Source organism: Salmo salar, chromosome 04 (genome assembly GCF_965601325.2).
Source record: "Salmo salar chromosome 04, fSalSal1, whole genome shotgun sequence".
In the NCBI taxonomy this organism is placed as follows: domain Eukaryota; kingdom Metazoa; phylum Chordata; class Actinopteri; order Salmoniformes; family Salmonidae; genus Salmo; species Salmo salar.
Window position 1 is genome coordinate 35,499,996 of NC_138294.1, and position 72,089 is coordinate 35,572,084.

Consider the following 72,089-nt stretch of genomic DNA (forward strand, 5'->3'; position numbering starts at 1 on the left):
CCCTCACCAAAGTCAGATTTACTATAAGAAAAATGTTATTACCTTTGCTGTTCTTCGTCAGAATGCACTCCCAGGACTTCTACTTCAATAACAAATGTTGGTTTGGTTCAAAATAATCCATAGTTATGTTCAAATATCCTCTGTTTTGTTCGTGTGTTCAAGACACTATCCGAAGTGTAAAGAAGGGTGACGCGCACGACGCGTTTCGTGACAAAAAAATTCTAAATATTCCATTACCGTACTTTGAAGCATGTCAACTGCTGTTTAAAATCAATTTTTATGCAATTTTTCTCGTAAAAAAGCGATAATATTCCGACCGGGACTCTGTGTTTTAGTACAAAGAGAGAGAAAATAAAAACATGGGGTCGCCTCGTGCACGCGCCTCAGTCTCATCGTACTCTGACCGACCACTATCCAAACGCGCTAATGTTTTTCAGCCAGGGGCTGCCTCGACATCATTCAGCTTTTTCCCGGGTTCTGAGAGCCTATGGGAGCCGTAGGAAGTGTCACGTTACAGCAAAGATCCTAAGTTTTCAATAAAAAGAGTCAAGAAGCTCAAGGAATGGTCAGAGAGGGCACTTCCTGTACAGAATCTTCTCAGGTTTTTGCCTGCCATATGAGTTCTGTTATACTCACAGACACCATTCAAACAGTTTTAGAAACTTTAGGGTGTTTTCTGTCCAAAGCCAATATTTATATGCATATTCTAGTTTCTGGGCAGTAGTAATAACCAGATTAAATCGGGTACGTTTTTTATCCGGCCGTGTAAATACTGCCCCATAGCCCTAACAGGTTAATTATTACGATGATTAAATTATCAAGGAGAGCGGTTCAACTGTTGTGAAGAAGGCTTCAGGCGCCCAAGAAAGTCCAGCAAGTGCCAGGACCATCTCGTAAAGTTGATTCAGCTGCGGGATCGGGGCAGCACCAGTACAGAGCTTGCTCAGGAATGGCAGCAGGCAGGTGTGAGTGCATCTGCACGCACAGTGAGGCAAAGACCTTTGGAGGATGGCCTGTTGTCAAGAAGGGCAGAAAAGAAGCCACTTCTCTCCAGGAAAAACATCAGGGACAGACTGATATTCTGCAAAAGGTACAGGGATTGGACTGCTGAGGCCTGGGGTAAAGTCATTTTCTCTGATGAATCCCCTTTCCGATTGTTTGGGGCATCTGGAAAAAAGCTTGTCCGGAGAAAGTGAGCGCTACCATCAGTTCTGTGTCATGCCAACAGTAAAGCATCCTGAGACCATTCATGTGTGGGGTTGCTTCTCAGCCAAGGGAGTGGGCTGACTCACAATTTTGCCTAAGAATACAGACATGAATAAAGAATGTTACCAACACATCCTCCGAGAGCAACTTCTCCCAACCATCCAGGAACAGTTTGGTGACAAACAATGCCTTTTCCAGCATGATGGAGCACCTTGCCATAAGGCAAAAGTGATAACTAAGTGGCTCGGGGGACAAAACATCGATATTTTGGGTCCATGGCCAGGAAACTCCCCAGACCTTAATCCCATTGAGAACTTGTGGTCAATCCTCAAGAGGCGGGTGGACAAACAAAACCCCACAAATTCTGACAACCTCCAAGCATTGATTATGCAAGAATGGGCTGCCATCAGTCAGGATGTAATTATACTTCAGTATTCCATAGTAACATCTGACAAAAATATCTAAAGACACTGAAGCAGTAAACTTTGTGAAAGTTAATATTTGTGTCATTCTCAAAACTTTTGGCTACGACTGTACATGAAAAGTCCCTAGTACACTAACCCAATATGATGGCTTGTTACACAATGAAAGGGGGGGAGAAAGAGCGGGAGATGGAGAGACAAAGGAATTCCACTATTGTACATACAGTTGAATAATTCACTCATCTTAAATATGGATATTTAGCACCCTATAAACCGCTCATTTGGATTCAGAAATGCAATGTACATATTTACGCTTGTATGTCTTTTGTCGTCTCGCTCAGTTGAAATCATTCGATCAGTCTGTGGAGAATAGTTCGACAGAAGTCTCTGGTTGTCCACCAGAGGTCACAATGTACTTAGTAGGTATGGTAGTAGGCTTTCTTTGTTCTGGAAGTGTTCATTAGACTGGATCCATCAGAGTACCACACGGTGGTGGGAGGGAAATGTTCTTCCCCTCTCGTCTTCATTAGATTGATTCCTTCAAAGTTACACTCGCGGTGGTCCTCGGTCGAGCTTACTAGACTAAAGTACTTAACTTCGTTGGGATAGGGGGCAGTATTTTCACGTCCGGATAAAAAACGTACCCGATTTAATCTGGTTACTACTCCTGCCCAGAAACTAGAATATGCATATAATTAGTAGATTTGGATAGAGAACACTCTACAGTTTCTAAAACTGTTTGAATGGTGTCTGTGAGTATAACAGAACTCATATGGCAGGCCAAAACCTGAGAAGATTCCATGCAGGAAGTGCCCTGTCTGACAATTTGTTGTCCTTCTGTTGCATCTCTATCGAAAATACAGCATCTGTGCTGTAACGTGACACTTTCTAAGGCTTCCATTGGCTCTCAGAAGCTGCCAGAAAGTGGAATGGGGTGTCTGCTGTCTCTGGGCAAAGTACAGCAGAAGAGTTTGTAAGTGGTCAGCCTGGGGACAGTGAGACTGAGATGCGCGGTCACGAGAACTCGCCATGTTTTTCTTTCAGTCTTTGAATGAATACAACGTTACCCGGTTGGAATGTTATCGCTATTTTACGAAAAAAATAGCATAAAAAATTTATTTTAAACAGCGTTTGACATGCTTCTAAGTACGGTAATGGAATATTTTGAATTTTTTTGTCACGAAATGCACTCGCGCGTTACCTTTCGGTTAGTGACCTGAACGCACGAACAAAACGGAGGTATTTGGATATAACTATGGATTATTTGGAACCAAAACAACATTTGTTGTTGAAGTAGAAGTCCTGGGAGTGCATTCTGATGAAGAACAGCAAAGGTAATCCAATTTTTCTTATAATAATTCTGAGTTTAGGTGACCCCGAAGTTGGCGGATGTCAAAATACGAAGCTGTGAAGGGAACGGCACCTCCATACCTTCAGGCTCTGATCAGGCCCTACACCCAAACAAGGGCACTGCGTTCATCCACCTCTGGCCTGCTGGCCCCCCTACCTCTGAGGAAGCACAGTTCCCGCTCAGCCCAGTCAAAACTGTTCGCTGCTCTGGCACCCCAATGGTGGAACAAGCTCCCTCACGACGCCAGGACAGCGGAGTCAATCACCACCTTCCGGAGACACCTGAAACCCCACCTCTTTAAGGAATACCTAGGATAGGATAAAGTAATCCTTCTAATCCCCCCCCCCCCCCTTAAAAGATTTAGATGCACTATTGTAAAGTGGTTGTTCCACTGGATATCATAAGGTGAATGCACCAATTTGTAAGTCGCTCTGGATAAGAGCGTCTGCTAAATGACTTAAATGTAAATGTAAAATAGCTAGCCGTGATGGCCGAGCTATGTACTCAGAATATTGCAAATTGTGCTTTTGCCAAAAAGCTATTTTAAAATCGGACATAGCGATTGCATAAAGGAGTTCTGTATCTATAATTCTTAAAATAATTGTTATGTTTTTTGTAAATGTTTATCGTGAGTAATTTAGTAAATTCACCGGAAGTATGCGGTGGGTATGCTAGTCCTGAACATCACATGCTAATGTAAAAAGCTGTTTTTTGATATAAATATGAACTTGATTGAACAAAACATGCATGTATTGTATAACATAATGTCCTAGGAGTGTCATCTGATGAAGATCATCAAAGGTTAGTGCTGCATTTAGCTGTGGTTTTGGTTTTTGTGACATATATGCTTGCTTTGAAAATTATATGCATATTCTAGTTTCTGGGCAGGAGTAATAACCAGATTAAATCGGGTACGTTTTTTATCCAGCCGTGAAAATACTGCCCCCTATCCTAAACAGGTTAATATGGCTAGGCCCCTTTTTTCTCCATTTCCGCCTGAATGACGTGCCCAAAGTTAACTGCCTGTAGCTCAGGCCCTGAAGCCAGGATATGCATATAATTGGTACCATTGGAAAGAAAACACAGTTTCTAGAAATGTTAAACGAATGTAGGGGAATATAACACAATAGATCCAAAGAAAAACAAACCAGATTCTTTTTTGAGAGACAATCCTCTTAGAAAGCCAAGTAAAAGGTCATATTGAAAACTATCTCACTGGATGCAATTCCTATGGCTTCCACAGGGTGTCAGCAGTCTATGTTCAAGGTTTCAGGCTTGTAACTTCAAAAACGAATAAGAAATATCAGTTTTAGTACAGGGACACAGTCTTGGAAATTCGTGTTTGCGCGCCATGAAGACCTGCTAAAATTGGTTTCCTATTGAACATACTTCTTTCCATAAGAAATATTATAGTTTGATTACATTTTAGGGTATCTGAGGAGTAAATAGAAACATATTTTGACTTGTTGAAACAAAGTTTAGGGATACATTTTTAGATTCCTTTCTCTGCATGTTGAACGAGTGATTTACTCAAATCGATGGCACCAACTAAACTGACTTTTTGGGATATAAAGAAGGATTTTATCTAACAAAACAACACTACATGTTACAGCTGGGACCCTTTGGATGACAAATCAGAGGAAGATTTTCAAAAAGTAAGTGAATATCTAATCGTTATTTGTGAATGTATGAAACCTGTGTCGGTGTAAAAATATTTTAATGTGGGGCATGGCATGTTTTCGCTGTAATAGCTACTGTAAATCAAACAGTGCAGTTAGATTAACAATAATTTAATCTTTCAGCTGATATAAGATACTTATATGTACCTAAATGTCCATAATATTTATGATTATTTATTTGAATTGGGCGCCCTCCAGTTTCACCGGAAGTTGTCCCGCTAATTTCTTAGGGATGCCTATCCCTAAGAAATTAATCGGGTGTGACTTTTATGGACGGATCCGGGTACCTTTACACTTTATAGAACTGAAGAATTTCACTAACTGCTCTCCCAAGGCAAGGGACTCTGGAAACATTTCAAATGGAGAGATAGGGATACCCCATCCTCTCCTAAAAGAGAAAATTAACATTTCATTCGTTTTCACTATGGTGAATCTCAATCAACCACAAAAAGGTTTTAATTACAGACAAACAAAACATGAAAACTTCTGTTCACAGGGATGCCACTGTCCCCCCTCCATTCTTTAATCGTTTGTTTTAATCCACCCCAACATTTACTGTAAAGTATATACTATTACCAATCTCCGTTGGATATTCACTATTTGCATCACACTCATTAATGTCTACTATTTTAAGATGAATGTGCACTGAATCGAGACACATCTACTTTTTTGGGCCATTGTAATCGAAGCAGTGATATGCAAAACCATATCTGTCACCTGCACTGTTCTCAGACTCAGCGGCTTTCCTCTCGCACCGAGTCTAACGATTTACTCCAGTACATGACTGGTCTCTCTTTTCCCCCATGACCATTCCGTTTCAGGTCGTCACACCAGGGACCTGTTATGTGAGCTGTGACAGGGCCTGCAGAGGAGATTTAACAGACCTAAACCAATACATCTGGATGTCCATATTAGAGGTCGACCGATTAATCGGAATGGCCGATTAATTAGGGCCGATTTCAAGTTTTCGTAACAATCGGTAATGGGTATTTTTGGCCACCGATTTGCCTATTTATTTATTTATTTATTTATTTATTAAACCTTTATTTAACTAGGCAAGTCAGTTAAAGAACACATTCTTATTTTCAATGACGGCCTAGGAACGGTGGGTTAACTGCCTTGTTCAGGGACAGAACGACAGATTTTTACCTTGTCAGCTTGGGGATGCAACCTTACGTTAACTAGCTCAACGCACTAACCACCTGCTTTACGTTGCCACGGTAAGTTGCTAGCTAGCATTAAACTTATCTTATAAAAAAACAATCAATCAATCATAAACACTAGTTAACTACACATGGTTGATGATATTACTAGTTTATCTAGACTGTCCTGCTTTGCATATAATTGATGTGGTGCGCATTCGCGAAAAAGGACTGTCTTTGCTCCGACGTGTACCTAACCATAAACATCCATGTCTTTCTTAAAATCAATACACAAGTATATATTTTTAAACCTGCATGTTTAGTTAATATTGCCTGCTAACATGAATTTCTTTTAACTAGGGAAAATGTGTCACTTCTCTTGCAAACAGAGTCAGGGTATATGCAGCAGTTTGGGCCGCCTGGCTTGTTGCGAACTGTGAAGACTATTTCTTCCTAACAAAGACAGCAGACTTCGCCAAACGGGGATGATTTAACAAAAGCGCATTTGCGAAAAAAAGCACAATCGTTGCACGACTGTACCTAACCATAAACATCAATGCCTTTCTTAAAATCAATACACAGAAGTATATATTTTTAAACCTGCATATTTAGCTTAAAGAAATCCAGGTTAGCAGGCAATATTAACCAGGTGAAATTGTGTCAGTTCTCTTGCGTTCGTTGCACGCAGAATCAGGGTATACAGAATCTGGCTCGTTGCGAACTAATTTGCCAGAATTTTACGGAACTTTGAAATAACATTGTAGGTTGTGCGATGTAACAGGAATATTTAGATTTATGGATGCCACCCGTTTAGATAAAATACGGAACGGTTCCGTATGTCACTGAAAGAATAATGTTTTCGAGATGATATTTTCCGGATTTGACCATATTAATGACCTAAGGTTTATTATATTATAGTTAAGTCTATGATTTGATATTTGATAAAGCAGTCTGACTGAGCGGTGGTAGGCAGCAGCAGGCTCATAATAGTCAAAGGTATATGGTTTAGAGAGAAATAGTCGACGCGTTATAATTCCTGTAATAACTTGTGGCTGAACATGAATGGGGTTCCTTCGTTATTTTACCGTTCATGTCTTCCATAGAGAATGTCTTGATCTACTTCAAATAAGGTCTGTGTTTTGTGCCGCCTCTGCGTTTTGATACCCGTGTAAATCTCACTAGGTAACGTTTGTCAACATATATTCATAAATCCACTCTACAAAAAAATGTATCTTCGCTTATATTGATCAGAGTTATATCCTATGGATATCTACACAGTTATAAAATTGGCAAGGTGGTGTAAGCCTAAACCAAACACAGACCTTATTTTAAGTTAATCGCAAAATATCCTATGGAATAAATGAAGGAACCGCTTTTCAGATTTTGCTAGAAGGTGTCATGGGAATTATGACTCGCACTTTGGTAGTCAATTCTTACCATGCCCATTATTAAAATAGGATTTCCTGCATATAGAAATAACTTTTTGTAGTTTTTGTTTTCAGCATTCATCACAGGTAACTTAAACTCTATTTTTATTATTCAAACAGTTGAAGGTATTTGTCTCCTAAGCAGACTCTTCAGTATCGTTGTCACTTCAGAGCTGTGTGTGTGTGTGTGTGTGTGTGTGTGTGTGTGTGTGTGTGTGTGTGTGTGTGTGTGTGTGTGTGTGTGTATATATACATATAAAAAAATCATAACAATAATCGGCCGATTAATCGGCAGCGGCTTTTTTTGGGGCCTCCAATAATCGGTATCGGCGTTTAAAAATCATAATCGGTCGACCACTAGTCCATATCCATTGGCAACCTACAGTCGCCCATGGCCTGCGAGTCTTCCACGCCCTTCTCTCGTCCACCACGGTCTACTATCCCCAAACCTATGTAACTCGGCCATGCCCCTCTCACGCCTGCTGAGAGACATCGGAGGTTGCGTGAAAACCTGTGCTTGTATTGTGGAGAGAGTAACCACCTACTCAATAGCTGTCCGATTTACCAACCATGAAGGGGTGACCACAACACCTCCACTTCTGCCCGGGTAAGCACCTCTATGTTTTTGAATATTACCAAAAGGCAGTTTGGTAAGTGGACTCGGGGGCCACAGGTAATTTAATTGATGAACAATTGGCACAACAGAGTCAAACTAATTCCTGTTAATCCTCCCTTTAGGAATAATGCGTTGGATGGATAACCTCTCGGAACTGGTCTTGTGACTCGCATGATCGAAAGTGTCACCCTTCAGATTGGCCTCCTTCATTCTGAGGTCATTCAGTTAATGGTGTTGTCTTCACCTAAAGATCCCCTCATCCTCAGTCACCCCTGGCTAAGCTTTCACGACCCTGCTATCTCCTGGCGGCAAGGGGAACTGCTGTCATGGTCTCCCACCTGTTTTAAGAACTGCTACAATCTACCCTGTCGAGCCACCTCCATAGAAGGATCAGAGTCTGCCATTCCAACCCACATCCCACCTGTATATGCCCAGTTTCAGAGTGTCTTCAGCAAGAAAAAGGCGTCCATTCTGCCCCCCTCATTGCCCGGAGGACAGCGCGATCGACCTCCATCCTGGGGCATCGCTCCCTAAGGGTCAGATCTACCCCTTGTCCATCCCAGCATGAGGCTATGGACACCTACAGTTGAAGTTGGAAGTTTACATACAACTTAGCCAACTACATTTCAACTCAGTTTTTCACAATTCCTGACATTTAATCCTAGTAAAAATTCCCTGTCTTAAGTCAGTTAGAAACACCACTTTATTTTAAGAATGTGAAATGTCAGAATAATAGTAGAGAGAATGATTTATTTCAGCTTTTATTTCTTTCATCACATTCCCAGTGGGTCAGAGGTTTACATACACTCAATTAGTATTTGGTAGCATTGCCTTTAAATTGTTTAACTTGGGTCAAACGTTTTGGGTAGCCTTCCACAAGCTTCCCACAATAAATTGGGTGAATTTTGGCCCATTCCTCCTGACAGAGCTGGTGTAACTGAGTCACGTTTTTAGGCCTCCTTGCTCACACACTTTTTTTCAGTTCTGCCCACAAATTTTCTACGGGATTGAGGTCAGGGCTTTGTGATGGCCACTCCAATACCTTGACTTTGTTGTCCTTAAGCCATTTTGCCACAACTTTGGCAATATGCTTGGGGTCATTGTCCATTTCGAAGACCTATTTGTGACCAAGCTTTAACTTCCTGACTGATGTCTTGAGATGTTGCCTCAATATATCCACATAATTTTCCTCTCTCGTGATGCCATCTATTTTGTGAAGTGCACCAGTCCCTCATGCAACAAAGCACCCCACAACATGATGCTGCCACCCCCATGCTTCAAAGTTGGGATGGTGTTCTTTGGCTTGCAAGCCTCCCCCTTTTTCCTCCAAACATAACAATGGTCATTATGGCCAAACAGTTCTATTTCTGTTCCATCAGACCAGAGGACATTCCTCAAAAAAGTACGATCTTTGTCCCCATGTGCAGTTGCAAACCGTAATCTGGCTTTTTTTATGGCAGTTTTGGAGCAGTGGATTCTTCTTTGCTGAGCGGCCTTTCAGGTTATGTCGATATAGGACTCGTTTTACTGTTGATATAGATACTTTTGTACCTGTTTCCTCCAGCATCTTCACAAGGTCCTTTGCTGTTGTTCTGGGATTGATTTGCACTTTTCGCACCAAAGTACGTTAATCTCTAGGAGACAGAACGCGGCTCCTTCCTGAGCGGTATGACAGTTGCGTGGTCCCATGGTGTTTATACTTGCGTACTGTTTGTACAGATGCACGTGGTACCTTCAGGGGTTTGGAAATTTCTCCCAAGGATGAACCAGACTTGTGGAGGTCTACAAATGTATTTTCTGTCACGTCCTGACCAGTATAGGGGTTATTGGTTATGGTAGTTTGGTCAGGATGTGGCAGAGGGTATTTGTTTTATATGGTTCGGGGGGTTATGTGTATGTAGACGGGTATTGTATTTATGTGTTCCCGGGGTGGTGTATGTTCTTGTTTTGGGTATCTAGGTTTTCTAGGTTTTGTATTTCTTTGTTGGCCTGGTGTGGCTCTCAATCAGGAACAGCTGTACATCATTGTTCCTGATTGGGAGTCATACTTAGGGAGCTTGTTTTCACCTGTCTCTTTGTGGGTAGTTGTATTTTGCACTGCTGTTATTATTAGCCTGTGAAACTGTCGGTCTGTCGTTCTTTGTTTATTGTTTTCGTGTTCACTTTAATATAAATAAAATAATGATGAGCACGCAACCCGCTGCGCCTTGGTCCCCTTCTCTCTTCAACAACGGCCGTTACATTTTCTGAGGTCTTGGCTGATTTCTTTTGATTTTCCCATGATGTCAAGCAAAGAGGCACTCACTTTGAAGGTAGGCCTTCAAATACATCCACAGGTACAGCTCCAATTGACTCAAATTGTCAATTAGCCTATCAGAAGCTTCTAAAGCCATGACATCATTTTCTGGAATTTTCCAAGCTGTTTAAAGGCACAGTCAACTTAGTGTATGTAAACCTCTGACCCACTGGAATTGTGATACAGTGAATTATAAGTGAAATAATCTGTCTGTAAACAATTGTTGGAAAAATGACTTGTGTCATGCACAAAGTAACCGACTTGCCAAAACTATAGTTTGTTAACCTGTTGGGGATAGGGATATTTCAAGATATGTCTTGTCCAGTATTTGCACGGCCGGATAAAAAAACGTACCCGATTTAATCTGGTTACTACTCCTGCCCAGTAACTAGAATATGCATATAATTGTTTGATTTGGATAGAAAACACCCTAAAGTTTCTAAAACTGTTTGAATGGTGTCTGTGAGTACTCATATGGCAGGCCAAAACCTGAGAAGATTCCAAACAGGAAGTGCCCTCTCTGACCATTTCTTGGCCTTCTTTGTCACCTCTATCCAAAACAGAGGATCTCTGCTGTAACGTGACACTTTCTAAGGCTCCCATAGGCTCTCAGAAGGCGCCAGAACGTTGAATGATGACTCTGCAGTTACTGGCTGAAAAACAGTAGCGCATTTGGTAAGTGGTCAATCTGAGAACAATGAGACGGGCGCACGCATGCACCTGAAGAGTCCATTTTACATTTTGAGTCTTTGAACGAAAACAACGACTCCCGGTCGGAATATTATCGCTATTTTACGAGAGAAATCACATAAAAATTGATTTTAAACAGCGTTTGACATGCTTCGAAGTACGGTAATGGAATATTTAGAATTTTTTTGTCACAATATGCGCCGGCGCGTCACCCTTCGGATAGTGTCTTGAACGCACGAACAAAACGCCGCTATGGATTATTTGGAACCAAACCAACATTTGTTGTTGAAGTAGAAGTCCTGGGAGTGCATTCTGATGAAGAACAGCAAAGGTAATCCAATTTTTCTTATAGTAAATCTGAGTTTGGTGAGTACCAAACTTGGTGGGTGTCAAAATAGCTAGCCATGATGGCCGGGCTATCTACTCAGAATATTGCAAAATGTGCTTTCACCGAAAAGCTATTTTAAAATCGGACACCGCGATTGCATAAAGGAGTTCTGTATCTATAATTCTTAAAATAATTGTTGTGTTTTTTGTGAACGTTTATCGTGAGTAATTTAGTAAATTCACCGGAAGTGTTCGGTGGGAATGCTAGTTCTGAACATCACATGCTAATGTAAAAAGCTGGTTTTTGATATAAATATGAACTTGATTGAACAAAACATGCATGTATTGTATAACATAATGTCCTAGGAGTGTCATCTGATGATGATCATCAAAGGACGCAAACGTCCCACCTAGCCCAGAGAGGTTAACAAGACATTTGTGAATTGGTTGAAAAACAAGTTTTAATGACTACACCCTAAGTGTATGTCAACTTCGTACTTTAACTGTATATTTCAAGATAGAATCCAACAGTTTATTCAACAAGTCCGTTTGGTGGAAACACCACTGATGGAAAAAATTAAAATTTTCTCTATGCAGACTTTCAAATATTCGCATGAATGTCGCCAATTGGATGGAAACCTAGCTATAGAATGAATGCAATGTCAATTCAATCTCTCACATGCATTGACGAAAACTAAGTTTAGAAACAGTTAAATTCAACAGGAGATGGTGAAGTAGAAATGCGAAGTGCATTAGAATGCCTTGACCAATTACATTTCCTTATGCTCAGAATGGTTAAAATAATAGCAATGAATTGTGTAGGACATTGGACTGGGTATGATGTTGAATGTTTCATTATGTTGCTTCAAATGTTCTATTTTATATGCTTTCAAGATTGAGCCATTCTGACGGGACATGTAGATGGCCGTGTCACACATCTTTTACAATGTCCTACACAGTTTGGAAGATGAAGGCTTGACCCGTCAAACAGCCTTCACCTATTCTGTGCGCACTATGTATTCCTCCCGTGCCTCCAAGCAGACATAGACACATTTACCAATGGATGGGATAATCATTACCTGCGCAATGAGCTAAATTTGACCCCCAACCAGCTATGGGAAATGGGACAAGCACAGAATCCTGTCACCTTCCCTGGCAATGTGGAGGTATAGATTTAAAGGAGCCACTATGAAAATGTAATTATTATCTGAAAAAAGGTGGTTGTAAAGTAACATGATTTTCCATGTTTAGGATTTAAACAACTTGGACGGGAACGATGCCTGTCTCCCAGAGAAGCATGGCCAGGAAATTGTGCACCCAACCTCACAATTTTGAGACAATGGACAAGATATTCATGCTTCTGTTTTGAACTATGTGCTGCTACTTACAGAATGATCCTTATGGCTGAATGATACTTATACCTCCGCTTGATACTGTCGCAAGGAATATCTGTCTTGTCCAGTAATTTTAAATTGCTACAATGCTATGAAATGTGGTCACAGCAAAATTAGACCAATTGGCTGATTTTGATTGGATCTAATTTCTCACAACATTAATAACCAAAGATTAAGGCAGAGACTATTTAATTGTATAAAAAAAATAAAAATAATTAACCAAGCAGCTGCAGGGGAGATCTTTCTCTGATTTCACAGGGAAGAACTCGAAGTGTAAATGGTTACATGTCCCTTATATAGTGGGAGGTGATAATACAATCATATTGTTTATACAACAGTTATTTTATACAAGAAACAGTTCCAGAACACAATGTTAAGGTGCAGACATACCAGGAGTCTATGAAAGGCATAACATCACAGTCCAACAAAGAACATATCCCTTGAGAAGTTCCAACAGATTCTGCCACCACACTATGAACCACAGAATCAGTGTTCATTTAAATGAGTAGGATGTAGTTTAAAATAGAAGAGTTTGAATACAAAAGAGCTGCAGTCATCATTCATTACATTTCTTTCTCAAAATGTGTTTTTATATATGAGAAAAAGTTATCATTTTGACAGAAAATAAACACTCAATGTCATGTGACACAATATGTAACGTAGAAACAAAACAAAAGTGATACAATTAAGCACATGGAGTACTGAGTAGGATTCTGTGTTCACATGCAAAAGTGATTACTTTTGATAAAAACGCTTTATCTGCCTTCCCAATGAAAACTAGTTTGAAAACCCCCCCCAAAATTGGAAAAGAGATTGTGAAGGAAAATGTTATGTTTGTGGAGAAGCCCACTTTAAACCAAGCGTACCTCGATTACCGAGAGGGCTAAGGTTTGAGTAGAGACCATGCATTCCTCGGTTGTTGAATTCCTAACCAAACCACATGGAACATTGGCTACACTGGTGGAAATGGTCAAACTCTGAGACTATCGATACCGACAGAACAAGAGCAAATCTTCGATACTAATTACTAGTCTGCAGCTAGAATTTATGTTGACGAAGACCGACAACCGCTGAAGACCGACAACCGCCGAAACATCTATTCTATAAGAACATTTCTGAATGTTACTCTGAAGTAACCATTCTAACCAAAGACTCCAGGGATGCAGAGAGAATCTCGAATGAACTTTCCAACAGAAAGACGGACGATTCCAACAGAGATCATGACGACACACTGAGCGTATTATCAACTGTGTAGTGTCTTTTGTCTTTCCCGGCCTTCTCAGCCACACCCACTTCCCCTTTTGTCCACCAAGCCGCCATATCGGTTTAGCCACTAGGGAACATTCCCTATCATTTCCTTGTAACCATACCTACTGTTTGTTTGTTTGTTATGCATTTCTGTGATTATTTAGTTAGTTAGTAAATAAATGATCAAGACAATTGATGTATGGATGATTCATAGCAAAGACTGAGTTTGTGCACATAACCAACAATTTACGATGTTTGGAATGAGACTAACGTGAGGTAAAGAATAATTCATTAATTAGAAGACTAATTGATCAGATATTAATATATCTGAAAAGTTATATTAGGTCAATTATAACTGTAATCTGAAAATTTTCCTTGGTGCCTCGACTTCCTAGTTAATTACATTTACATGATTAGTTTAATCACGTAATAATAATTACAGAGCACTGATTTGATAAAATAACAGTCTTCACTTTAATGATGCCAAAGACACGACCTTACTTCCTAAATGAGATAAGGGCACATAACAAAATTTCTCCTTTACTTTCCTGTCAAGCGGTGGGTGTAGCTGGTGCATGGAAGTCAGGCGCAGGAGAGCAGAGATGAGTGGACAAAGCACTTTACTGAGGCAATATTTAGAACAGAACGCAACCACGTCACAAAAACAAATGCCCAAAGAACAAGTGAGGCAGCACAAAGTAGAACAACCAAGTACAAAGTACCGGCTGCCACAAAGCATGGGTACAAAACAAAACCCGGCGCAAACCTGCCGGAAGCGTGCCAACCTTGACAATAAACAAAACCCCACACAGACATGGAGGGAACAGAGGGCTAAATACACATAGTAATTATGAGGAGATGTAAACCAGGTGTGCAGGAAAACAAGACAAAACAAATGGAAAATGAAAGGTGGAGCGGCGATGGCTAGAAGACCGGTGACGTCGACCGCCGAACGTCGCCCGAACAAGGAGAGGAACCAACTTCGACGGAAGTCGTGTCATTTCCAAACTCTCCAAAATGAACTGGAGGTTTCCTAACTTTTTGAGAGTGTCGCAATTCCCCTCTAGGTGAACCTTTGTTGGTTTCCTTAACAAGTGCATTGTCCGTTGGTGGCCGTGGAGTACCTGTGTCCTGTGGTAACTCCTCGCCTGCTGGACTGAGCTCTGTGTTGCAGAGCTCTGAGTCACTGGCTCTGCATAGTCCTGTTCCTGTCTGCTGTCCTCGTCTCTGTTGTCTGTCACTGGCTCTGCATAATCTGTTTCCTGTCTGCTGAACAGCTGATCAATGTACCTACGTCCTCCTCTACCATCCCCACTAGCACAGTGTACGACACGGGCCCTGTGATTTCTTGAACCAGCCCTGGTATCCATTTTAGGTCTATACCCAAAGTTCTTGGTATACACTGAGTCTCCGACTACAAAACTGCGAGCTTTTGCATGTTTGTCATGGTAAGTTTTCGGTCCTGTTTGCTTAGCCTGCACCTTACTCTTTAGGTCTGGGTGTAAAAAGTCTAACGGGCACCTCAACTTCCTCCCCATCATCATCTCAGCCGGTGAAAGTCTTTGCTCTTGACATGTGGTGCATGACTTTACCTTCCTTTCAATGTCAGAGTCCATATTAGTCCACCACATGTCGCTCCTGGCCAAGCCTTTCATTCTGGTCATACCAGGATGACTCTGATGTAGCTGCTCCGTCATTGCTGTATGTCCTCTCTCTGGAACGATGACACGGGCTCCCCACAGCACACAGCCGTCCTGGACATTGAGCTCGTTCTGTCTCTGTTTGTATGGAGCAAATTCTGGTCCCACATTGTGATCTGGCCACCTCCTCAGTGTGTACTCACGGACCCTCGACAGCACTGAATCTTTCGCTGTCCAGCTCTGGATTTGCTGGGAGGTCATCAGAGGGCTGTTCTCCTGGTCCAACATCAGCACTCGTTCCTCTGGAGGCGGACTGCTTGGCTCTGGGAGAGGGAGGCGGCTGAGAGCATCTGCATTACCATTGTCCTTGCCTGCTCTGCTCTGTAAGTAATAACATACTCATATGCTCGTAGTGTTACTGCCCATCTCACCATCTGTGGCACTGCTTTCATTTCATTCAACAGACTGATAAGAGACTTATGGTCTGTACAGATTTCAAACATTCTCCCATATAGATACTTATGAAACATCTGCACCCGAATATGATAGGTAACCCCTCCTTATCAAGTTGTGAATAGTTCTTCTCTGCTGGTGAGAGAGTGCATGATACAAACCCTATTGGCTCCCCCCCCCAATCTGGCATGCGATGAGACAATACCGCCCCTACCCCGTAGGGCGAGGCATCCCAGGAAAGTATCAGTTATTTTCCTTCATCATAATGCACTAACACTCTGCTTGACTGCAACAGTTCTTTTGACAGTTTGAAGGCCTTTTGTTGTTCTGATCCTCAACACCATGGCTCGTCCTTCCTCAGCAGCTTGTGCATAGGAGCCAATAGTGTCGCCAGATTCGGTAGGACACTCATATAGTAGTTTAATAGGCCCAGATATGATTTCAGTTCTGTGACTGTAGTAGGCATTGGTGCATCCTGCACTGCCTTTACTTTCGCTGGCACTGGATGCTGTCCAGTAGCATCCACTCTGTGTCCTAAAAATGTCACTTCCTTCTCCATGAAGCTGCACTTACTCCGTTTCAAGCGTAGCCCAGCCTCCTCCAGTCACTGTAACACTCTGTCCAGTGTTTGGATGTGGTCCTGATCATTTCTTCCTGTCAGGAGAATATCATTGAGATACACTGGGTAATCCCCTGTAGACTCTCCTCCCTAGTGCACTGGAAGATAGCGGGACTGGAGCTGATGCGGAAAGGTAACCTGGCATAGGTGAACAGTCCCTTGTGCGTGTTCACTGTGAAATATTTATTTGAATCTTCATCTAGCACAATCTGCTGGTAAGCATGACTCATGTCTAGTTTGCAGAATTTTTCTCCTCCAGCTAAGGACGTGAACATGTCCTCCATTTTAGGAATGGGGTACTGTTCTAGTGATGACACTGTTTACAGTTACTTTATAGTCACCACATAATCTCACTGGTTTTAACACTGGGACTAACAGTGCTGCCCAGTCTGGTTCCATGATTTTGTTGTCCTGGCAACGAGCTAACTCAGCCTCTATCTTGCAAACGGTACTGACCTTGTTTTGAAGAAACGGGGTGTGGCATCACTTGACACATATATCTTTGCTGTGAATCCTTTCAACGTGCCCAACTCATCATTGAACACTTCCTCATGTTTCTTTAACACTTCCTGTAGAGGTCGGCCCCCTTCGCTCAGGCAGTTCAAATCCTTCATGTTCTTGTTGGCTGCTTCAATGGCCTGCGCTTTACTTAGCGCTGTGTCAAATGTCAAAAACTCCTCAGATAAAAGGCTCCGCTGTATCTTATCATCATCTGCCCCACATACTAATCTGTCACGTAGCATCACCATGAGTGTGCCTCCATAGTTACAGTCCTGTGCTAGCTTCCTTAGCTCTGCCACATATTCAATAACAATTTCCTCTGGTTTCCTATGTCTTGAGTTGAATTTCCAACTTTGTACTATTTCACTCGGTTTAGGATTGAAATGTGTTTTCAGTAGACTCACCAAGTCCTCAAATAATTTCTCTCCTGGCTTTGCCGGGCTCAGTAAATTCCTCATCAAGATGTAGGCTTGCGTGCCTACACAGCTCAGTAGAATGGCCCATTTCTGTACCGCGTCGGTGATCTTATTTGCAACAAAAAAGGTTGAGAATTTCGCAATATTCTACCCACAACTGTGTCTTGTTGTCAAATGGTGCCGATCCTACTGTGCCTGCCATCCTGTCCGTCGTATAGTCACTGCTGCCAAAGAGAGGGCGAAGTATTTGCTAGTTTCCCCACGTCAATAGCTCTCACTTACTTAGCTTAGCCTTTCCTAGCTAACCAGCATGCTAATATTCACTCACGGTAGTTTCACCATTCATAACTCATAAAACTCAGTAGTCTCACCGAAAACTTCAGATTTTTCCTCGTCGCCAAATGTAGTATCTTGAATAGACCAACATATAATTGGAGGACACAGGATGTAATCTTTACTTGTCATTTATTAGGAACTGATTTACCACCACTATCTATCATGGAAACCAATACTCAACTAACTATCTCGATTGGTAACCGTTATGTGAACAATCTAGGACTGGTGATAGCGCCACCTATTGGTTAGATGGGCCAGCATGATTTATCACTCTATAACAACGTTAACGTTAGCTAAGTTAGCCAAGTTCTTCTTTGCAAATTGATGAGATAGCGGTAGCTTTTTAAAACTTCTAGAATATTGTAATATATTGTTAATTACTAGCTAGCAAGAAAACAAATTAAACACGCATTTTCTTGCTGTATTTAAAAATCCGGTAGCCAACTGTGTCTGTGGCGCAACAAAAAGTTCATAGTTAGAGGTATCCATTAGTCTCAAGACAAGGGTTTAGCTGTCCTAAAGATAAGTACATTTCCAAGAAGAAATCCTAAAACATTATTTTCAAGAATCTCCTTTCTTCTTAACTTTTTTCTTAGGAAGAAACATAGGGAAAAAATTAAGAACATTTCCAATAACTTTATTGAGGAATAGCAACTTTGCTTAACTTTCTTCATAAGTCTATAGTTAAGGAAAAAAATGGCAGTTAAGAAGAAATTTCCTCTTAAGAAGGTTTTGTGAATCCGGCCCCAGACCCTTACTGTGAGCTGGCCAGGAGGAGACACATCATCCACGAACATTTGAGGGACACGGCAACTGAATTTCAGTAAGTCAGTTTAAATGAATTTGTATACAAATTTAACTAAATAATACAACTAAACATAAAAAGGTACCACTAGTCTTAAGTCAAGTAATAGCACGAGGTATTATTGAGCATGAATGTTACGCGGAGTGGAACAGGGGAACCCAAGAGCAGACTCAGACTGGGATAAAGTAACCAAGGTATTTATTGAAACACAAGGGGGCAATAGAGTGCAGGTCAGGGGAAGCTCGGGTGTGTTACTGGAAACCAGGTGTGGAGGCTGAGGCTGGAGCGAGAGGGGTTGAGACAGGGTAAGCAGGTCCGGAGGGGAATCCAAGGGAGTAGTAGAGTGGGGAATCCAGGACAGAGCAGCAGGATGACGAGACGTGGGACTGGAGACAGAGACCAGAGTCAGAGCGGGCAGAACTGTAGCGGAGATAAAAACAGCGTCAGGCAAAGAAAACAGGCACAACAGGATCTGAATAGTAACAAACGGCTAGAAAAGTAGACTGACTGAGCAGAGATTACGATCTGGCAGTGTGGAAGTGGCAGGGCTGAGTATTTGTAGAGGTCTTGATTATGGAACAGGTTGCAGCTGGTGGGGATCTGCTCTGACTCCAGCACACTTGTCTCCGCCCACACAATCACGCACACACACACAGAGAGAGAGAGTACTGGGGGAGTGGCGGCAGTTCAAGGAGACACAGGATGAGCAGTAGAGGGGGTTGCAGGAGCAGATGTGACAATGAAATGGTATTCTATATGTATGCGGCAAGACTATACAGTCTATAGCATTTATGACTATATAAACTATTGAGACTATAGATGCTGAGGGACCATGGATGCTGAAGGGACTATGGATGCTATAGAGACTATATATACTATGGAGGCTCTAGTCTTATAGGGAAGATTAGAATGAGGGCAAGTAATGGTACCATGGGAAAGCCCCGCTGACAGCTGTCTGTAGGCATATATTTGAAGTGTCTATGTGGTCTGCAGCCACTACTAATAGCACGAGGTGTTTGTCACGGTTGTCGTAGGGTAAAGTGGACCAAGACGCAGTGGGGAAATGTGCACTCATCTTCTTTATATTAAATGGACAAGAAGGTGAACCAAAACAACACGTACACAAAAAAAAACACATCGACTAATAACAGGCCGGTAAGGCACAAAGCTATACACAGCACAATCTCCCACAAATACTAAAACAAACACATACCTATTTATAGAACCCTCAATCAGAGGCAAGGAGAAAACACCTGCCTCCACTAGACTAAACATAGAAATACATTAACATATAACAGTACCCAAAACCCCGGAATAATAAATGAAACACACCACTAAACACACAACCACCCCGAACCACATAAAACAAATAACCCCTATTACTGGTCAGGACGTGACAGTGTTATTGAGCATGTGGTGTTATTTTATAAGTATAGGAAGATACATATGGTGTATAGGAAGTAACAACAAAAGAATTGTTGAAGAATTGTTGCACTCGGAGTAATAAGGGAGATTAGTGACTGTATTTGGGAATAGTACTAAGTTAATGTGGATGTGAGAGTTGTGTGAATGTGGATAGGACTTAAGCTGATCAAAATTTGGATAATTAAAGGCTTGAAATTTGGATATTAAGCTGATTGAAATTTGGATAATAAGTGGTAAACTGAGTTCAGCAAAGGATTGAAATTTGGGATAATAAGAGGATAGAAATTGGGCTAATAATCTGATTGAAATGGGATAATAAGAGGATTGAAATGTATATAATAAGAGATATTATTACTATTAAGTAGTGAATGAATGAGAGCTGTCAGGGGACTAGCTCCGGTGTGAAAGAGGTGCGTGTCTGAATGAATACCCCAACCAGTTTATCGATCGATATACACTGCATTCGGAAAGTATTCAGAACCCTTCCCTATTTCCACATTTTGTTACGTTACAGCCTTATTCTAAAATTGATCAACTTAATTTTTTTCTCATCAATCTACACACAATACCCCATAATGATGAAGCAAAAACAGGTTTTTAGACATTTTTGCAAATGTATTAAAAATAAAAAACAGAAATGCCATATTTACATAAGTATTCAGACCCTTTGCTATGAGACTCGAAATTGAGCTCAGGTTTATCCTGTTTCATTGATCATCCTTGAGATCTTTCTACAACTTGATTGGAGTCCACCTGTGGTAAATTCAACTGATTTGACATGATTTGGAAAGGCACACACTTGTCTATATAAGTGCCACAGTTGACAGTGCATGTCAGAGCAAAAACCAAGCCATGAGGTAGAAGGAATTGTTCGCCGAGATCCGAGACAGTATTGTGTCGAGGCACCGATCTGGTGAAGGGTACCAAAACAATTCTGCAGCATTGAAGGTCCCCAAGAACCCAGTGGCCTCCATCACTCTTAAATGGAAGAAGTTTGGAACCACCAAGACTTCTCTTAGAGCTGGCCGCCCAGCCAAACTGAGCAATTGGGGGAAAAGGGCCTTGGTCAGGGAGATGACCAAGAACCCGATGGTCACTTTAACAGAGCTCCAGAGTTCTTCTGTGGAGATGGTAGAACCTTCCAGAAGGATAACCATCTCTGTAGCACTCCACCAATCAGGCCTTTAGTGTAGAGTGGCCAGACGGAAGCCACTCCTCAGTAGAATGCACATGATAGCCCGCTTGGAGTTCCCCAAAAAACAAGATTATCTGGTGAATGCCAAGTATCACATCTGGAGGAAACCTGGTACCATCCCTACGATGAAGCATGGTGGTGGCATCATGCTGTGGGGATGTTTTTCAGCGGCAGGGACTGGGAAACTTGTCTGGATCGAGTAAAAGATAAACGGAGCGAAGTACAGAGAGATCCTTGATGGTAACCTGTTCCAGAGCGCTCAGGACCTCAGACTGGGGCGAAGGTTCACCCTCCAACAAGACAACGACCCTAAGCACACAGCCAAGACAATGCAGGAGTTGTTTCGGGACAAGTCTCTGAATATCCTTGAGTGACTCAGCCGGAGCCCGGACTTGAACACCGATTGAACATCTCTAGAGAGATCTTAAAATAGCTGTGCAGCGATGCTCCCCATCTAACTTGACAGAGCTTGAGAGGATCTGCAGAGAGGAATGAGAGAAACTCCCCAAATACAGTTATGCCAAGCTTGTAGCGTCATACCTAAGAAGACTTGAGGCTGTAATTGCTTCAAGAAAGTACTGAGTAAAGGGTCTGAATACTTATGTAAATGTGATATTTGTGGTTTTTATTTTAATAACCTGTTGGGGACCCCTTCCCGTTCTTATCCCGTTAACGGGATTGATTTTGACAACAGCCAGTGGAAAATCAGAGAGCCAAATTCAAAACAGCTAAAATCTCATAATTCCATTTTCTCAAACAATCAACTATTTTACACCTTTTTAAAGATAAACTTCTCGTAAATCCAACCACATTGTCCGATTTCAAAAAGGCTTAAGGCGAAAGCAAAACATTAGATTATGTTAGGAGAGTACATAGACACAAATAATCACACAGCCATTTTCCAAGCAAAAACCCAAAACACAGCTAAATGATGCACTAACCTTTGACGATCTTCATCAGATGACACTCCTAGGACATTATGTTACACAATACATGTATGTTTTGCTCGATAAGGTTCACTATCCAAATCCACAACGCGCATGCTTACTTAGTCCAGACGAAAAGTCAAAAAAGTTATACTACAGTTTGTAGAAACATGTCAAACAATGCATAGAATCAATCTTTAGGTTGCTTTTATCATATATCTTGACTAAAATTCCAACCGGACCTATACGTTCTCTTTAGCAGTGAATATGAACTCAGCTCGCTCCCAAGTCATTGCGCGTGACTGAGCCCATGCCTTATAATGGGACACCTACTTTCTAGGGCTATAATTCCCATCAAATTCACCATAGAATCCTCAAACACCGTTCTAAAGACTGCTGACATCTAGTGGAAGCTTTAGGAAGTGCAAAATGAACCCTAACTCACAGCATACAGTCAAGGCAATCACTTGAAAAAACGACTTCCTGCTTGGAATTGTCTCAGGTTTTTGCCTGCCATATGAGTTCTGTTATACTCACAGACACCATTCAAACAGTTTTAGAAACTTCAGAGTGTTTTCTATCCAAATCTACTAATAATATGCATATTCTAGTTTCTGGGCCAGAGTAGTAACCTGTTGAAATTGGGTATGTTTTTCATCTGGCTGTGAAAATACTGCCCCCTAGCCTTAAATACAATTGCAAAAAATTCGAAAAATCAGTTTTTGCTTTGTCATTATGGGGTATTGTGTGTAGATAGATGAGGGGAAAAAACTATTTAATCCATTTTAGAATTAGGCTGGGGTCTGAATACTTTCCAAATGCACTGTATTTGTGGAGGAATGTAACTGTTTTTCTGGGTGATTTGTGATGTTTTATTTGTGCTTGCCCTGACTGTGTTTTCGTATTTTAATGTGTGTATTTATAGTACATATACTGCTAAAAAAAAATAAAGGGAACACTTAAACAACACATCCTAGATCTGAATGAAAGAAATAATCTTATTAAATACTTTTTTCTTTACATAGTTGAATGTGCTGACAACAAAATCACACAAAAATAATCAATGGAAATCCAATTTATCAACCCATGGAGGTCTGGATTTGGAGTCACACTCAAAATTAAAGTGGAAAACCGCACTACAGACTGATCCAACTTTGATGTAATGTCCTTAAAACAAGTCAAAATGAGGCTCAGTAGTGTGTGTGGCCTCCACGTGCCTGTATGACCTCCCTACAATGCCTGGGCATGCTCCTGATGAGGTGGCGGATGGTCTCCTGAGGGATCTCCTCCCAGACCTGGACTAAAGCATCCGCCAACTCCTGGGCAGTCTGTGGTGCAACGTGGCGTTGGTGGATGGAGCGAGACATGATGTCCCAGATGTGCTCAATTGGATTCAGGTCTGGGGAACGGGCGGGCCAGTCCATAGCATCAATGCCTTCCTCTTGCAGGAACTGCTGACACACTCCAGCCACATGAGGTATAGCATTGTCTTGCATTAGGAGGAACCCAGGGCCAACCGCACCAGCATATGGTCTCACAAGGGGTCTGAGGATCTCATCTCGGTACGTAATGGCAGTCAGGCTACCTCTGGCGAGCACATGGAGGGCTGTGCGGCCCCCCAAAGAAATGCCACCCTACACCATGACTGACCCACCGCCAAACCGGTCATGCTGGAGGATGTTGCAGGCAGCAGAACGTTCTCCACGGCGTCTCCAGACTCTGTCACGTCTGTCATGTGCTCAGTGTGAACCTGCTTTCATCTGTGAAGAGCACAGGGCGCCAGTGGCGAATTTGCCAATCTTGGTGTTCTCTGGCAAATGCCAAACGTTCTGCACGGTGTTGAGCTGTAAGCACAACCCCCACATGTGGACGTCGGGCCCTCATACCACCCTCACGGAGTCTGTTTCTGACCTTTTGAGCAGACACATGCGCATTTGTGGCCTGCTGGAGGTCATTTTGCAGGGCTCTGGCAGTGCTTCTCCTGCTCCTCCTTGCACAAAGGCGGAGGTAGCGGTCCTGCTGCTGGGTTATTGCCCTCCTCCATGTCTCCTGATGTACTGGCCTGTCTCCTGGTAGCGCCTCCATGCTCTGGACACTACGCTGACAGACACAGCAAACCTTCTTGCCACAGCTCGCATTGATGTGCCATCCTGGATGAGCTGCACTACCTGAGCCACTTGTGTGGGTTGTAGACTCCGTCTCATGCTACCACTAGAGTGAAAGCACCGCCAGCATTCAAAAGTGACCAAAACATCAGCTAGGAAGCATAGGAACTGAGAAGTGGTCTGTGGTCCCCACCTGCAGAACCACTCCTTTATTGGGGGTGTCTTGCTAATTGCCTATAATTTCCACCTGTTGTCTATTCCATTTGCACAACAGCATGTGAAATTTATTGTCAATCAGTGTTGCTTCCTAAGTGGACAGTTTTATTTCACAGAAGTGTGATTGACATATATATATATATATAGTATTATACAGGGCTCAATATGTCTCCCCTGTTAAAATAAAGGGTAAATAAAAATGGCTAAGAGGCTAAGAACAAATTTCAATTCAATTTGGCGAATTGCAATATGATGCTCCCAATGACTTTATGTTTAAGGTACATATTTCTCAAGGCAATAGGCATTGATTTGGCCAATGCTTTGTTATTTTACCGCTGTCCTGGAGTGGCCTAGCCAGTTTCCAGACCTTAATCCCATAGAAAATCTGTGGAGGGAGCTGAAGGTTCGAGTTGCCAAACGTCAGCCTCGAAACCTTAATGACTTGGAGAAGATCTGGAAAGAGGAGTGGGACAAAATCCCTCCTGAGATGTGTGCAAACCTGGTGGCCAACTACAAGAAACGTCTGACCTCTGTGATTGCCAACAAGGGTTTTGCCACCAAGTACTAAGTCATGTTTTGCAGAGGGGTCAAATACTTATTTCCCTCATTAAAATGTAAATCATTTTATAACATTTTTTACATGCGTTTTTCTGGATTTTTTTGTTGTTATTCTGTCTCTCACTGTTCAAATAAACCTACCATTAAAATTATAGACTGAACATTTCTTTGTCAGTGGACAAACGTACAAAATCAGCAGGGGATCAAATATTTTTCCCTCACTGTATGCAGAGCAAATAAAAATAATGTTTGAATTGGGACTTGTGAACTGCACTGCAGCTCTGCAGTAACATTTATTTGTAACTGCATTTGATTTATTGACTGCTATAATAGTTGTCTTCTTTGCATGTCCCAGGTCTGGAACTTAAAGACCACAGAATGCACCCACATATTCAAATTGCTGGTCAACAATGTGATTATACTTTACAAGAACCCTGAACACTGTGGTGTCCAACTGCTTCAACACTGTGGTCATCATGAACATGCAGGGTCAGGTGAGAACAGCATGGTGATCCTAAATCCTCTGATTATCTTTTTATTGGGGATACATTTATTTGGTTTTGCACTTGTAATATAACATTCTTTAGGCATTATTTACCCAAAAGTCAGTGTAAGTGTTCAAAAGAACATCAGTGTACATGTGTGTGTGAGAGGGAAAGAGGGGCGTAGTCTGCTATGCGGAGGCTTCTAGCAGCAGACATAACTTGGTGATGGGCCTGCAAAGTGTGGTGGTCTGGGTTCTCACCTGCACTTGCCTAACCAGCCCTCTGGAGTCTGGGGTGGTTTGTGTGACTTGCCCCATAACCCACGAGTCATCAATGATAAGAACTAGGTCCCCAGGGACAAAGATTTTTATTTTTCAGGAAGATACTCTTTGGTCCACCTCTTCCAGAACAAGTATGACATATTTTGCAACTGCTGCCATCTCTTTCTGGCATAACAATCATCCGGCTTAAGCACTTCCCGGGGGAATAGATGGTTTGGTGTTTAGAAGATAGGCTCAAAATCATTAGGGTCACTATATGTTTTAGTGATAGGCCTGTCATTGATGATTGATTCGGGTTGGCACCCCCTTTGGGTTGTGCCGTGGCGGAGATCTTTGTGGGCTATACTCGACCTTGTCTCAGGATGGTAAGTTGGTGGTTGAAGTTTTCCCTCTAGTGGTGTGGGGGCTGTGCTTTGGCAAAGTGGGTGGGGTTATATCCTGCCTGTTTTGCCCTGTCCGGGGGTATCGTCGGATGGGGCCATAGTGTCACCTGACCCCTCCTGTCTCAGCCTCCAGTATTTATGCTACAGTAGTTTATGTGTCGGGGGGCTAGGGTCAGTCTGTTATATCTGGAGTATTTATCCTGTCTTATCCGGTGTCCTGTGTGAATTTAACATTTACATTTTAGTCATTTAGAAGACGCTCTTATCCAGAGCGACTTACAGTAGTGAATGCATACATTTCAATTCCATACATTTTTTTTTCTCTGTACTGGTCCCCGTGGGAATCGAACCCACAACCCTGGCGTTGCAAACACCATGCTCTACCAACTGAGCCACACGGGACTAATTCTCTCTCTCTCTCTCTCTCTCTCTCCTCTCTCTCTCTCTCTCTCTCTCTCTCTCTCTCTCTCTCTCTCTCTCTCTCTCTCTCTCTCTCTCTCTCTCTCTCTCTCTCTCTCTCTCTCTCTCTCTCTCTCTCTCTCTCTCTCTCTCTCTCTCTCTCTCTCTCTCTCTCTCTCTCTCTCCACTCTCTCTCTCTCTCTCTCTCTCTCCTCTCTCTCTCTCTCTCTCTCTCTCTCTCTCTCTCTCTCTCTCTCTCTCTCTCTCTCTCTCTCTCTCTCTCTCTCTCTCTCTCTCTCTCTCTCTCTCTCTCTCTCTCTCTCTCTCTCTCTCTCTCTCTCTCTCCTCTCTCTCTCTCTCTGAGCCCTAGAACCATGCCTCAGGACTACCTGGGCTGATGACTCCTTACTGTCCACCTGGCCGTGCTGCTGCTCCAGTCTCAACTGCTCTGCCTGTGGCTATGGAACCTTGACCTGTTCACCGGACGTGCTACCTGTCCCCAGACCTGCTGTTTTCAATTCTCTAGAGACAGAAGGAGTGGTAGAGATACTCTGAATGATCGGCTATGAAAAGCCAACTGACATTTACTCTTGAGGTGCTGACTTGTTGCACCCTCGACAACCACTGTGATTATTATTATTTGACCCTGCTGGTCATCTATAAACATTTGAACATGTTGGCCATGTTCTGTTATAATCTCCACCCGGCACAGCCAGAAGAGGACTGGCCACCCCTCATAACCTGGTTCCTCTCTAGGTTTCTTCCTAGGTTCTGGCCTTTCTAGGGAGTTTTTCCTGGGCCAATTGTGCGTCGCCTCATGGGTCTCTCCGGTCGCGGCCAGCTGCGACATATCCCGGGATCGAACCTGGATCTGTAGAGATGCCTTGAGAATGCTGCGCCACTCAGGAGGTCCCCCCTTCTGATAATGAGCTGTGTCACATGATTGCTTTTTGGCAGGATCGCTGGGTGCTTAGAGTGTGTTGGCATAGCTGACCTACTCAATCTGCCACCTACTCTCATAACACCATCTTGGAACACTGGAAACAGTTTGAAGATGTCTGTTCCTTTTTACCATTATTCAGAGCTACCATTTCATCTGAAAAAATTCTCTGACAAAAACAAACTATTTGCATTTCTGCATCCATCAGCTCTTCCACAGTGACCTTTTGATCAGTGTTCTTTTGTAGCCATTCAACTCCTTCTCCATCAGATTATTGTTTTCCTCATCTTTTTTTCCCGACCTTAGATTCTTTATTTTCTCACACACTTGCTTTAGTGCACGTTTAACCTTTAGGATCCACAAATACAACATTCACCATCATATCTCTCTTCACCTCCGGATCATCAACGACTAGAGTTTGATCTGGCATGTGTGGCCAATCCGACTCTAGCTGCATTAGGAAATCTGGTCCTGAAAATGCATCTCCTGACTTCGTAGTCTGACACCTGGTTCAGATCCATCAACCAACTACACCGTCTTAGAGACAGAACTTCAGGGACGCTATCGTCCCATCCAAGTTTCATCCTGCACAGCTCTTGCAAAATCTGTCTTGCAGGAAGAATGAGAGATGCAAGAATACAGAGTGGGTCGTAAACAGAGATCACCATAGAAAGAATGCCTCTTCTGGTAAGTGGTCTGTCCTGAATGGATATTTTGAACTTTAGTGAGTCTGGTTCCATGCACCATTGTACTCCAAGGGCTCTTTCTACTGGTAGTATGTCCTGATCCAAGTCCAGATCCTCTATCTCCTTTGCTCTCTCTTCTTCAAGAATATGGGCAATAACAACTCGACTGTTGCTGATCCATTTGTTCAGTCTAAAGCCTCCTTTAGCACACAAGGACATGAGGTCTGGAGCAGTCCTTAATTTGTAAATCAGGAGTTGCTGGAACAAACAGTGAGTATGAGAGGGGGGGTGACCTGGGGAGTTCTGAGATAACGGAATGCATGAAAAAAACAATACTTTATAATAAAGCATTGCATTCATATCATTGCATTTGCGTAGTGCCAAAGAGCAGTAGAGTAGATGCACTTACAGAAGTTGCACACATGGGGTACATTTTTAGTAGCATAACGTTCAGAAAATGTTGGCCTTTTATAAATGCATTTCATGCAATTCTATGTCATTTTACATGACTGGAGACTTTGGAAGAAACTTTGTCAATTCCACACAAATTATTGAAATGGCAGGCTACTTTGACACTGACAAACTGAGAATCAGAGATTGATAAACACGACCTTGTCTTGAATCCATCAATAGCCTAGGCCTAGGTGTGGAGACATATTGTAGGCTACAATATGAGGAAGAAATTATAGTCCTAAAAATGCCAGTTCCACTGACTCACCCATATTTGGAAGTTTATGAAATATTTTGGTAGCCTACAGCATAGAGACTAAATAAATGTTAAGTACAACGCTTGAGAGATGAGAGTTCATGCTCATGTCTATTGGAGCAGAGAGGGAGAGAGATCATAGAAAGTGAATCTCATTCTAGTTATGTGAGAGATACTGGCGCACTTCTCACGCAGCCACCTGCCACGCATTGGTCTCAAACATATACTATGCCCACATACTCTAACTTAACTGTGGGGCTTACAAGTCTGAATTTCTTATAGCCTAATTTTGAAGACATAAATGTACAGCAACATTTTTAGGCAACACTGCAGAACCCGTCGCCATGCATATGCACACATAGCTGTGGGGCTTACAAGACTCGAATTTCATATACTTTTCAAGACATCAATGTTGCAGTAGAACAAACATCACAATAATTTGATTTGATTTCAGAATATACTTCAAATAATATAAATCAATGTAGGCTGCAGCAGAACACATATAACATATAGTCCTCCTGCCTATGTGATAATAAGAAGCGCATATTCAGATTAACGTCACAGTACAGAACAAGTTTGTAAAGGAAAAAGATGTTCCTACCTTAATTTTCCAAAACCTCCCAGAACACAGCCATTTTCTCGTGCGTCTTCTCCTCCATATTTCTTGTTTTGCTCCTGGTGTCTGTGACACATCTGTGTCCTTTAGCAATCCATGACCTCACATAGAGGACTGGGTTGAATTTGGTCAGGGGTGGGCCAATAAGGTTCAGAAAGTGTAGCCATGATATGGTGGAGGTATGCAGAGAGGTGAAGGTTGAGGTGAAGATCAGATTCATTTGAGAAAATCCCTGCTCGCATTCTGCACTGGAGATGGGGATGGTGCTGACCGTCATTAACAGCTCTAAGTTCATCTGGAATGTCTCCTTTATCATTACCATTAGTGTCCCTGTACTGCCTGTAGGCCCGTATGAGTATGACCATACGTGGACTGTCAATGCCAAACCGCTGGTAGAGAGATTCTACCTGTTTCTCCATACAGGGCTCCTGCGTTCTCCGGCCAGTATGGCAGGCAAAGCACCTTCAGCTTCTCTATGAACTGGCTGTATCCTGTACTGTCCACTGCCCGTCCTTCTTGAGAGAACATTCTAGCCTCCATGTTCCTCGCCAAGCTCTTGAAAAATTCCCTCTGATTAAGGACTCTCGCTTGGTCTTCCACCATTCAGTTTGACGCCTTGGAAAGAGTTCTCCTGAATCCCTCTCTAGCTGAGTTGTGTGTGTCGGCCTGGCTGCTCTGCCATTGCACTGAATTCCCTCGCTTCCCTGGTGACTGCCCTGTGTGCAGTAATAATTGTTCAGTCTCTCTTTTGGAGCTCGAATGACAATTCAGATAGTTCTTGAAGTGCATCACACATAAGGCCTAGTGAAATTCTTTGGTTTTCTTGCTGGGGAATGTGTCACAGGAAAGCTGAAGATAAACTCTTCAGAGTAAGCTTAGCTCTTTTGCGATGTAGCATGTTAACTAGCTAAGCCAGGTTCTCTGTGATTGTGGTGTGGCACAAGCTGCTCCCAATACCCTTTAGTTTTCCTCTCCCTGTCTCCTTTTTCCATCATTACGTCTGATGGTAATGAGGCTCAGGGTGACAGACAAAGTTTTTGCTGCCCCTATTTGCTTAACTCTTGTCCTATCAGTGGTGAAGTAAAGTAAGCTCTTATAAGACTGAGAACGTCGGCTCAGTTCTATTTCCACAGTTTAATTATTATTATTTTGCTCAGAAAACTTGGGGGCCATCTGTCTGTTTATAAGTGTCCTTGTACACTTAAATACAGGACGAAATACATAACATAATATTAAGCAAGGTTACTCAACTGGCCGCCAGTTGAGTAACCTTGCTTAATATTATGTTATGTATTTCGTCCTGTATTTAAGTGTACAAGGACACTTATAAACAGACAGATGTGGTATGACTGCTATATATGTAAACTAATGAATAGAGATACAAGTACCTTGAAAAGTTGTGCCATCAGTGCTCACTACTACTCACCCCTGTTCAATTCGGTGTATTTGGGCATCAGTAACTTTAATTTGTACTTTCTTGATATTTCACAGCACTTTTGAGGTAGCCTGCAAGTAAGCATTTCATTGCATAGTTTACACCCTGTTGTAGCCTGTGTATACAATGAATACATTTTCCTATAATGGCTCTAAGGCCTTTGGAAATTAAGTTGTTACATGCTTCAACTACACCAAAAAGCTCACCAGTAACACTTGAGAAACATCCTTGCATTTAATTATAAATATGACCATAGACAAACATGGGGAATTATTGGATCAGTTGAATTAGGACCAGACAAGACTTAACGTACTGAATAATTATTTTCTCTTCCATATTCACAATCTTGTTCTTCCAGTCCCAACAGTTGTCATAGATAGTAAGGCCTAGATTAAATCTGGACCGTGCAAGATCCGCATTATAATGCGATTGACATGTAAAGGTCATGCCCGACTGATGACGGTGCATTTGGAAAGTATTCAGACCCTTTACCTTTTTCCAGTTACAGCCTTATTCAAAAATGGATTAAATACATTTCTCAATCTACACACAACACCCCATAATGACAAAGGAAAAGAAGAGTTTTCAGAAATGTTTGCAAATGTATTGAAAACAAAAAATACCTTAAGTATTCAGACCCTTTGCTATGAAACTCGAAATTGAGCTCAGGTGCCTCGTTTCCATTGATCATCCTTGATGTTTCTACAACCTGGAGTCCACCTGTGGTAAATTCAATTGATTGGATCTGATTTGGAAAGGCACACACCTGTCTATGTAAAAGGTCCCACAGTTGACAGTGTATGTCAGAACAAAAACCAAGCCATGAGGTCAAAATAATTATCTGTAGACCTACGAGACAGGATTGTGTCGAGGCACAGATCTGGGGAAGGGTACCAAAAATGTCTGCAGCATTGAATATCCTGAATAACATAGTGGCCTCCATTCTTAAATGGAGGAAGTTTCGAACCACCAAGACTCTTCCTAGAGCTGGCCGCCTGGCCAAACTGAGCAATCGGGGGAGATGGGCCTTGGTAAGGGAGGTGATCAAGAATCCAATGGTCACTCTGACAGAGCTCCAGAGTTTGAGAAGGACAACCATCTCTGCAGCACTCCACCAATCAGGCCTTTATGGTAGCGGCAAGACGGAAGCCACTCCTCAGTAAAAGGCACACGCCAGCCCATAAGGAGTTTGCCAAAAGGCACCTAAAGGACTGACCATGAGAAACAAGGTTGAAACCAAGATTGAACTCTTTCGCATGAATGCTAAGCGTCACATCTGGAACCATCCCTACGGTGAAGCATGGTAGTAACAGCATCATGTTGTGGGGATGTTTTTCAGCGGCAGGGACTGGGAGACTAGTCAGGATCGAGGGAAAGATGAACGGAGCAAAGTACTGAGAGATCCTTGATGAAAACCTGCTCAAGAGCGCTCAGGACCTCAGACTAGGATGAAGGTTCACCTTCCAACAGGACGACCCTAAGCACACAGCCAAGACAATGCAGGAGTGACATTGGGACAAGTCTCTGAATGCCCTTGAGTGGCCCAGCCAGAGCCCGGACTTGAACCTAACTTCTCTGGAGAGACCTGAAATGACCCGCGCAGAAACGCTCTCCAGCCAACCAGACAGAGCTTGAGAGGATCTGCAATGAGGAATGGGAGAAACTCTCCAAACACAGGTGTGCCAAGCTTGTAGCGTCATACCCAAGAAGGCTCAAGGCTGTAATCGCTGCCAAAGGTGCTTCAGTACTGAGTAAAAGGGTCTGAATACTTATGCAAATGTGATATTTCCAAATGTTTTGTCTAAACCTGTTTTTGCTTTGTCATTATGGGCTATTGTGTGTAGATTGATGAATAAAAAATATATATATATTTCAAAATAAGGCTGTAACGTAACAAAATGTGGAAAAAAACTCAAAAAGGGTCTGAATACTTTCCAAATGCACTGTATGCAGCGTTTACTGTGATGTTTCTCCAAACGCTGGAACATTGCGCCCTTTGGCTTCACAACAAGCACACCATTCACTGAGGTAAAAGTTATGAGACTTCAAGAGTTTAATAATTTCAATTTGGCAGTAGAAGACTAGCCATTAAGTTTATTTTAATCCCAAAACAATTACGACAGTCACAGCACATAGATACCAGTAGCAGAACTTCTTGAGGTCTATTGAAAGTTTATTTACAGTTTGACTAATTCCCATGAAGAATGGAGGAATTAAACAGACACCTCTTGATATTAAAAATGGGGTAAATAACCTTTTCATCAGTTGAACATAGCGAAGTATACCATACTACAGCAGATAGGATTCAATTGAATCCTACAGATGAACTATCACAAAAGGTCAATATGCATTTTATGAAATGTAGATAACATGCATCATTACATCATTATTAAAAATGAATTAAACAAAAATGTTGGTGTAATAATTGGCAAGTATCTTCCAACTACGCTGATGTGGTATACAAAAACATTAAATTATTCAAAAATGGAACAATATGGAAATAGGCCTATATGGTTCATCGCTGTGAGGATTCAATTAGGCAACATGAATTATAGCTTCCAACTATTTTCTTTCTCGTGACCTTTGGACACCACAAAATCACCAACGGTACTAACCGTGACACCAAAGCAGACAGAGGGTGCTCAAAACCTGCTAATTTACAAATCAAACACCATAAAAATCTAACTTTATATATATATATAAAAAAAAAGAAAAAAAAAAGTCAGTGACAGCATCCATAGCGCTTCCAAAAACTCAGAATCTTCATTTCTGGTCCTCTAAGGAACTTAACCAGAAATCAATTTCCTCCACTCAGGCACACGATCCAACAAAGACAGCCGAGTCACCTTGGAACGTAGATCCAGGTATCCAGCCTAAAGGACCGCTTCGGCACCACAGTTAGCATTGTAAGTTAAGAGAATAAAATGTAAGATGCGGTTTGTGCACGTTTCCAGAGGGGGCTGGACCATGGAGTTTTGGGGTTGGAGTGATGTGACGGGGTCTTACGAGGTCTGGCACTGGACCCCGCCAGCGGACGGGTAGTCATCCTCTTCCATGTAATGGTATTGGCTGCGTCTTACTCTGGCCGGGTCGCAGTCCTCCAGGTCGGCGTATATGTAGAGGTCGTCGTCCATGCTCTCGGGCTGCTCTGCCTCCCTCTTGGCAGGAAGGTAGTGCTCTAGCTCCTTCAGCTTGTGCTTGGGGAGGAAGTTGGCCTCGGGGAATACCACCTTTGGCAAAAAGAAAATGGGTATCATTTCTAGGCCGTAACTTTTTCTTTAAAAAGTCATGAAATTAAGAACCAACTGAAACAGTAAAGCAAACACGTTACGAGTTACACAGTGCAGACTTTAGTGTCAATTACATAATCACAATAAAAGTGCTACTACAAAATGGCCACTGGTCATAAGGTTGTTATGGTTGACTTTAAGTCTCCAGTGGTTTAATAAAGCAGCAGTAGTTAATCAATCAATTTAATACATTTTAACTGAGGGAATGAATGAGACCATTTACTTTTTTTATATATTTTTTTTTAGCTTAAGGCACCTGGTATTCCCAGATGGTCTCCCATCTCCGTACTAACCAGACCCTGTTTTCTCCCTAAATTAGGTCCCTCTGCTTATCCCTCAATGGGCTTGGGAGAAGTGAAGGTCGAGTCATGCGTCCTCCGAAATATGTCCCACCTGTCCACCTACTTATCACACCGTTTGCTTGACCCAAATGTCAGCCACACCAATGTGTCGGAGGAAACACTGTTCGACTGACGACCGACCAGAGTCAGCTTGCAGGCGCAAGGAGTCGCTAGGACACGATGAGCCAAGGCAAGCCCCACCGTCCAAACCCTCCCCCGGACGGCGCTGGGCCAATTGTGCGCCGTCCTGTGGGGGTCACGGCCGAATTAGGACACTATTTCCCAATATATATATATACACACACACACACCACAAAAATATGAACCCAACAAGCAACAATTTCAAAGATTTTACTGAGTTACATTTCATAAGGAAATCAGTCCATAGATTTCACATGACTAAATACAGATACCTTAAAAAAAATAAGTTTAAGTAGGGGCGTGGATTAGAATCAGTCAGTATCTGGTGTGACCACCACTTGCCTCATGCCGCATGACATCTTCGCATACAGTTGATCAGGCTATTGATTGTGGCCAGTGGAATGCAGTCCCACTCCTCTTCAATGGCTGTGTGAAGTTGCTGGATGTTGGCGGGAACTGGAACGCGCTGTCGTAAACGTTGATCCGGCGCATTCAAATGTGCTCAATGTGTGACATGTCCGGTGAGTATGCAGGCCATGGAAGAACGGACATTTTCAGCTTCCAGGAATTGTGTACAAATTCTTGCAACATGGGGCCATGCATTAACGTGCTGAAACATGAGGTGATGGCGGCAGATGAATGGCGGACAATGGGCCTCAGGATCTCGTCACAGTATCTCTGTGCATTCAAATTGTGAGCGATAAAATGCAATTGTGTTCGTTGTATGTAGCTTATGACTTCCCATACCATAACCCTACCGCCACCATGTGGCACTATGTTCACAACATTGACATCAGCAAACCGCTTACCCACACAACACAAACACACTGTGCCATCTGCCCAGTACAGTTGAAACCGGGATTCATCTGTGAAGAGCACATATCTCCAGCGTGCCAGTGGTGATTGATGGTGAACATTTGCCCACTGAAGTCAGTTACGAGACATCGGTGAGGATGACGAGCACATAAAGGATGAGCTTCCCCGAGACGGCTTCTGACAGTGTGTGCAGAAATTCTTCAGCTGTGCAAACCCAGTTTCATCAGCTGTCCGGGTGGCTGGTATCAGATGATCCCGCATGTGAAGAAGCCAGATGAGGTGGTCCTGGGCTGGCGTGGTTACACCTGGTCTGCGGTTGTGAGGCCAGTCGGAAGTACTGCCACACTCTACGACGACGTTGGAGGTGGCTTATGGTAGAGAAAATAACTTTCAATTCTCTGGCAACAGCTTTGGTGGACATTCCTGCAGTCACCATGCCAATCTGTGGCATTGTGTTGTGACAAAACTGCATATTTTAGTGGCCTTATATTGTCCCCAGAACAAGGTGCACCTGTGTAATGATCAGGCTTCTTGATATGTCACACCTGTCAGGATGGATGGATTATCATGGCAAAGGAGAAATGCTCACTAACAGGAATGTAAACAAATTTGTGCACATGTGAGAGAATCAAGCTTTTGTGCATTAGGAACATTTCTGAGAACTTTTATTTCAGCTCATGAAACATGGGACCAACACTTTATATGTTATGTTTATATTTTTCAGAATAAATACAAAGATAGATATTGAACTACAGTATCAAGTCCTGAATGGTGGAACACATTGAAAGGTGTGTGTTTTACAGAACATACCGAAAAGAGGATAATGAGGCGTCCCTTTTCAAACGGCTGGCGGTGCATGGGCATCCCCTCATTCAGGACACACTTCTTGTCGCCAGGTTTGATCAATTCCCCTGTGAAGGTAAATATTTTAAGAAGCTATCAACTAGTGCTGTCATGATACCAACATTTTACTAAGCCAAGTATCATAGACGGCTATGAATATAGATGAGAACTCTTGGTAGAAAGTGTGGTCTACCGCCTATCATGAGGTACCCTACCTCAGGAAAGTAATACCTCTCGAGACTTCTTTAATACTAAGACCACGTGCACCAGCTGTTATTGACAAATATACACAACCTCACCCCTCGTCTTACCAGACGTAGCTGCTCGGTCCTGCCGATGCACGGAAAACCCAGCCAGCTCTACATTATCCGTGTTGTCGTTCAGCCACAACTCGGTGAAACATAAGATTTTACAGTTAATGTCCCGTTGATAGGATGGTCTCGACCGTAGATCATCAAGTTTGTTTTCCAGCGATTGTACGTTGGCAATGACGATTTACTCACTCGCCTACGAATCCTTATGAGGCACCCCAACCTTCTCCCTCTGTATCTCTGCCTTTTCACGCAAATGACAGGGATTTGGGCCTGGTCTGCGGAGAGCAGTATATCCTTTGTGTCGACCTCTTCGTCCAGTACAAGGTGAGTATTCGCTGTGCTGATGTCCAGAAGATATTTTCAGTCATAAGAGGCGGTAGCAGCAACTTTATGTACAAAACAAGTTACAAAAATGCAGGAAAAAAACGAAATAGCACAGTTGGTTAGGAGCCCATAAAAATGGCAGCCATCCCCTCCGGCACCATTACAATGTCATTGTGGGGAAAACACTGCATGAAATCTTTACGCTTCAGTTAACTATCTCTCCCTCCAGATCTCTCTCTCAAACACACACCTTTCCCCCAAAACACATACGCACACTACTCCCAACTTTAAAAACATTAGGCAACAAACAGAATTTAAGATGTAGGTCCCCTAAACAGGGGACTTTACGTGGTTCTGGTACCGACAGACATTTTCGTTGAAATCGATCGGTGGACACCATAGATCGAAATGGCAAGCATTAAGTGTTCTTACGGACACAGGAAGGGGTATGTCTGTTGCCTGTGTGAATCAGGATGTGAAATCTGACACCACTTGAACCTGGGACGTCCCTCCTATGATTTAATTCGCTCTTCAGACTGTCCATCAACTCATGGCTGAACCCTACGTCAGTGTTTAACGTTGTTAGTGGCTAACACCCTATGCCTAAAATCGTAACACAGCAGGAGAATGGTTTCATTGCTGTAGCACATTCAGAGCGATTTATAGCCAGTAATCTAAAATAATTGCGTGACCGGGAGATTAAACAAAAAACAGACGGACAAGATTAATATGAGATGAAAGGCGAGTTCCTAGCCAGATGTTCACAGCAATGAGGGTGGACATTTTGATCAAGAAAGACCTTTCCATATTTTCTACATTCTAACACTACATATACAAATGTGTATTTTTTATTTATTTAACTAGGCAAGTCAGTTAACCTCACCAGGGTAGGCAGCATTCAGAATTTTGGATCAAAAGCGTGCCCAAAGTAAACTGCCTGCTACTCAGGTCCAGAAGATAGGATATGCATATAATTGGTAGATTTGGATAGAAAACAAAAGTTTTCAAAACTGTTAAAATAATGTCTGAGTGTAACAGAACTGATATGGCAGGCGAAAACCTGAGGAAAATCCATCCAGGAAGTGCTATTATTTTGAAATGACCATACATATACTTATGACCCAGTTCACGATCCCTATTGCTTCCACTACAGGTGGCCAGTCTTTAGGCATTGTTTAAGGTTTTTACTCTGAAAAATGAGGGAGAAACACCACTTTCAATGAGAGGACAGTGGAAATTTCCAGACATGAGTCCTGCGCGTGACCGGGAGCATGCCTTTCTTGTTTTTCCTTTTCTATTGACGAAGCTATTGTCCGGTTGAAATATGATTGATTATTTATGACAAAAACAACCTGAGGATTGATTATAAACATCATTTGACATGTTTCTACAAACTTTTATGGTACTTTTGATTTTTCGTCTGTTGTGACCACGCTTTGTTCCAATGGATTACTGAACAAAACACACCAACAAAACTGAGGTTTTTGAATATATAGAGGGACTTTATCGAACAAAACAAACATTTGTGGAGTCTTGGGAGTGCAACCATATGAAGACTTTAATCGCTATTTCTGACTTTTGTTACTCGTCTACTTGGCTGGCTACTGTTTGTAATGATTTGTCTGCTGGGCGCTGTTCTCAGATAATCACATGGTTTGCTTTTGTAGTAAAGTCTTTTTGAAATCTGACACCGTGGTTGGATTAACTTAAGGTATAGGGGGCAGTATTTTCATTTTTGGATGAAAAGCGTGCCCAGAGTAAACTGCCTAATACTCGGGCCCAGAGTCAAATATTTGCATATTATTAGTAGATTTGTATAGAAAACACTGAAGTTTCTAAAACTGTTTGAATGATGTCTGAGTATAACAGAACTCATATGGCAGGCAAAAACCTGAGAAAAATCCAACCAGGAAGTGGGAAATCTGATGTTTGTAGTCTTTTCAAGTCATTGCCTAACAGTGACTTAGGGTTCATTTTGCACTTCCTAAGGCTTCCACTAGATGTCAAAAGTGTTTAGAACCTTGTTGCAGGCTTTTGCAGTAAACAGAGAGCGAACAAGAAGGCCGGGAAGTTGGTGACTCAGAAAATTACATGAGTTTTGTGGCGCGCGTTTACGTGATGAGGTAGCTGTGTTCCATAACATTTTTCAAGACATTGGAATCGTCCGGTTGGAATATTATTGAAGTTTTATGTTAAAAAGGCCCTAAAGATTGATGCTATACAACGTTTGACATGTTTCTACAAACGTAAATATAACTTTTTTTGACTTGGTCGTGAAATTTTCGGCGCACTTCCTACATTTGGAGTAGCTTACTGAATGCGCAAACAACAAGGAGGTATTTGGACATAAATTATGGACTTTATCGAACAAAACAACATTTATTGTGGACCTGGGATTCCTGAGTGCATTCTGATGAAGAGCAAAGGTACGTGAATATTTATAATGCCATTTATGATTTTAGATGACTCCAAAATGGCAGGTATCTGTATTGCTGGTTTGGTTTTCTGAGCGCAGTACTCAGATTATTGCAAAGTGTGCTTTCACCATGAAGCTTTTTTAAAATCTGACACAGCGGTTGCATTAACCTCTATGGGCTAGGTGGGACGCTAGCGTGCCACCCGTGGTGCACTCCATCAACAGCAGGTGCATTTCAAGAGCGGCAAATTTGAATCCAAATAAATGTCAAAATTCAAATTTTTCAAAAATACAACTATGTTACACCATTTGAAAGATAAACATCTCCTTAATCTAACCACGTTTTACGATTTCAAAAAGGTTTTACGGCGAAAGCATAAATTTAGAGTATGTTAGGACAGTACATTTACAAGAGTTGTGTGTAATGTTTTGTCAAGTCAAAGACAGGGTCACCAAAACCATAAAACCAGCTAAAATGATGCACTAACCTTTTACAATCTCCATCAGATGACACTCCTAGGACATTATGTTAGACAATGCATGCATTTTTAGTTCTATCAAGTTCATATTTATATCCAAAAACAGCGTTTTACTATGGCATTGATGTTGAGGAAATCGTTTCCCTCCAATAACCGGCAGTCAAGTCAGCGTCACAAATTAAATCATTAAAATTAGAAAACATTGGTAAAATATTATATTGTCATTTAAAGAATTATAGATTTACATCTCTTGAACGCAATCAACTTGCCAGATTTAAAAATAACCTTACTGGGAAATCACACTTTGCAATAATCTGAGCACTGCGCCCAGAAAAATACGCGTTGCGATACAGACTAGACGTCATGTTGGGGAGATCTAAAATCGAAAATACTATGTAAATAATCCATTACCTTTGATTCTCTTCATCAGATGTCACTTCCAGGTATCACAGGTCCATAACGAATGTAGTTTTGTTCAAAAAAGCTCATCATTTATGTCCAAAAATCTCCGTCTTGTTAGCACATGATCTAAGCCAGCCGGACTTCTCGTCATGAACGAGGGGAAAAAATATATTTCCGTTCGTTCAAACATGTCAAACGTTGTATAGCATAAATCATTAGGGCCTTTTTTAACCAGAACATGAATAATATTCAAGGTGGACGAATGCATACTCTTTTATAACGTATTGGAACGAGGGTACCCAACATGAACTCGCGCGCCAGGTGTCTAATGGGACATCATCGTTCCATGGCTCTTGTTCGGTCAGATCTCCCTCCAGAAGACTCAAAACACTTTGTAAAGGCTGGTGACATCTAGTGGAAGCAATAGGAAGTGCCAAAATATTCCTCAGCCCCTGTGTTTTTCAATGGGATAGGTTTAAAGTCGATACAACACATCAGGTATCCACTTCCTGTCAGAAAATGTCTCAGGGTTTTGCCTGCCAAATGAGTTCTGTTATACTCACAGACACCATTCAAACAGTTTTAGAAACTTTAGAGTGTTTTCTATCCATATATAATAAGTATATGCATATTCTAGTTACTGGGTAGGATTAGTAACCAGATTAAATCGGGTACATTTTTTTTATCCAGACGTGCAAATGCTGCCCCCTAGCCCAAAACATACATGTAACATGAAGTCCTATGAGTGCCATCTGATGAAGATCATTAGTTAGTGATTAATTTTCTCTCTATTTCTTTTTTGTGAATCCTCACTTTGGCTTGGAAAATGGCTGTGTTTTTTTTGTGACTAGGTGTTGACCTAACATAATCATGAAAGGTGCTTTCGCCGTAAAGCCTTTTTGAAATCGGACACTGTGGTTGGATTAACCTCTCTGGGGTAGCTGGGACACACTATTCAACAGCCAGTGAAATAGCAGGGCGGCAAATTCAAAACAACACAAATCTCATAATTCAAATTTCTCAAACATACAACTATTATACACCATTTTAAAGATAAAATTCTCCTTAATCCAACCACAGTGTCCGATTTCAAAAAGGCTTTACGGCGAAAGCATAATATTAGATTGTTAGGACAGCACGTAAACAAGAAAACCCACACAGCCATTTTCCAAGCAAGGAAAGGCATCACAAAAAACAGAAATACAGCTAAAATGAATCACTAACCTTTGATCTTCATCAGATGGCACTAATAGGACTTCATGTTACACAATACATGCATGTTTTGCTCGATAAAGCTCATATTTATATCCAAAAACCCCATTTTACATTGGCGTGTAATGTTCAGAAATGTTTTGCCTCCCAAAACTTCCGGTGAATGAGCACATCAATTTACAGAGTTTTGAGTATGCAGCATTACTAGTTATTGTTTATGGCCCTCATGATAAAGAATTACTTTTGGGGATTACGTATATTACATTTACTTACATTGGAGGTTAATGGAGCACCATTAAGGCTTAAATTAGGCCTATATGAATCCTACCTTTGAAGCACATCTCATGAGTAGCAAAGCATTTTCCATTCTTCCTGTGACAAGCAAATTTGCTTAGACCTACAGTGGTTCCTCCTTTAAAAGTTGTCATACTGCGGCACACCTTGGGGCTGCAGTTTACTGCTAGTTTGACCACCAGAGGGCATCATTGAGAAACATTTGATAGTCTTCTGTATTGGCACCAACAGAGAATTTAAAACCTTTTTTGTAATAACATTGTACACTGCTTTTTTCTTTACATAGTTGAATGTGCTGACAAAATCACACAAAAATAATCAATGGAAATCCAATTTATCAACCCATGGAGGTCTGGATTTGGAATCACACTCAAAATTAAAGTGGAAAACCACACTACAGGCTGATCCAACTTTGATGTAATGTCCTTAAAACAAGTCAAAATGAGGCTCAGTAGTGTGTGTGGCCTCCACGTGCCTGTATGACCTCCCTACAACGCCTGGGCATGCCCCTGATGAGGTGGCGGATGGTCTCCTGAGGGATCTCCTCCCAGACCTGGACTAAAGCATCCGCCAACTCCTGGACAGTCTGTGGTGCAATGTGGCGTTGGTGGATGGAGCGAGACATGATGTCCCAGATGTGCTCAATTGGATTCAGGTCTGGGGAACGGGCGGGCCAGTCCATAGCATCAATGCCTTCCTCTTGCAGGAACTGCTGACACACTCCAGCCACATGAGGTCTAGCATTGTCTTGCATTAGGAGGAACCCAGAGCCAACTGCACCAGCATATGGTCTCACAAGGGGTCTGAGGATCTCATCTCGGTACCTAATGGCAGTCAGGCTACCTCTGGCGAGCACATGGAGGGCTGTGCGGCCCCCCAAAGAAATGCCACCCTACACCATGACTGACCCACCGCCAAACCGGTCATGCTGGAGGATGTTGCAGGCAGCAGAACGTTCTCCACGGCGTCTCCAGACTCTGTCACGTGCTCAGTGTGAACCTGCTTTCATCTGTGAAGAGCACAGGGAGCCAGTGGCGAATTTGCCAATCTTGGTGTTCTCTGGCAAATGCCAACCGTCCTGCACGGTGTTGGGCTGTAAGCACAACCCCCACCTGTGGACGTCGGGCCCTCATACCACCCTCACGGAGTCTGTTTCTGACCGTTTGAGCAGACACATGCGCATTTGTGGCCTGCTGGAGGTCATTTTGCAGGGCTCTGGCAGTGCTTCTCCTGCTCCTCCTTGCACAAAGGCGGAGGTAGCGGTCCTGCTGCTGGGTTGTTGCCCTCCTACGGCCTCCTCCACATCTCCTGATGTACTGGCCTGTCTCCTGGTAGCTCCCCCATGCTCTGGACACTACGCTGACAGACACAGCAAACCTTCTTGCCACAGCTCGCATTGATGTGCCATCCTGGATGAGCTGCACTACCTAAGCCACTTGTGTGGGTTGTAGACTCCGTCTCATGCTACCACTAGAGTGAAAGCACCGCCAGCATTCAAAAGTGACCAAAACATCAGCCAGGAAGCGTAGGAACTGAGAAGTGGTCTGTGGTCCCCACCTGCAGAACCACTCCTTTATTGGGGGTGTCTTGCTAATTGCCTATAATTTCCACTTGTTGTCTATTCCATTTGCACAACAGCACGTGAAATTTGTCAATCAGTGTTGCTTCCTAAGTGGACAGTTTGATTTCACAGAAGTGTGATTGACTTGGAGTTACATTGTGTTGTTTAAGTGTTCCCTTTATTTTTTTGAGCAGTGTATATTGATGAAGAAATTTGACTTAATTTGATTAATATTATGGCGTTTCTATTCAGAAAAAAACGAAAGACTCAGGGTTTCCGTTAGGATGGAATGGAAAATATTGTGCTATACAACAGGAGGAAGGAGCAGGCTGTCCTTGTAAATAAGAATTTGTTAACTGATTTGCCTAGTTAAATAAAAGGTTACACTAAGAGCATAACATTTCTGCACCCTAAAATCTCTAATTATTGTCTAACCAATACCCAAACGGAGATTAAATGAAAATAAAAATCTCATTGATTTATCAAGACCAGTCCCCATGCTTGCCTGCTAAAATAGTTCTAGGCTTTAGCTTCTAACTTCAATATGCTCTTCAAATAAGACGTACACAATTTAACAGCACATTACTCAACACTAGTGAAACTCATTTCAGGCTTACAGCATATCGGAAAATATTATTTTCAATGACGTGACTCTCCGCCAATAATTACATTTAGAGGATTGGAGGACTAAATTAATATCCAAGGGGCATTTTCCGTTAGATATTCTCACAGATCCTACGGAGCTTTTATATCATTCTAAATTAATAAATAATAATTGCTTTGTTTAAAAAGTAACAATATTTTGGAGATTCTGTTTTCATTTAACCTAGAGTGAGCGAGAAAAAGGCAATTCTTGAACATGGGGTGAGACATTCTCACTAATTTGTAAATAAAGCCAGGACATCACTTGCTTATATTCATGAAGATGATGCGCAATCGGCAAAGGCAAACTAATCTGCTGGCATCATGGCACGCTATCAACATCGCTCTAATTACAGTCAGACAGTTGAAGAAACTTGCGTGGACTTATGGAAAGGCTCGGTAAGAAATGTTTAATATATTTAAATCGGGTACGATTTTTATCCGGCCGTGCAAATACTGCCCCCTAGCCCCAACAGGTTAACTTAATACAATACATCAATAAAATTAATTTAGTCTCAAATAAATAATGAAACATGTTTAAATAATGCAAAAACAAAGTGTTGGAGAATAAAGTAAAAGTGCAATATGTGCCATGTAAAAAAGCTAACGTTTAACCTGTTGGGGGTAGGGGGCAGTATTTACACGGCCGGATAAAAAACGTACCCGATTTAATCTGGTTATTACTACTGCCCAGAAACTAGAATATGCATATAATTATTGGCTTTGGATAGAAAACACCCTAAAGTTTCTAAAACTGTTTGAATGGTGTCTGTGAGTATAACAGAACTCATATGGCAGGCAAAAACCTGAGAAGATTCTGTACAGGAAGTGCCCTCTCTGACCATTCCTTGTTCTTCTTGGCTCTGTTTATTGAAAACTGAGGATCTTTGCTGTAACGTGACACTTCCTACGGCTCCCATAGGCTCTCAGAACCCGGGAAAAAGCTGAATGATATCGAGGCAGCCCCTGGCTGAAACACATTATCGCCTTTGGCAAGTGGCCGATCAGAGGACAATGGGCTTAGGCGCGTGCATGAGTCGACCCCATGCTTTATTTTCTTTCGTCTTTTTACCTAAACGCAGATTCCCGGTCGGAATATTATCGCTTTTTTTAACGAGAAAAATGGCACAAAAATTGATTTTAAACAGCGGTTGACATGCTTCGAAGTACGGTAATGGAATATTTAGAAATGTTTTGTCACGAAATGCGTCGTGCTCGTCACCCTTCTTTACCATTCGGATAGTGTCTTGAACGCACGAACAAAACAGAGGATATTTGGATATAACTATGGATTATTTTGAACCAAACCAACATTTGTTATTGAAGTAGAAGTCCTGGGAGTGCATTCTGATGAAGAACACCAAAGGTAATAACATTTTTCTTATAGTAAATCGGACTTTGGTGAGTGTTAAACTTGGTGGGTGTCTAAATAGCTAGCCCCGTGATGCCGGGCTATCTACTGAGAATATTGCAAAATGTGCTTTCACCGAAAAGCTATTTTAAAATCGGACATATCGAGTGCATAGAGGAGTTCTGTATCTATAATTCTTAAAATAATTGTTATGCTTTTTGTGAACGTTTATCGTGAGTAATTTAGTAAATGTTTAGTAAATTCACCGGAAGTTTGCGGGGGGTATGCTAGTTCTGAACGTCACATGCTAATGTAAAAAGCTGGTTTTTGATATAAATATGAACTTGATTGTTATACAATACATGCATGTTTTGTTCAATGTTCTAGGGTTGTCATCTGATGAAGATCAAAGGTTAGTGCTGCATTTAGCTGTCTTCTGGGTTTATGTGACATTATATGCTAGCTTGAAAAATGGGTGTCTGATTATTTCTGGCTGGGTACTCTGCTGACATAATCTAATGTTTTGCTTTCGTTGTAAAGCCTTTTTGAAATCGGACAGTGTGGTTAGATTAACGAGAGTCTTGTCTTTAAAATGGTGTAAAATAGTCATATGTTTGAGAAATTGAAGTAATTGCATTTCTAAGGTATTTGAATAACGCGCCACAGGATTCCACTGGCTGTTACGTAGGTGGGACGATTTCGTCCCGCCGACCCTAGAGAGGTTAAGTTCCTTGCTCAGAACATGAGAACATATGAAAGCTGGTGGTTCCTTTTAACCTGTCTGGGAACGTGGGACGCTTGCGTCCCACCCTAGACAACAGCCAGTGGAATCGCGTCGCGCGAAATACAAAACCTCAAATGCTATAACTTCAATTTCTCAAACATATGACTATTTTACACCATTTTATAGATACACCTCTCCTGAATGGAACCACGTTGTCCGATTTCAAAAAGGCTTTACAGCAAAAGCAAAACATTAGATTATGTTAGGAGAGTACCCTGCCAAAAAAAAATCTCACTGCCATTTTCAAAGCAACTAGCATGCATCACAAATACCCAAAACACAGCTAAATGCAGCACTAACCTTTGACAATCTTCATCAGATGACACTCCTAGGACATCATGTTACACAATACATGCATTTTTTGTTCGATAAAGTTCATATTTATATATAAAAACAGCATTTTACATCGGCGCGTGACGTTCCGAAAATATTTTCCCTCAAATGCTTCCGGTGAAACAGCGCTACAATTTACAAAATTACTATTCGAAAACATTGTTAAAATGTAATATTGTCATTCAAAGAATTATAGATTAACATCTCGTGAATGCAACCGCATTGCCAGATTTAAAAATATCTTTACTGGGAAATCACACTTTGCAATAATCGACGTGGTATGCTCAGAAAAATAGGCTAGGCGATACATGTTAGCGCCATCTTGGAAACATCTAAAATCAAATATACTATTGTAAATATTCCCTTACCTTTGATTATCTTCATCAGAAGGCACTTCCAGGAATTGTTTGAAAAACGTAATAATTTATGTCCCAATAGTTCCTTCTTGTTAGCGCGTTCCGAAGGCTACTCATAATGTACTGAAGCGCGCGGGACTTGTCGTCACGAATGTGCAAAAAATATATATTTACGTTCGTTCAAACGTGTCAAACATTGTATAACATAAATCTTTAGGGCCTTTTTCAACCAGAGCTTCAATAATATTCAAGGCGGACGATTGCATTGTCTTACTAAACGTTTCGGAACAAAAGGGTTCCCATGGGCGCCCGCGTAATAGTAGTAATGGCCCTCCCCCTGTGACCAACTTCCCAAGCCTCTCTTTGGGTCAGTTTCTACCATAGAAGACTCAAACCACTTTGTAAAGACTGTTGACATCTAGTGGAAGCCTTAGGAAGTGCTAAATGATTAATAAGTCCCTGTGTGTTTCCATGGCAAAGGCTTTGAAGTGATTCCACACATCAGATTTCCACTTCCTGTTAGGATTTGTCTCAGGGTTTTGACTGCCATATGAGTTCTGTTATACTCACAGACACCATTCAAACAGTTTTAGAAACTTTAGTGTTTTCTATCCAAATCTACTATTTATATGCATATTCTAGTTACTGGGCAGGAGTAGTAACCAGATTAAATCGGGTACGTTTTCTATTGGTAGCATCATATGAAACGGTACTACGGTATTCTAAAATGATGGTATAATATCATGACGTTTTGGTACCGTTATAATACGATGGTATCAGTATACCGTGCAACACCACAATAAAAAAATTTCTTTTTTAAATGCATTAAAAAAAATGTACAGTGTTGTACAAGGGTTCTGTTAAGTGAAATAATCTAGGAAGTGTACCTGGGTGGCAGGTGATGAGGAGGCTTCGGTTGTCCAGAGTTTGACAAGGCTTCTGGAAACCACACAGGGCCTCCACCAGCTGCAGCTCCATAGTCATGATCAGATTTTCCCCTTGCCTGTAGAATAGAGCACAGTTAATACCAACCAAAGCCAACCAGGCTGCGATCAATTGCATTTCAATTCAGGAACTGAAAAGTGATTGCCTCTCAAATGGGGATTTTTTTGTTGAAAATGAATTTCCATTCAGTTCAGAAATTGGCCAAATTTTCGTTTTGCTACATGCCTTAGATATATAGACCTTTTTCCAGTACACAGTAACATACAACTTTTATTACCTTTGGGTTCTCATACGTTTACAATGATATTTTGATTCTTGCCTGAACAGTTGCTAAGATTATATTTGGTTTTGATTTTCACTAAATAACTGATGCAGCAGTTGTTAGCTAGAATGCTAACGCTCATTGATATAGGCTGTACCAAAAACTAGCCAAAGAGCCATTTTACTGGTTGAAATGTTTAAGTATAATGCTGTTGATTTGCATTAAGTAGGACATTCATACGAGCCTTAAAACCCAATTATAATCCAAAAGTAGTGTGAAAAAGCACTCATAAGCAACATGTAAAGAGCAATTTTTTTTTGCTGGCCTTCTATAAGAACTTCCCCACCAACTTCCGTGCGTCGCCCTCAAAAGCAATGTTTGCAAACACAGAAAGGAGTCTATAGGCTAGTACAGAATACAGACCAATCCAATACTGAATAGAAAAGGTCTCATGTGGAACATTGGAACTGCCACATATGTGCACAAACACATTTGTTGGTCCAATCAGACAATGTGACATAGACATAGGGTAGAGGTAGGTAGTGAATAAGAACAGGCATGAGAGGTTTCATCTTTTACCTGGTGAAGACGGGATGGACTCTCTGATCCAGGACAATGATGATGTCACCAGGCTCTAGTCCTGGCTCCTGATCTCCCTCCCCGTGGAAAACTAGCTTCTGCCCATCCTTCATACCTGCAACAATTTAGGATTCATTTAACTCAACTGGTCCATATTAAACTGCATTAAGAAAAGACTGATCAGAATTCTGGTAACGGCGTTCACACGCAACCATGCCTTAGGGAACATTTAGGGCATTTTCACATATCCCTAGATTATTTGGATCCTAGAGCATTCGGTAACCAGATCCACACTATCCTGGTCGAGAGATAATGCAGTAGTACTAGTCACATGAAATTTAGTTACAGAAATTATATCCAGAATCTGTTAATTTCCATTCTTGTCAAAGCAAACCTTATTTTCTAGAATTCAAGAAAACGCTCCAGGGTACCAAATTCATAAACTCTGTCTTTCAAAGATAATTGGTAAAAATCCAAATAACTTCAGATCTTCATTGTAAAGTGTTTAAACACTGTTTCCCATGCTTGTTCAATGAACCATAAACATGCACCTGTGGAACAGTCGTTAAGACTAACAGCTTACAGATGGTAGGCAATTAAGGTCACAGTTATGAAAAGTAAGGATACTAGAGGCCTTTCTACTGACTCTGAAAAACACCAAAAGAAAGACATCCAGGGTCCCTGCTCAGCTGCCTTAGGCATGCTGCAAGGAGGCATAAGGACTGCAGATGTGGCCAGGGCAATAAATCGCAATGTCCATACTGTGAGACGCCTAAAACAGAGCTACAGGGAGACAGGACAGACAGCTGATCATCCTTGCAGTGGCAGACCACGTGTAACAACACCTGCACAGGATCCGTACCTCACACCTGCGGGACAGGTACAGGATGGCAACAACAACTGCCCAAGTTACACCAGGAACGCACAATCCCTCCAGTTATCAGACTGTCCGCAATAGGCTGAGAGAGGCTGGACTGAGGGCTTGTAGGCCTGTTGTAAGGCAGGTCCTCACCAGACAAGGACCTGCCTCACCGCACAAACCCACCGTCGCTGGACCAGACAAGACTGGCAAAAAGTGCTCTTCACTGACGAGTCACGGTTTTGTCTCACCAGGGGTGATGGTCGGATTCGCGTCTATCGTCGAAAGAATGAGCGTTACACCGAGGCCTGTACTCTGGAGTGGGATCGATTTGGAGGTGGAGGGTCCGTCATGGACTGGGGCGGTGTGTCACAGCATCATCGACTGAGCTAGTTGTCATTGCAGGCAATCTCAACACTGTGCGTTACAGGGAAGACATCCTCCTCCCTCATGTGGTACCCTTCCTGCAGGCGCATCCTGACATGACCCTCCAGCATGACAGTTCCACCAGCCATACTGCTCGTTCCGTGCGCGATTTCCTGCAAAACAGGAATGTCAGTGTTCTGCCATGGCCAGCAAAGAGCCTGGATCTCAATCCCATTAAGCACATCTGGGACCTGTTGGATCGGAGAGCGAGGGCTAGGGCCATTCCCCCCAGAAATGTCCGGGAACTTGCAGGTGCCTTGGTGGAAGAGTGGGGTAACATCTCACAGCAAGAACTGCCAAATCTGGTGCAGTCCATGAGGAGGAGATGCACTGCAGTACTTAATGCAGCTAGTGGCTACACCAGATACTGGCTGTTACTTTTGATTTTGACCCCCCCTTTGTTCAGGGACACATTATTCCATTTCTGTTAGTCACATGTCTGTGGAACTTGTTCAGTTTGTGTCTCAGTTGTTGAATCTTAACCTGTTGGGGGTAGGGGGCAGTATTTGCACGGCCGGATAAAAAAAACGTACCCGATTTAATCTGGTTATTACTACTGCCCAGAAACTAGAATATGCATATAATTATTGGCTTTGGATAGAAAACACTCTAAAGTTTCTAAAACTGTTTGAATGGTGTCTGAGTATAACAGAACTCATATGGCAGGCAAAAACCTGAGAAGATTCCTTACAGGAAGTGGCCCGTCTGACAATTTCTTGGGCTTCTTGACACTCTTTATTGAAAACTTAGGATCTCTGCTGTAACGTGACACTTCCTACGGCTCCCATAGGCTCTCAGAAGGCAGGAAAAAGCTGAATGATGTCTTTGCAGCCCCTGGCTGAAAAACATTAGCGCCTTTGGTAAGTGGTCTATCAGAGGACAATGAGACTGAGGCGTGTGCACGAGGCGACCCCCATGTTTTTATTTTCTCTCTCTTTGAACTAAAACAGGGTTTCCCGGTCGGAATATTATCGCTTTTTTACGAGAAAAATGGCATAAACATTTATTTTAAACAGCGGTTGACATGCTTCGAAGTACGGTAATGGAATATTTAGAATTTTTTTGTCACGAAACGCACCCTTCTTTACCCTTCGGATAGTGTCTTGAACGCACGAACAAAACAGAGGATATTTGAACATAACTATGGATTATTTTGAACCAAACCAACATTTGTTATTGAAGTAGAAGTCCTGGGAGTGCATTCTGACGAAGAACAGCAAAGGTAATCACATTTTTCTTATAGTAAATCTGACTTTGGTGAGGGCTAAACTTGGTGGGTGTCTAAATAGCTAGCCCGTGATGGCTGGGCTATCTACTCAGAATATTGCAAAATGTGCTTTCACCGAAAAGCTATTTTAAAATCGGACATAGCGAGTGCATAGAGGAGTTCTGTATCTATAATTCATAAAATAATTATGTTTTTTGTGAACGTTTATCGTGAGTAATTTAGTAAATTCACCGGAAGTTTGCGGGGGGTATGCTAGTTCTGAACGTCACATGCTAATGTAAAAAGCTGTTTTTTGATATAAATATGAACTTGATTGAACAAAACATGCATGCATTGTATAACATAATGTCTTAGGATTGTCATCTGATGAAGATCATCAAAGGTTAGTGCTGCATTTAGCTGTGGTTTGGGTTTATGTGACATTATATGCTAGCTTGAAAAATGGGTGTCTGATTATTTCTGGCTGGGTACTCTGCTGACATAATCTAATGTTTTGCTTTCGTTGTAAAGCCTTTTTGAAATCGGACAGTGTGGTTAGATTAACGAGAGTCTTGTCTTTAAAATGGTGCGTCCCACCTACCCTAGAGGTTAAGGTCATACAAATATTTACACATTAACAGGCTGACTACACCGCTCGCGTGCGTTGCAAAATAAATTTAGAAATCTATATTAATAAATTATTGCACGCACGCCAACAAGCGTCTGGTTGCCAAGGACCAAAATAGAAGTCAGTTCTATATGTGACGCAGATCGTGCTGCAAGTCCTGCCTCTCCCATCTCCTCATTGGTTTATAGAAGCAGGTACCCACGTGCCATCTCCTCATTGGTTATACCCACGTGGGTGACTGAAAAACGAACGAGGTCGGTGGCGGTAATGCACCTAATTTATGAAAGTTGCCAATCGCAATATAAAGTCAAGAGAAGTAAAAGCCTGGAAGGAAGAGAGATGACTAGAAACGATTTGGTTGACCATTTTGTGTGTGTGGATTAATTGGCGGAGGACCCTGTGCATTTCAGGTAAAATAACTCAATGTTTATATCCCAGGACAAATTAGCTAGCTAACTAGGACAAATTAGCTAGCAAGTGCAAGCTAACTAGCTAAATTGCCATAAAATGTTTAAAGCTTTTCGACCTGTCCCCAAATTAATATAATTGGTTCAGATTGTTTTGATATTTTAACCTGCGCGTCGTGATCGCGTTTGCGTGTGGGGGGACAAAATACATTTATGCACGATGGTGCACATGCGCAGCGAGTTTGGGTTCCGTGTAAGTATGCTGAAAATAAATGCAGTTGACAGTGAGAAGACCTCTCTTTTTTGCTGAGTTTCTGTGAAAAAGCCCTGTGAGTTGGACCAAACCAACTTTCCCTGACTGTTGCCTTGGACAACCAGCGCCAAAAGAGTAGGGTATAAACCAACCACAGAACTCACAGTACACACACACTACCATTTGCTTCAGTATAGAAACTTGTAAGTTTTGAAAATCAATGTTTGTATTACTTGTAATCCTTCCTGCAATGTCACAGAAGCATTTTTTTTTTTCTTTTACTTCTATATTTTTAACTAGAGATCATAGGAAGGCACCATTTTCACACAACTACCAAAAGAATTCAATGTTTTTTTAAAGAGCCGCCAGAACAGCTTCAACGCACCTTGGCATAGATTCTACAAGTGTCTGGAACTCTTTTGGAGAGCTAGAGTTCCAGACCATTCTTCCATAATTTGGTGTTTTGTTAATGGTGGCGGCAACGCCGTCTCAGGCACCGCTCCAGAATCTCCAAATGCTCCATTGTATTGAGATCTGATGATTGACACATTTTCAATCCCCCTATGCTCCTTTGAGACCCATCTTTTAAAAAGTCAGATCTTTGCTAGCCATGGCAGGCAAAATATTGTGCAAATGGGAATTTTTATACTGACCCTAAGCATGATGGGATGTTTTAATTTCAATACACAATCCCTCATTTACTCTTGTGTTTCCCTTTATTCTGGCAGTTACCTGTTGGTAGACACTGATATGGTGCTGGAGAAAAATGGTTGAAAAGGTTGAAAAGTGGCAGAACTGCCATTTTAGCTGTGTGTGTGTACGTACAGTGCATTCGGAAAGTATTCAGACCTCGACTCTACCCATTTTGTTACGTTACAGCCTTATTCTAAAATGTATTACATTGAGGAAACAAAACTACACTATCCCATAATGACAAAGCAAAAACAGGTTTAGAAATCTTTGTATATGTATTAAAAAATAAAAATAACATTTACATACAGTTGAAGTTTGCATACACCTTAGCCAAATACATTTAAACTGAGTTCACAATTCCTGACATTTAAAATCCTAGTAAAAATTCCGTTTTAGGTCAGTTAGGATCACCACTTTATTTTAAGAATGTGAAATGTCAGTTTTTTTCAGCTTTTAATTCTTTCATCACATTCCCAGTGGGTCAGAAGTTGACACACTCAATTAGTATTTGGTAGCATTGCCTTTAAATTATTTAACTTGGGTCAAATGTTTTTGGCCCATTCCTCCTGACAGAGCTGGTGTAACTCAGTCAGGTTTGTAGGCTTCCTTGCTCGCACACGCTTTTTCAGTTCTGCCCACAAATGTTCTATAGGATTGAGATCAAGGCCTTGAGATGGCCACTCCAATACCTTGACTTTGTTGTCCTTAAGCCATTTTGCCACAACTTTAGAAGTATGCTTGGGGTCATTGTCCATTTGGAAGACCCATTTGCAACCAAGCTTTAACTTCCTGATTGTCTTGATGTTGCTTCAATATATCCTAGATTTCCATCCTCATGATGCCATCTATTTTGTGAAGTGCACCAGTCCCTTCTGCAGCAAAGCACCCCTACAACATGATGCTGCCACCCCCGTGCTTCACAGTTGGGATGGTGTTCTTCGGCTTGCAAGCCTCCCCCTTTTTCCTCCAAACATAACGATGGTAATTATGGCTAAACAGTTCCATTTTTGTTTCATCAGACCAGAGGACATTTCTCCAAAAAGTATGATCTTTGTCCCCATGTACAGTTGCAAACCGTAGTCTGGCTTTTTTATGGCGGTTTTGGAGCAGTGGCTTCTTCCTTGCTGAGCGGCCTTTCAGGTTATGTCGATATAGGACTCATTTTACTGTGGATATAGATACTTTCCTCCAGCATCTTCACAAGGTCCTTTGCGGTTGTTCTGGGATTGATTTGCACTTTTCGCACCAAAACACATTAATCTCTAGGAGACAGAATGCGTCTCCTTCCTGAGTGGTATGACAGCTGCGTGGTCCAATGGTGTTTATACATGCGTACTATTGTTTGTACAGATGAACGTGGTACCTTCAGGCGTTTGGAAATTGCTCCCAAGGATGAACCAGACTTGGAGGTCCACAATTTTTTGGCTGATTTATTTTGATTTTCCCATGAGGTCAAGCAAAGTTGAAAGTTAGGCCTTGAAATACATCTACACCTCCAATTGACGCAAATGATGTCATTTAGCCTATCAAAAGCTTCTAAAGGCATGACAATTTTCTGGAATTTTCCAAGCTGTTTAAAGGCAGTGTCAACTTAGTGTATGTAAACTTCTGACCCATTGGAATTGTGATACAGTGAATTATAAAGTGAAATTAATCTGTCTGTTAACAATTATTGGAAAAACTATAGTTTGTTAAGACATGTGGAGTGGTTGAAAAAATATTTTTAATGACTCCAACTTATGTGTATGTAAACTTCCGACTTCAACTGTAATTAATCAGACCTTTAACACAGTACTTTGTTGAAGCACCTTTGGCAGCGATTACAGCCTTGTGTCTTCTTGGGTATGACGTTACAAGTTAGGAAGTGTCTTGGTGGATCCAAACTTCATCCATTTAAAAATGACGGAGGCCACTGTGTTCTTGGGGACCTTCAATGCTGCAGACATTTGTTGGTACCCTTCCCCAGATCAGTGCCTCGACACAATCCTGTCTCGGAGTTCTACAGACAATTCCGTCGACCTCATGGCTTGGTTTTTGCTCTGACATGCACTGTCAACTGTAGGAACTTATATAGACAGGTGTGTGCCTTTCCAAATCATGTCCAATCAATCAAATTTACCAGAGATGGACTCCAATCAAGTTGTCGAAACATCAAGGATGATCAACGGAAACAGGGTGTACCCGAGTTCAAAGTCTCATAGCAAAGATTCTGAATAGTTAGGTAAATAAAGTATTTTTATTTTTAATACATTTGGGAAAAAAATAAAAAAATGTGTATCTGCTTTGTCATTATGTGGTATTGTGTGTAGATTTAGGAAAATGTTTAATTTAATCCATTTTAGAATAAGGCTGTAACGTAACAAAATGTGGACAGTCAAGGGGTCTGAACACTTTCCGAATGACTGCATGCACGCACACTCACACAGTGGACAAAACAGTCTACATTTCCGTAACAGACTGACCAGGTGAAAGTTATGATCCCTTATTGATGTCAGATGTTAAATCCACATCAAATCAGTATAGAGGACAGGTTTAAGAAGGATTTTTAAGCATTGAGACATGTATTGTGTGTGCCATTCAGAGGTTGAAAAGGCAAGAAAAAAGATTTAAGTGGTTTTGAACGGGGTATGCCAGGCACACCAGTTTGATTGTGTCAAGAACTGCAACACTGCTGGGTTTTTCATGTGTATCAAGAATGAGCCACCACCTAAAGGACATCCAGCCAACTTGACAACTGTGGGAAGCATTGGAGTCAACATGGTCCAGCATCCCCTAAGGTTGGCCCTTAGACACCTTGTAGAGTCCATGTCCCGACAAATTGAGGCTGTTCTGAGGGCAAAGGGGGTGCAACTCACTATTAGGAAGGTGTTCCTAATGTTTGGTACACAAGTTGATATGTAGCCGGCTTTTTGTCAATTGACTGCCATTCTACACAATAGGCTCAAACGGAGCTGTAGTGGGCTGGCCTAGTTACGGATCCACCACAGATCCTGGAAATGTTTTGGAAAGGACAATGTGAAAAGGACATATTTGAGCCAGCACACTGTTTTGGTTGGCCCTGTAATAATGTGAATCAGGCACTGATATGTCACTCACTATGCCATCTTATATCACAATACTCTTCATTCCTGGTCCCAGAAGACTGCAGTGTGTTGCGTGCCTTAGTCTCTGCCCAGCTCTAGAAATACTGATCCAACTAATCAAGATTGTGACTACATGAATCAGATGTATTAGCCGTGTAGCTCTCCAGGACCAGAAGTGAAGAAAATGTAGGTTATATCACATAACAGACATCCAAAACTCTGGTTAAATGGACAAACATCTAAAACCTCCTATATCCTCAAAATGGAGAAAGAAAATCTTCACACTTTTACCTGTTAAATTGGCAGTCACTCTGCTAGCATTCCCATCCACAGGCAGCTTGGTCTGTCAGGTAACGGTGTCAACAGGGCCCAGGGACATGGCGCATCCCGTGTCAACATGCTTAACCCACCCCCAACCCCCCACGTCATTACACAAACATAGTGAACAATTTAGGCAGAGTCTATGCTCTTGAAAATTTGTACTCCACACAAATCAAACGAGTCAAACTGTTGGACCTCATAGCAAAAAAATAACATTCAGGGTAGAACATTTTAATTTATTGTATATATTAACTATGAATAAATTAATATCAATTGTGAGCTGTGGAAAGACTTCAATTGATGGACAACTAATCAACCGCCTCACCTTTGTCAATGTGGACCTCTAGGATCTTCTTCTGCCGCAGAATCTTCCGTCCACTGCAGGCCTTGCAGCGGTCCTTGTGGCTGATACGCTGGCCCTGGCCCTGGCAACCCCCGCACACGGTGGACACCTGCTGCACCATGCCTGGCCCCAGCTGGTGGAGGCGCACCTGCATGCCCGTGCCGCGACAGGACATGCACATCTCCACCGCACCCTTCCTTCCCCCGCGACCTACCCCAAACCATAGCCATGTCAGTCCACATCACCCCAGTCGTTTGCAGCAGTAACTCATTACATCACCGTTAAACAGAACGCCACATGCTGCATTTGACAGGGCGGTAAATGCTAGTCAAGAGATAGCGATTCGGTGGCTTAATGATCCGCTGTATAAATGTACTTGGAGTAAGCAAGAACATCTATGTACGCATTTTATAGTCAGAGCAACAAAAATGGAACCAAACAATACAGTTTGGGCATTGTACGATATCTCAAAAATGTTTTACCCTAGCCGAGGGTAAATTGTTCATAATGTGATACGGTTTTAAAAAAAACAAAAATTACATCCAATCCATGCATGAACACACAGGGCTATTCAACCTGATGACTTTAGGGTTACCACACTGGTCATTTTCATCCGTCCCTTTTAATAAGGGACTGATCAAGACCAATGTTAACCAACAATGTAACATGTGTAGTAATGTAGCACCTTCACATCGCTCGCAAATAACATTCTTCTGGACAGCAAGTTTCCTCGTGGCGCCATTGAAGAGGTCTTCCAAAGAGACTGTGAGCTGATGAACCACATTCTTTCCTAGGTTGAGAGCACATTGGGGCAAAGCATTAGCTATAGAGAAGTTAAGAAGAACCACAGAAAACCAAAGGCCAGATGTTGAAGTCTTCTGTGGAAGGTAATATTTGTCTCTGTACTTCATTTTGTTTTACCTCTCCTCTCCCGGTGCAGTCGGCCACCTCCTCCAAAGAACATGTCAAAGATGTCCATGGGGGATCCAAAACCCCCGCCACCTCCGCTGCCCCCTCCTTTTATTGCCTTCTCCCCTCCCCGGTCATACACCTCTCTCTTCTGGGAGTCTGACAGCACCTCATATGCCTGAGATATCTGCTTAAACTGGGAAGAAAAAAACTGAATGAAAGGGGGATAGTCAGTTGTACAACTGAAATGTGTCTTCCGCATTTAACCCAACCCATCTGAATCAGAGAGGTGCGGGGGGCTGCCTTAATCGACATCGTCGGCGGCCAGGAAACAGTGGGTTAACTGACTTGCTCAGGGGCAGAATGACAGATTTTTACCTTGTCAGCTCGGGGATTCAATCCAGCAACCTTTCGGTTACTGGCCCAACGCGATCAATTCTCAGAGTGCAAAAACAACTACTTGTAGAAATCTCAACTAGCACTCAAATATTAAACTTACTAGAATTTTCTGACAGAACTGTAGAAACAATTGATGTATTTTCCATATTCATCTCTTAAAAATAACCTGGCATAACCGGCATCAATGTGCTGGATTAGCATACATCGCTCCCCCTGAACTTGCCTCTGACTGGGCTTGAACCAGAGTCCTCTACCTTGCCAACACACGTGACCACCCGCTCGATAATGTGAAAAAACATTTGAGCTATACAAAAGGAACCAATTGTATAGATCCATCTACGAAATTTCAAGCTAGCTGGGGAATGAGCTTACTGTACCTCTTAACTCCAGTACACTGGCATAAATAACCTATCTCCACTCAACCACTGGTCATAAATCAGAACCTATTCATAGGAGTTTTACATTGTTTATAACATACACAGCTCAGAAAGATAAAGGTGGTACAACAAAAATAAACTCTGACCATCATGGACGCAAAGTGGTTTCCTGAATACTTCCACTCACTTTCTCCCCCTCAGTAGGGTTCTTGTCAGGGTGGTATTTCAAGGCCAGCTTACGATAAGCCTTTTTCAGCTCATCTGGTGTGGCATTGGGCTTAACACCCAACATGTCATAAAAGCCGGTTTCCTTCACCATTGTTGTTGGTTCAGTCTGCAGAAGAAAGAAAATGCTGTTCACACAAGTGTCAGTTTCTCGTCCTATATGACATATAGTGCGGAGCGATGTGCTTTGAGGTCGGTTCAGTAATAGTTTCATTATACAAAAAATAAAAACATTGATAGATTTTTTTTTTTGGGGGGGGGGGCGCTATACCGTCTTACAAAAATCATTATTTTAGTAGTTCTTCAAAATAAATATAGCATACTTTACGACTGCTGAACACCAACTATCAAATCTTAGATTATGTATTTTCAGGTAGAGATACCACACGAAGCAACTGCTCTATCCCTCTCCGTCTCTGACAGGACAAGTAGGCGCCCAATGGCCTGTTGGGAACAGTTCGCGCTTGATCTGATCTAAAAGAAACTGAGCATTGCACTCAGAAAAAAAATGAATGAAATGGAAATCAAATAATTGAACCGAAGTTGGTCAATAGTTGTTAATCGCTCAGCACTAATGACATTCTATTTGCATTTGAAACAACTTATTGGTATGACAAGTTACCCACCACTGCAACTTCATGATATAAATATCCCAATCAGATAGCATTAGAAACAACAAAGTTGGTGAATAGCAACATATTTTCAACATGAGGGGTTAGGTCTTAACATCTGACTTTCTGAACCCAGAAGCTCAACATCGTGAGACTTCTGAGAACACATGCTAAACAGACCAGAGGGGTGTCCTACTACAAAGCAAGCTATATCTACGTATTAGTTAAAGTATCTTTCATGTTAGGTTTAAAGGGCTCTGGAAGCCAAAACAACCAAATAAACGTGAATCGATTCTCAATTGCGTTACGGTTCTAGAAATATAAATCCCTGTACTTTCATATCAACCTCACAAATGCTAAATACACAATTACTGTAAACTGTTTTAACCGGGTTTAACAGTTGCAGAGGATAGTATTCTGACACATTTGTGGCGTTTGTCTTCAGTTTACACTGAAGGTGTAGGTGTTCACTCAGACGCAGATAGCTAACATTAATTAGCACAGATAACGTTAGTCCACTGTCTTCTGTCTGTAAACAAGCGCTGTAACATGGATATATATGGGCTTGTGGGAACCCTATAGAATGGTGTGTATCAATTTAACATTTTACTATTAGCGTTATTTTTCTGATATGAAATATAAAGTCCTCATGGTTCCACGTTAACGTTACGGTCTTTGCCAATACTAGAAGCGCTAGCTAACGTCGAACGTCAGCTACGTCTTTAACGCTGGCTAGCTAACGTTACATTATTACTAAACGCTTAAAGGACAACAGAGACCCATCTAGCTAGTTACCCGTATCCAACATGACAACGTTAAGTTAGCTAGCCAGCTAGGTAACTTACCCAGGTTTGGTAGCTAGCTAGGCTAACGTTAGCTGGCCAGCTATCCACGACCTAGCTAACTGATAGTAGTAGCTTAGCTAGTAGTTTATTACTATACCAATTAGGAACATTACTTTTTTTGCAGAATGAAAACACCATTAAATTGTGGTTAGCTACCTGTTACAATAGACGGCCGTTGAGAGAAAGGACCTTGTTTAACTTATAACAACCCCTCGTCCTGGCGATGAACTTCCAGAACCTTCTACTACTTGCACCGCCTACTTTAACAGTGCTTTCAAGACAACTCGGAAAAAACGAGGTCAAACCATGACGTCGGTGATTTTCAGGTCGGGAAGTCGGGGCTATAGAAAGATGCCCGAGTTTCCGACTTGGGATTCCGAGTTTGATGGATGCTCAAACGATTTTTTTTAGTCAGAACTCGATTTTTTTCTCCAGAGTTCCCAGTTGCCTGGAACGCACTGAAGTCAGAGATTTCCCAATTCAGAATTCGAGTTGTTTTGAACGTGGCATTATTGACAGTGGCGTGTATTCATGGTTGCCAAGGGAAGCCATGCCTCCCCCAAGAATGACCAAGAAAAAAAATATACAATTATATTTATCTTTTGTCTCTCCGGGTTTCATAATTTTCCTTACATTCACAAGAGCACCTCTGTATGTGTAGGCCATCTATCTGATGCTGTCTGGTCCAAAAGACTATGACATTGTTGCCACCCCTAGCATTGCATGTAATGGAAGCCAGCAAACATTTGGCCTTTCTTTTTTTTTAAAACAGGTAATAGCCAATCAGTCTCGAGCTGAACTGAACGAGCTCAAATGTGAATGGTCCTGGCACACCAAAAAAAAAGTGTTCAAGGGGGAAGCCATTTCGGATTTGTCCTCACTCCAATCAAATTGCATTGAGAGCATACTTCATTGACAGAAACAACTTGACTTGTTGCATCTTGTGTTGTTGTCCTCAGGTGGATGGCTAGCTAAAGTTGTCCCTTTCCTAAATTAGCCATGGATGAAGTTGGAAAAACAATACATCATGTAACTAGTTGCATAAACAGGCATCTTGGTGCATTTGGCATGTCAACACTTCTTACAAAAACAAGTAGTGATGAAGTCAATCTCTATTTTATTAGGACCCCCATTCAGATACTCTTCCTAAGGTCCACACAAAACATGAAACATGACATAATACAGAACATTTATAAACAAGAACAGCTTGAGGACAGAACTACATAATTTTTTTTAATGGCACACATACTGAAGCCTACAAATCAATACGTACAAACAAAATATCTAGGTCAAATAGGGGAGAGGCGTTGTGCCTTGAGATGTTACGTCATTTATTTTTTTTAACCAGGTTTGCTGTTCATTTGAGGAATATGAGATAGAAGGCAGTTCCATGCAATAATGGCTCTATATAATACTGTACGCTTTCTTGAATTTGTTCTGGATTTGGGAACTCTGAAAAAAACCCTGGTGGCATGTCTGGTGGGGTAAGTGTGCATGTCAAAGCTGTGTGTAAGTTGACTATGCAAACAATTTGGAATTTTCAACACATTCATTTTTCTTATAAAAATATGTGATGCAGTCAGTCTCTCCTCAACTCTTAGCCAAGAGAGACTAGCATTCATAGTATTTAAAATATCCCTCTGATTACAATGAAGAGCAACATGTGCTGCTCTGTTCTGGGCCAGCTGCAGCTTAACTAGGTTTTTCTTTGCAGCACTTGACCACATGGCTGGGCAATAATCAAGAGAAGACAAAACTAGAGCCTACATGACTTGCTTTTTGGAGTGTGGTGTCAAAAATCAGAGCATCTCTTTATTATGGACATTTATTACGGACAGACCTCTCCCCATCTGTACAACCATTGAATCTATATGTTTTGACCATAACAGTTTAGAATCAAGTAATTTAGTCTCCTCAACTTGTTCAACACCACACCATGCATTACCAGATCCAGGTGAGGTCTAGAACTTAGGGAATGATTTGTACCAAATACAATGCTCTTAGTTTTAGACATGTTCAGGGTCAGTTTATTACTGGCCACCCATTCCAAAACTCTCTGCAACTCCTTGCATGGCCACGCAGTCATGGCTGAACACAGAGTACAGGAGGGGGCTGAGCACGCACCCCTGTGGGGCCCCCGTGTTGAAGTTCAGCGTGACGGAGGTGTGTGTTGTTGCCTACCTTCACCACTTGGGGTAATCCCGTCAGGAAGTCCAGAAACCAGTTGCACAGGGAGGGGTTCAGACCCAGGGCACTGAGCTTAGTGATGAGCTTGGAGGGCACTATGCTGTTGAAGGCTGAGCTGTAGTCGATGTACAGCATTCTTACATAGGTATTTATCTTGTTTAGGTGGGATAGGGCAGTGTGCAGTGCAATGGCTGTGGATTATGTCGTCCGTGGATCTGTTGGGGCGATATACAAATTGTAATGTGTCTAGGGTGTCAGGTAAGATGGAGGTAATATGATCCTTAACTAACCTCTTAAAGCACTTCATGATGACAGAAGTGAGTGCTATGGGGCTAGCATTCATAGTATTCATAGTATAGAGACTAGCATTCATAGTATTTAAAATATCCCTCTGATTACAATGAAGAGCAACATGTGCTGCTCTGTTCTGGGCCAGCTGCAGCTTAACTAGGTTTTTCTTTGCAGCACTTGACCACATGGCTGGGCAATAATCAAGAGAAGACAAAACTAGAGCCTACATGATTTATACCGATACAGAAATATAAACGCTACCTGCAACCATTTCAAATATTTGACTGAGTTACAGTTCATATAAGCAAATCAGTCAATTAAAATACATTCATTAGGCCCTAAATCTATGGAGTTCACATGAGTGGAAATACAGATATAAATCTATAGGTCACAGATACTGTACCTTAAAAAAAACAGGGGTGTGGATCAGAAAACCAGTCAGTATCTGGTGTGACCACCACATGCAGAGTGACACATCTCCATCGCATAGAGTTGATCAGACTGTTGATTGTGGCCTGTGGAATGTTGTCCCACTACTCTTCAATGGCTGTATGAAGTTGCTGGATGTTGGCGGAAACTGGAACACTCTGTTGTACATGTCGATCCAGAGCATCCCAAACATGCTCAATGGGGGACATGTCTGGTGCGTATGAAGGCCATGGTAGAACTGGGACATTTTCTGCTTGCAGGAATTGTGTACAGATCCTTGCAACATGGGGCAATGCAACATGTAACATGCATTATCATGCTGACACATGAGGTGATGGCGGCGGAGGAATGGCACGACAATGGGCCTCAGGATCTTGTCCCGGTATCTCTGTGCATTCAAATTGCCATCGATAAAATGCAATTCTGTTCATTGTCCGTAGCTTATGCCTGCCCATACCATAACCCCACCGCCACCATGGGGCAATCTGTTCACAAGGTTGACAACAGCAAACCTCTCACCCAGACAACACCATGCATGTGGTCTGCAGTTGTGAGGAGTTGTGAGGTGCAGTTGTGAGGTGCGCATAATGATGAGTGCCAGGTGTGCGTAATGATGAATCCCAGGACCTGTGGTGTCAGTTCTGATGGTATGGAGTAGCACAGGATGAGGGTCAAGGATCAGTAACACATCTGTAAAAGGTATTCTTAATGTCTCCTCTGGTCTATACCGAATTAGGTAAATCCGCTTTTAGTTTCAATGCACCTCATTGCTGGAACCAACTGCAAAATACACTGCAATTGGACGCTCTGATGCCACTTGGGCAATTTAAAATGGTGCTATGTTTAGGTCTCAATTATAATTGTATTTGTTTTACCTTTATTTAAACAGGAAGTCACCATTTAGACCAGAAGTCACCATTTAGACCAGGGTCTCTTTTGCAAGGGACCCCTGCACATACAATTCATAGACAAATCAAAAATACAGCACAATCAAGAAAAACAGCCACATTCCTTAGCAAACAGATACTGCAAATGCCTTAGATGAAATAAAGACAATAACACAATATTTTTGTTCTCAGAGTTTATTATGATTTTAGTGGCAAAGCAGAATTAAACAAATCCAAATATGAGGTAAACTCCAATGGATATATCCTCTGGCGTGTTTTGTATTTGTATTTATTATGGATCCCCATTACTCTTCCTGGGGTCCAGAAAAATTAAGGCAGTTTATACAATTTTAAAACATTACAATACATTACAACACAGATTTCACAATACACTGTGTGCCCTCAGGCACCTACTCCACCACTACCACATATATACAGTATTAAATCCATGTGTATGTATAGTGCGTATGTTATCATATATATGTGTGAGTGAGTGAGTGAGTGAGTGTGTGTGTGTGTGTGTGTGCGCCAATGTTTGTGTTGCTTCACAGTCCCCTCTGTGCATTCCACAAGGTGGTTTTTTAATATATTTTTTAAATCTAATTTTACTGCTTACTTGATGTGGAATAGAGTTCCATGTAGTCATGGCTCTATGTAGTACTGTGCACCTCCCATAGTCTGTTCTGGACTTGGGGACTGTGAAGAGACCTCTTGTGGCATGTCTTGTGGGGTATGCATGGGTGTCCGAGCTGTGTGCCAGTAGTTTAAACAAACAGCTTGGTACATTCAGCTTGTCAACACTTCTTACAAAAACAAGTAGTGATAAAGTCAATCTCTCATCCACTTTGAGCCATGAGAGATTGACATGCATATTATTAATATTAGCTCTCTGCAGACATACCCAAAAGTAGGCAGTTCAGTCATCTGCACCCAATACAGCTAGCCTTCAACACATTCTTATAGCCTACATATTCTTACCTGTTTGTTTATTGATATCCATTGAATTGTGTCTATTATATTGTGTTTTAGAAAGATTTGTACAAATATGAAAAGATAGATGGTATCAGCATAAAACAATATCAATTTAGATAATACAAGGGACAAACCTTACCTTAAATTGAGGATATCTTTACATTTTTCAGTTAATTGCCTGCACCTGCTGTCCTTTCAAATTCAAATCCAAATGTTTCAGTTGGGCAGTTAGGTTCCTGCAAGAACTAAGGTTTTTTAATTAAAAAAAAAACTTTATTTAACTAGGAAAGTCAGTTCCTTGATGAACCCCACTTCCTATGGGGTTCATGGAATAACCTTTTGGGGACCATTTTCAGTGCCAAGAACCCTAAGGTTCTTTGAAGAACTTTTAGGATCTTAGAAGAACCCTTGTTGAACCCTAATTTTTTGAGTGTATATGCATATAGCAGCATCTACACTTAAACCACTAGATTCTGTTGTGCCTTTAGGTTTATTAGTGGTAATGGTTATATAACTCACCGTGCCTGTAGATTGCTTCTAATGAAAATGTGGTGAAGGTGAGTTGGACTGATTTGATTGACTTAAAATCAATGTCCTGCCTGGGCAATTCCATGCAAGATTGCCCAAATATATTTATAGCCTTTCACCTTGGAGTTGTGTGCACATTTTTGTTGTGATGTGTCAACCCGCCCAGCTATTAAAGTGACAGGGTTGATTGTAACAGGGTTGATGATTTAATCTTAAAAGGCAACTGCACTTCCTGATAATGCCTCGGTTTAGATTTGGTTCATTAAGAAATGCCAGCGGCTATTACTGAATTCAGATGTGAATTTGTTTCGGGGTGTAGTTTGATGTGGGAGTTTTTTATTTTTGTATTTTTTTTTCACCTTTATTTAACCAGGTAGGCTAGTTGAGAACAAGTTCTCATTTACAACTGCGACCTGGCCAAGATAAAGCAAAGCAGTGCGACAGAAACAACAACACAGAGTTACATGGAATAAACAAGCAGTCAATAGGAAAAAAAGAAAGTCTATATACAGTGTGTGCAAATGGCATGAGGAGGTATGGCAATAAATAGGCCATAGTAGCAAAGTAATTACAATTTAGCAGATTAACACTGGAGTGATAGATGAGCAGATGATGATGAGCAGATGATGGTGTGTAAGTAGTGATACTGGTGTGCAAAAGAGCAGCAAAGTAAATAAAGAAAATATGGGGATGAGGTAGGTAGATTGGGTGGGCTATTTACAGATGGACTATGTACAGCTGCAGCGATCGGTTAGCTGCTCAGATAGCTGATGTTTAAAGTTAGTGAGGGAAATGTAAGTCTCCAGATTCAGCGATTTTTGCAATTTGTTCCAGTCACTGGCTGCAGAGAACTGGAAGGAAAGGCGGCCGAAGGAGGTGTTGGCTTTGGGGATGACCAGTGAGTTATACCTGCTGGAGCGCGAGTCTCGTGGTCATGGCTAGAAAGGACCCAGTTTTTGTCAAATGTACCTCAAAAGTTTAAATTTATTGCATTTTAGCTAACCCTATCCTTTTTCCTAACTTTAACTTAATTATCTTAACCTGCTGCTTAAATTCTCCTAACCTGCTATGAAAATTCAATTCTGACATTAATTTGACAAAAGCTAGATCTATTCTAGCCTTGACCTTGCCTCGTATGTGTTCACAGGCGGGAAGAGTTAGCAAAACTATTTAGCCAATTGGCTTCAGCCAGCTGGTGTGCCACCGTGGCAAAATTTCCGGGGCTAGTTAAGGACCGTCAATAAATTACACTGTAAATGAAACAATATTTTCATGTTGCACACATTTTAGGTCTCATTAAATATGTTCAATATTTGTTTATACATTTATACAATTTACAGTTGGTTTGAGACTTTTAAGTCATTTAAATTTGGAGCCATTGGAATTTGATATCAAATCAAATACATTTTTATTGGTCACATACACATGGTTAGGAGATGTTATTGCGAGTGCACCGAAATGCTTGCGCTTCTAGTTTCCGACAGTGCAGCAACATCTAACATGTAGTCTAACAATTCCACAACAACTACCGAATACACACAAATCTAAGTATGGAATGGAATAAGTCTTCCCTGTTGCTCAGTTGGTAGAGCATGGTGTTTGCAACGCAAGCATGGTGTGTGCAACGGCAGGGTTGTGGGTTCAATTCCCACGGGGGGCCAGTACAAACATTTTTTTTTTTTAAATGCTTGAAATGAAATGTATGCATTCACTACTGTAAGTCGCTCTGCATAAGAGCGTCTGCTAAATGACTAAAATGTAAAATGAATAAGAGTATATGAATGTATGGATGAGCAATGACAGAGCGGCATAGGAAAGATGCACTAGATGGTATAAAATACAGTATATACATATGAGATGAGTAATGCAAGATATGTAAACATTATTAAGTGAAATAATCTCTCTGTAAACAATTGTTGGAAAAATTACATTTACATTTACGTCATTTAGCAGACGCTCTTATCCAGAGCGACTTACAAATTGGTGCATTCACCTTATGATATCCAGTGGAACAACCACTTTACAATAGTACATCTATATCTTTTTTTGGGGGGGGGGGGTTAGAAGAATTACTTCATCCTATCCCAGGTATTCCTTAAAGAGGTGGGGTTTCAGGTGTCTCCGGAAGGTGGTGATTGACTCCGCTGCCCTGGTGTCATGAGGGAGCTTGTTCCACCATTGGGGTGCCAGAGCAGCGAACAGTTTTGACTGGGCTGAGCGGGAACTGTGCTTCCGCAGAGGTAGGGGGACCAGCAGGCCAGAGGTGGATGAACGCAGTGTCCTTGTTTGGGTGTAGGGATTGATCAGAGCGCAGATTACTTGTGTCATGCACAAAGTAGATGTCCTAACCGACTTACCAAAACTATAGTTTGTTAACAAGAAATTTGTGGAGTGGTTGAAAAATGAGTTTTAATGACTCCAACCTAATTGTATGTAAACTTCCGACTTCAACTGTATCCATAGAGTAACCATGGTAAGTCTAATGTTTAGACAAATGTGACCTGCTGCCTCATTTCGGTCTTATGTATCAAAATGTGAAATTGTGTTTTTTTTACATTGGATAAAAGTAGACACACAGGGCTAGAAAATGTTGTATGGAACAATGGGAAAATAATTCTGCTTTGAAAGTTGAGAAACTTGTAAACCCACTTTTGAGAAAATGGCCATTGAAGCCCTTCTTTGCCTACACCCATTCAACATCGTTCACACCCTCTTAAACCTTAGCCCCACCTGTCTCTTTAAGGATTCACATGAGACTGTGCGCTAAAGACCAAAAGTGGTAAAAGTAGTATTCTACAATAAGGGAAAATTCCTGGTAAAAATACACTATCTAGTCCTTGGCCTATATCCTAATCTGCCTTGGTGCAGGTCATGCTGTTCTTCACATTACCGTCTCTGGGTAACAAACACTATATCAAATAAAATGTGTCAAATGCACAGGATACAGAAGGTGTTAACGGTACCGTGAAATGATTACGTGCATTGTAGCAATGTCAAATCCAGATAAAAATATTTTATACATTTTATTAGATGACACTTACCTGACATACTTGTCGAAATTCATGGGACATGTGAAGGAAATGCTATAACCACCCCCCAGCCACATCTAGCTAAGTGGATAGGTCACCATTGTCTAGACATGTACAGTACACAACCATTCAAAAGTTTTAGAACACCTACTCATTCAATGTTATTTCTTTATTTTTTTACTATTTCTACATTGTATAATAATAGCGACGACATATGGAATCATGTAGTAACCAAAAAAGTGTTAAACACATTTTTTATATAAATTATTTTATATTTGAGATTGTTCAAATAGCCACACTTTGCCTTGATGATAGCTTTGCAAACTCTTGGCATTCTCTCAACCAGCTTCATGAGGTGGAATAACCTGGAATGTATTTCAATTTACAGGTGTGCCTTAAAAGTTAATTTATCAAGTGTCTTTCCTTCTTAACCTCTCTAGGGTCGGCGGGACGAAATCGTCCCACCTACTCAACAGCCAGTTGAATCCCGTGGCGCGTTATTCAAATACCTTAGAAATGCTATTACTTCAATTTCTCAAACATATGACTATTTTACACCATTTTAAAGACAAGACTCTCGTTAATCTAACCACACTGTCCGATTTCAAAAAGGCTTTACAACGAAAGCAAAACATTAGATTATGTCAGCAGAGTACCCAGCCAGAAATAATCAGACACCCATTTTTCAAGCTAGCATATAATGTCACATAAACCCAAACCACAGCTAAATGCAGCACTAACCTTTGATGATCTTCATCAGATGACAACCCTAGGACATTATGTTATACAATACATGCATGTTTTGTTCAATCAAGTTCATATTTATATCAAAAACCAGCTTTTTACATTAGCATGTGACGTTCAGAACTAGCAAACTTCCGGTGAATTTACTAAATTACTCACGATAAACATTCACAAAAAACATAACAATTATTTTAAGAATTATAGATACAGAACTCCTCTATGCACTCGCTATGTCCGATTTTAAAATAGCTTTTCGGTGACAGCACATTTTGCAATATTCTCAGTAGATAGCCCGGCATCACAGGGCTAGCTATTTAGACACCCACCAAGTTTAGCACTCACCAAAATCAGATTTACTATAAGAAAAATGTTATTACCTTTGCTGTCTTCGTCAGAATGCACTCCCAGGACTTCTACTTCAATAACAAATGTTGGTTTGGTTCAAAATAATCCATAGTTATGTTCAAATATCCTCTGTTTTGTTCGTGCGTTCAAGACACTATTTCGTGACAAAAAAATTCTAAATATTCCATTACCGTACTTCGAAGCATGTCAACCGCTGTTTAAAATCAATTTTTATGCCATTTTTCTCGTAAAAAAGTGATAATATTCCGACCGGGAATCTGTGTTTAGGTTCAAAGACGAAAGAAAATAAAAACATGGGGTCGACTCGTGCACGACTCGTGCATTCAAACTGTTTTAGAAACTTCAGAGTGTTTTCTATCCAAAGCCAATAATTATATGCATATTCTAGTTTCTGGGCAGTAGTAATAACCAGATTAAATCGGGTACGTTTTTTATCCGGCCGTGTAAATACTGCCCCCTACCCCCAACAGGTTAACTTCTATGACCTCCTGTGGGACACAGCAAATATCAGTGTGGCAAATTCAAAAACAACTAAATATCATAATTCAACTTTCTCAAACATACAACTATGTTACACCATTTTAAAGATAAACTTCTCCTTGATGTAACCACATTGTCCGATTTCAAAAAGGCTTTACAGCGAAAGCAAAACATTAGATTATGTTAGGAGAGTACATAGACAAAAATAATCACACAGCCATTTTCCAAGCAAGGACATGTGTCAATAAAACCCAAAACACAGCTAAATGAAGCACTAACCTTTGACAATCTTCATCAGATGACACTCCTAGGACATTATGTTACATAATACATGTATGTTTTGTTCGATAAAGTTCATATTTATATCCAAAAACAGCATTTTACATTGGTGCGTGATGTTCAGAAAATGTATTCCCACCAAAACCTCCGGTGAATGTGCACATCAATTTACAAAAATACTCATCATAAACGTTGACAAAATATATAACAATTATTTAAAGAATTATAGATAGACTACTCCTGGATGCAACCGCTTTGTCTGATTTTAAAATAGCTTTACGGAGAAAGCACATTTTTCAATATTCTGAGTACATAACTCAGCCATCACAGCGAGCTATCCAGACACCCGCCAAGTTCGGGGCAACCTAAACTCAGAATTAGTATTAGAAATATTCTCTTACCTTTGCTGATCTTCGTCAGAATACACTCCCAGGACTGCTACTTCCACAAGAAATTTTGTTTTTGTTCGAAATAATACATATTTATGTCCAAATACCTCCGTTTTGTTCGTGCGTTCAGAGCACTATCCAAAGGCATAATGCGCGAGCGCGGTACCAGAGACGAAAAGTCGAAATGTTCCATTACCGTACTTAGAAGCATGTCAAATGCTGTTTAAAATCAATCTTTATGGTATTTTTTACGTAAAATTGCGATAATATTCCAACCGGACAATAGCGTATTCATTCTAGGAGAAAAAGAAGGAACGGCGCACTCGCGGAACCGAGCATATCCAATCCAATCTTTGTTGCCAGGCAGTCCACTCAGTAACTGAGCTCCTATTATCTGCCCAGTAACAGGGGAAGGCTGAAACAACTTTCTGAAGGCTTTTGACAGCCAATGGAAGCCTTAGGAAGTGCAATGTAACCCCACAGATACTGTAGTTTTGAAAGGGACTAGAAAGAAGAACTACAATTCTCAGATCCTCCACTTCCTGGTTGACTTTCTCTCAGGTTTTTGCCTGCCATATGAGTTCTGTTATACTCACAGACACCATTCAAACTGTTTTAGAAACTTCAGAGTGTTTTCTATCCAAATCCACTAATGATATGCATATTCTAGTTTCTGGGCCAGAATAGTAACCTGTTTAAAATGGGTACGTTTTTCATCCGGCCGTGAAAATACTGCCCCCTAGCCCAGACAGGTTAAAGGGTTTGAGCCAATCAGTTGTGTTGTGACAAGGTAGGGGGTATACAGAAGATAGCCCTATTTGGTAATAGACCAAGCCCATATTATGGCAATAACAGCTCAAATAAGCAAAGAAAAAGTACAGTCCATCATTACTTTAAGACATGAAGGTCAGTCAATACGGAACATTTCAAGAACTTTGAAAGTTTCTTCAAGTGCAGTCACAAAAACCATCAAGCGCTATGATGAAACTGACCCAGAGTTACCTCTGCTGCAGAGGATAAGTTCATTAGTTTGTTTTTTATTTACATTTTTTATTATTTATTGAATATTCGAAACATACAATATACTTGCAGTGAAGCTGCTCAATAACTACATCATACCAGTCATCCAACAGATTCCCATTCAGAGCGACACACAGAAGCATCCAGGGTCAATGCCCTGCTCAAGGGCATGTTGACCGATCTACCACCAGGTCAAAAAACATGAACCCGAACACTCCAAGATCCCACCACAGTTCCCCAATAGCTGTCCCTCAACCATTTGAGACCCCTCCCACAGTCCCCCCCAAGAAGAA

General features: G+C 41.5%; 1 protein-coding gene across 1 annotated transcript; it reads right to left on the bottom strand.

Moving 5' to 3' along the window:
* Positions 1–31,144: 31,144 nt before the first annotated feature.
* Positions 31,145–58,936, bottom strand: LOC106591825 (dnaJ homolog subfamily A member 1). The gene is made up of 8 exons (XM_045716796.2): positions 58,702–58,936; positions 57,751–57,934; positions 57,515–57,619; positions 56,812–57,039; positions 48,610–48,724; positions 47,711–47,826; positions 36,323–36,423; positions 31,145–34,154 (listed from the first exon to the last, which is right to left on the bottom strand). The coding sequence occupies exons 1-8, from the start codon at positions 58,831–58,833 to the stop codon at positions 33,927–33,929; spliced, it is 1,209 nt and encodes a 402-aa protein (XP_045572752.1). The 5' UTR covers positions 58,834–58,936; the 3' UTR covers positions 31,145–33,926.
* Positions 58,937–72,089: the final 13,153 nt, after the last annotated feature.

Bases quoted from the DNA above. Each gene is read 5' to 3' on its own strand.
- LOC106591825 (XM_045716796.2), bottom strand. From the start codon at position 58,833: ATGGTGAAGGAAACCGGCTTTTATGACATGTTGGGTGTTAAGCCCAAT. The intron at 48,725-56,811 runs GTGAGGCGGTTG...AAATTGTTGCAG, and splicing joins AGAGGTCCACATTGACAAAG to GTATGAAGGATGGGCAGAAG. The intron at 34,155-36,322 runs GTATGTTCTGTA...TTTTTGCCAAAG, and splicing joins GCCTCATTATCCTCTTTTCG to GTGGTATTCCCCGAGGCCAA.